This window comes from Acomys russatus, chromosome 2 (assembly GCF_903995435.1).
Source record: "Acomys russatus chromosome 2, mAcoRus1.1, whole genome shotgun sequence".
Classification (NCBI taxonomy): Eukaryota; Metazoa; Chordata; class Mammalia; order Rodentia; family Muridae; genus Acomys; species Acomys russatus.
Genome location: NC_067138.1, coordinates 18734866 through 18806954, shown reverse-complemented (window position 1 = coordinate 18806954; position 72089 = coordinate 18734866). Strand labels below are relative to the sequence as shown.

The window sequence follows — 72089 nt, the reverse complement described above, 5'->3', positions numbered from 1 at the left end:
GCCTCACAGAGGCTTCAGGTTTGTTTTATTAGTGACTCGGAGTTCATCCACCCTGAGAGGTGTTTCTCCAAGCGCAACATGACAGGGATGAGATGATTGCAGTGTGAGAGGAATAGGGAGAACCAATTTCTATGCCCACACCCTGAGTGAGTAGCAAATAGAGAACGCAGAGGACCACAGGCGACTTCCGGCAGCTTTCCCCTCTTGATCTGAGAGAGGAATTGCTAAAAATCGACCTATAAAGCCTTGTTCTGGACTTGAGCCCGCTTTGGAGCTTTTGCTACCAAACTGAACTTGGAGATTTCTTAGCCGGAACTGAGGCGTTCAGGAAGGTTCTGCTTCCTCTGGGATGCATAGGGTATTTTCCAAAACTATATTCGCTAGTTTCACATCATTTAAATTCTAACTTGGTTTTTGTTGCCACGGGGGAGGTGAGCTAGCCTTCTCTGAGAGTAATTTTAATTTAAGAAATAAATCCAGCCAAGTTTTTATGTCTCTGGATGTGGGAGAGGTTTATGAAATGTGACATTTTAAGTGTGCTTTTCAGTAACTCTCTATTACAAAACTCACACCTGTGAGCATGTGGCTTGCAGAGGTCTGGTGGCCCTTATCTCATCTGGAGGGACAAGTGTCTTTTTGTGCAAGTCAACTGAAGCTCTGCATTAAAACCTGATGAATCTTTACAGAGAATGAGACTGCCAATGTACAAGAAAGAGAAAATTTTGAAATTGACTGAGGAGGTCAGGTGTAAATCTACTCTAGCATGTTCTCCCCCTACACACACACACACACACACACACACACACACATATATATACACACACACACATATATATATACACACACATACACACACACACATACACACACACACACACACACACACACACACACACACACACACACACACACACTGACAGTTCCCTTATATTTTAGACAAATGTCAAGCCATGGAAATCCTAAGGACACAGAGACTGGCCATGGTGGCTCAAGCCTTTCATTCCTGCTAGAGACAGATAGATCTTTGAATTCGAGACCAGCCTGGCCTAGAAATCGAATTCCAAGTCAGCCAGTCTACACAAAGAAACCCTGTCTCAAAACAAAACAACAATGAAAACAAACAAAGGCAGTATACAAACAAAGGCTTCCTCGGCAGGCTTTCTTCATCATGGCGAGCGTTAGCAACGTCAAGAAAACAAGTGTGCTCTCTCTTAGTCTTGGCAATCCTGTTAGCCAGATTCTAATTTGTTTTAAAAGATGTTTTGTGTTATCTTTGTGTATAGAAAGTATGAGGATTGTCCATGAACTGGTCTATAAATAGACATGATTCCCTATTACAGAGAGAGATGTTTCTTATTTTTGCTGAGCAGCAGGATGGATAAATTACAGGTCTTGTGAATGAGGATGCCATCATTAAGCAAAACTGGGCAATTTAAATTAAGAAGAAGTAATTAATGAATCTGACCAAGGAGCAGGAACTTTAGTAATATAAGAAGTTCAAATCTTTACTTAGCAAAATAGATATTCACAGAGTTGGTGAAAGTGAGGAAATGATTAGGACGCTGCTGTTGCTGCTTCTTCTTGCTGTTCTCCTCTTCCTTCCCCTCCTCCTTCTCCTTCTTCTTCCTGTTCTTTCCTTCTGCTCCCTTCTTTTCTTCTCTCTTTCTGTCTCCTTTCCTCTCTCTCTCTCCATCTTTTTTCTTTATCTTCTCTATCTCTGTTCCCCTCTCTTTCTCTTGCTCCCCTACACTCCATTCTGTTCTCTCTTTTCCACTTACTTCCTTGTCTTCCTCTCTCCTCCAGGCTTGTACAGATGTCACAAGAAGACAGCCCTCTGGAATCTGGGAAGGACACTCACCCAGCACTTAATCCACTAGCATCTTGATCTTGGACTTCTCCACTTTGAGAACTGTGAGAAACAAATAGAGCTATGCCACCTGATCTGTAGTGTTATATTATAGCAATTTGAGAGCTAAGACAGCAAGCTTATTTCATGGATTTGTTCCAGGGAATGGCTCTTTTACAGTTATTGAATTTTCTTCTTATGAAGACTTGTTTCTCTTATTTATAGATTATGTGGAGTTAGACTCATTAATTGAGTAATTTTATCTGAATCTTCTAACTCTCATTTTTCCAAATTGCTGTTGTTGGGAATTCTTTATCTTAAATACCCAAGATTACAAATATTTCTGCTTTCATAATTTTTAAGGTTTTGTAATATTGGCATAAATATAATAAGCTACCTTGGTAATGGAACCAAGTCAAAAGTAGTTCACTTGTGCTAGCATAATCCTTATACACATAACCTAAGGTCATTTCATACAATAGGATTTTGATGATACTTGCAAATAACACTAAGCTGGGTGTGCAATTTTCCACTTGTGATGTCCAATTAGTATTTATAGTTTCAGATTTGGGAACATTTTAGATACTTATAGTTAGATCACTCAACTTTTATATAGTTCACAACAGAAGAGCAACCAGTAGAAGAGAAACTAATTTAAGGGCAAAGTCACAACAATTCCTATGAAATGGATATGTCATGGGGTATATAGATCTTTTATATTCTCTTCCAATTAAACAAGCCAGTGTTTTCCTTGACAATTAAAGGTGAAGGTATTCAAATGTATGCTTTTACTGTGAAAAGATGTGGTATAGCTGGGTTGTGAGGTAGAACTATTCCCAATTTTCTGAGAAACTTCCAGATTGGTTTCCAAAGTGATTGTACAAGTTTGCACTCCCACAAGCAACAGAGGGATGTTCTCTTTTCTCTACATCCACAGCAGCATTTGCAGTCACTTGAATTTTTGATCTTATTCATTCAGAGAGGTATAAGATGGAATCTCAGAGCCATTTTGATTTGTACTTCCCTCATCGCTGGGGATGTTGAACCTTTCTTTAAGTGCGTCTTGGCTATTAGAGAATTCTCTACTGAGAATTCTCAGTTTAGCTCTGTTCCCCATATTTATTTGGTTCATTGGTGTCTAATTTTTTGAGTTATTTATATATTTTGCATATTAATTCTCTGTTGATATAGGGTTGGTGAAGATCTCTTCCCATTCTGTTGGCCGCCATTTTGTCATATTGGCAGTATCCTTAACTTCTCATAAGCTTTCAGCTTCATGAGGTCCCATTTACCAATTATTGATCTTGGAGCCTGAGCTGTTGGTGTTCTGTTCAGGAAGTTGTCCCTTATGCCAATGATTTCAAGGTTCTTCCCCACTTTTTCCTCTAATAAATTTAATGTATCTGGTTTTATGTTGAGGTCTTTGATTCACTTGGACCTAAGTTTTGTGCAGGGTGATAAATATGGATCTATTTATATTCTTCTACAAGCAGACTTTCAGTTAGACCAGCACCAGTTGTGGGAGATGATTTATTTTTTCCATTGTATGACTTTGTCAAAATCAGGTGTCCGTAGGTGTATGAGTTTATTTCCAGTTCTTTAATTTCATTCTATTGTTTGCTACCACAGGTAGATTATAATCTCTATTTCAGAGACACTGTGAACTTTGGTTATAGGAGCCAGAAGACACGAGCTAGATCTGACCTGTAACTCTCTGATAACTCATTTTCACACCAGAAGGTGCCCTTCGGGCTTCCAAAGGAGGGAGATAACCAACACCCCTATCCAGAGATGACACCTACAAACCACAATAACAACCAGCGTGGCATGATAGTCCCAACAGTACATTGATGACCCATATACCATGGTGGTAACTAGCAGCTAGGCTTTTAATTGCACTTAATACTAACACAAGGAGGAAATCACACCTGCTACTTGAAATAATGCCAACTACTCAGAGCTAGTAAAGTTATAAATCTTAGAGGAGAGTCTGCAACTACTGCTCCACTGAAGTAGCACTATCCATCACTGATTGTGTCTGTCTTTATACCAACAGATAAGTGTAATACTCACTGTCATCATGGTACCTTCTCTTTGGAAGAGACTGGGATTATTACAAACCCCCACAACTGATCAGAATGCAGACTTATAGGATCCAGTACCAACTGATATATCTACAACATAACTCCTGCACCCAAGGCTCAGATATCATTGACGAAGAGGGAAGAAGAGAGTGCAATAGCCAGAGAATAGGGAGTTAGCTATGAGATTGCATCTCCTAGGAATACCAAAAGCTACACCCATAAAGTAGCAACAATATGGCTGCTTAAACACAACCTGAAAAAGACTGACACCAAGAGACACACTAACTAATATGAAATGGGAAATTTTCAACCCTAGACAAAGAACTAGATGCAACTAATGAACGCTGAGAGTAGAAGAAAGCATCTTCTCTAGGGAAGAGCCTGCAGATTGGTTATTCAATACCTGATAGTCAGCTCTGAAAACACACATACAAGTAATGTCACGTGAACTGAGCACTGAGCAGGGAGTATGTAGGAATACGAGTGTGTGTGTGTGTGTGTGTGTGTGTGTGTGTGTGTGTGTAATAACACTAAATGAGAGACCATGAATTTTTAAAAAGAAAAGGAAAAGGGAGGCCTGGTACACGAGAGGGCTTGGAGGAAGGAAAGGGAAGGGGAAAATTATGCAATTTTCCCAAAATTAAAAAAAATAGCATATTTGAGTCTTCTTTAGAAAAAATAGCAGGCTGCTCTAGAAATCCCATTATATTTTTAGGACTATATAATATGAATTTTGCTTCATCAAGAGCTCCAGGAAATTATTCTTCTGCTGAGGACAGACTCTGGTCATCCAGGATCTGAAATTTTGTTCTGTGGTAAACCAGGTGCAGCCAGGCCAATAGCCAATGCCCCGTCATAGATGTTCCATTTCTGGGGCCACCTGCTTCTCTCCTAAGAACATGTCACAGCTCTCTGATGGTGGCTACCCATTTCTAGAGCCCTGAGGAACAGCTGACTATGAGCTGTGGATAGGCACATGGGCTTTCTTCTCACAGCGTCCTCGGCTCTGCTCTAATGATTCATGACACTGGGAATGACTGCTATTCACCTGTGGAATGCTCCCACTTCCTCCTGAAATCAGAGGTTACAGCAGGGCACAGGAAAAGTGTGCCCGCCACATGCCTAGAGTACCTGCACATCGCAGCATCTCAAGGAATAGCAGCTCACTTTCCCCCTCCGCATCCAGACGCACTTTTAAACCAAGTTGACAAGGCTTCACAGTCAGATGTCATTTACTGATGAAAGGGAGTTTTGGTTAAATTGTGTTCTTTCCTGTGATAATGGAACAAATGATGAGGTTAGAGTCCAGTGAATATCTTAAAATAAGTTTCCCTTACTGGTAGTAAGGAACATATAATTAAGACAAGGGTGTAATGGAATGTCACACTCACCAATGAGTCAGGAGTTCCGATGACACTAGTGTTGATGAGGCAGTGGGAAAGGGACATCACATGCCAATAGTGGATGTAATCTGAATAATGAAATTTTATATTAAAAAAAAAACCAACTTTAGAAAAGAAAAAAAATAAATAAAAGAACTCAGTGCCTCCGTATTAGCTTTGTTTTCCTTATCTTTTTTGTTTTTTGAGACAGGGTTTCTCCACGTTAGCCTTGGCTGTCCTGGACTCGCTTTGTAGACCAGGCTGGCCTCGAACTCACAGTGCTTCTGCCTCCGGAGTGCTGGGATTAAAGGCGTACACCACCACACCCGGCTTAGCTTTGTTTTCTTAAGGACATCAATTTGTTTAAGCATTTCTATTCTACTGTGAGTGGAGGTATGAGGAGGCTTCCCTGAATTTATTTTGAGTTTCACATGGGCAAACTTTATGCAATCATTCTCAACCACAAGCCCCATGCCTTGTCACAGCATAATCCAGTTTCTATCTCAAAGAAGAAAGGATAGTTTTGGTAGAAAGAAACATAGGGAAAGGAATGGGACATTTGGGGCAAAATTAGGGACAAATGAATGCTCAAGTGCTTTGGTGAAATGTATAGGTTGGGTGTAGCAGTTGTGGGTCTTCAGCTTCCTCTCCTCTCCCCCCTCTGACTCCACTGCCAGCGAGGTCAGCTGCTCCAAGGAGCAATTCATAACATTACAGCTCATATTGTGGTTGCAGTTCCAGAACTGACATGAAACTAAATCAGTTTTGAGTGCTGTAGGATAGCACAGCTACCTTCCTAGTCTACTGAGCCCTCCAGGACTCCTAATAAATCTTAGAAAGGTAGCATTCACCCTTGCCTGCCAGTTTTCTCCTCTCACAAAAGGACCTTGAAATGGAAACAATGAAGTCCTCTTTGAGGCTGGATTTTTATGCCAAGGAGAGAAAGGCGTGCGTGGAAGCCACATTCTTAAATTGCCTCTTCTAACCCTGATGTAAGCACTTTGCAAGACAACATTAAAAGAACCCTCAGCTTACTGCACATGGTGGGGCCACAGGTCATGAAAACATGCACAAAAAGCTTGAGTGACTGCATCCACAAAGACCTTTATTGTTTTTCAAGAGCAGAAGGTGAGCTTCAAATGAAATCTAGGCCGCTTATAAACATGGATCCACTACCAGCATGCATTGCTTCAGTTTCCAGAGACACCTGAGGCTCATTGGAGAAGGTTCTCTCAGTGTGGTTGAGAAAGAATCTGACTCAGATGCCAACAACTGAATTATGTCCAAAGACAACTCATGGCTTCCAGCATTTTAAAATGTAATCTTAAATTCAAAGTCAGACTCACCCAAAATCTTAGCCACCGAGTGACTCGGTACCATGTGTTGTGTTTATAGTTTATAGATATTACTATTTATTTTTCCAAAATCTTTTCTAAGTGAACTATTATAATCCATTGTGAGTTGATGCTATTCAGTGTTCCTACCCATGATGCCCACTTTATCCAGTGTCCGTCAAGGGTCTGTCCAGATTCTGCTACTTAGAAATGCTGTATATATTAATCTTTAGTCAGTAAAGGCTGGGAGTGTAACTGGGGCTCACTATGTATTTATCAAATGTAAGCCTCTAGGTTCCGTTCCACAAGAAACAAAACCCGACAACAAAACTTTTAAGAAAAGTATTGAAGTCAGAGAACGCTGAAATCACAACAGTGATCCTTTATATGGGAAGGCGCCTCTTTGAGTCAGTTGGAAGCTCTCCGGGCGAGACCGAGACACTAGAATAAAAGGAAAGAACTCCATCTGTGTACTGCCCGTGGACTTGCAGTCTCCTTCCAGCTCCTCCCTGACTCTCCAGCCTGCAAGCCGGCTCTGTGATTTTTTTAGGTTTGCCAGACCCCCCCCCTCCCTGCAAGCTCGGATTCCATGACATAACTTTCACTCTATATCTGTACCTCGTCTGTATCTCCACCTCTTATTGCTCCTGTCTTTTTCTGGTGAACATCCGTTCTACAAAGGCTTCCCGATGTGAAATCGTGCGCCGTGGTGTAGGCAGAGTATGGTCTGCCTTGCCCCATGGACACCTCGTCCTTGTCCACCCGGAGCCCTCCCAGCCTGTGGCCAGCAGCCATGCGAGGGCCTTGTGGAGACATGGGTTGTCTTATCCTCTCATCGGTTTCGTCGGAAAGCTTTTCACGGCAGCCCACGTGAGGGAAACTGGTATGCTCGGGACGAATGTGGCCACCGGTGTGTTCTTTCTCTCAGTCTAAACAGAGCCTCACTCACACTTCATCGATCATGCCGCCACACTGAAAGGTCCCCTTAATGCTGGCCCACAAATATTACGTGTCTCGGGCAGCCCGGTGCTATCAGCCTCATTTCCTGATCCACTCTGATTAGATATATAAACAGCTTCAGTAAAACAGACCGGAGCTTCGCTGTTAGAAATCCAAGATAAGGGTTCCATCATGATTCATCAACGGCAGAGGGGCTGTCTAAGGTAGCACGCCGATTCCCGTTTTTTTTTTTTTTGTTTGTTTGTTTTTTTTTCCCATGTTGGAAGAAGGGGCGATGGGCAAACATCTGTGATATATATATATATATAATCAATGGTTTCAGAATGTCTACTACTAAAGAGGATCTTGGTGAGAAAGAAAGGTTAAAATAATAGAGGGCACCTGCATTTGTAGCCCAGGACATAATGGCGTTGCTCACAGTGACCTCATCACTTTACATCTGGTAAACAGTGTCATTCTGTCCCAGATGAGAACAAGGAAGAAGAGGGCCAATGCCTAAAAGGTGCAAAAAAAAAAAAAAAAAAAAAAAAAAATCAGATGTAGCACCGGGAGTCTTGGTGGCCAGCAAGCAAGGCACTGCTTCCTTCCTTCTGGGAGAGGTGCCAACGGCATACCAAAGCCTTGGGCAGCACTGATAGCAGGGCATGTATAACCCTTTTTAAAGCTGTTTCAGTTAGATTGTCTTACGCTACTAGCATTTCTTTGATACCATGGCTTTCCAGTTTTTGTTGAGTGTTGCTTGTTTTGTGTGTGGTAGTCACAAGTGACGGCAAGCTGCATTGAAGAGTTCATTTGGAGAAACTGGTCCACTTTTTCAGGCTTTTAGAAAGTCACATACACATGGGTATTTCGTTAGATTGAATGTCTTTAGTCATTGGTTTCTCATGCTAGTGGTTTTATGTATTAGACTGATGGAAATGGGCACGTTGGTGTCAAGGGGACCTATGAATGCAGCTGACGTCAGGAGCTGTCAGCCATTTAGGTAGGAAAAAAAAAACAAAAACAAAAACAAAAAACCCAGATACAGCCTGAATCTGGATTCAGTCACACAGGCCTGAAATAGTCCGAAGCACCTTTGAGAATCACCTTTATTCCTCCGATCATCCTCCAGTGACAGTTTCTCCAAGACAGGACTCATAACAGAAGTTCTGGGCCAGTGTTTGGCTCCTGAAGAAAGACAAATTCTTCATCTAAGATGAGAGAGTGAATCTCTGAAAGAATCCAGGCATCAATAGCCCTACAGAAGAAGCCTTCTATTCAAATTGGCTTCTTTGACATGATATTGTCACATAGAACCACAGGCATGATGAAGTACAGGGTACTCTTATGTTTTTAGTTTGTGTATCCAGGAACTCAGTGTTTTACAGGATGTTCCCATAACATAGATCTCTACAGTTCTAAAAAAAAAAAAAAAAAAAAAAAAAAAAAAAAAAAGAGTTGATATTCCAAATTTATGCTCTAGGTCTTGAATATAATGCTAAGTTATTTCTTTCTTTCAATTTAATTCCCAGCTACATAATACTGAGATCAATTGGCCTACCGGTGGACTCTTTAAAGTGGTGAGATAGATACTCACCCGCATCCATAGCGTGCCTTCTCAAGGGAGCACAGAATGTGTTCCAATGGATTTCATGTTTGTAATTTCCTGTTTATCCAAGGTAAGAGTCTTGCTATCCAGGACTGGAATCAGAGTTAAGCTGTTTGCATCCACAAGAGCCGATGCTCCAGAGACCCTCTCCATTTTAAACAAGCTGTGTTTATCCTAACTTCCTGAGGGTTGACCTTGCCGGCTCCCATCATTCTGTTTGTGCTTTTTTGCTCTATTTCCACATTTCTTCCAACACAGATCCGATGACTGCAGCTGCCTGCATTGTCTTTCTTCATCTCACTGCTGTCTCTTCTCCTTGCCTGGCACAGTGTGCATCTGCTGCCACTTTCTGCTATGCACTGTCCTCCGTTTACCCAGTAATAGCTATTAAGCTGAAGTAAGCATTAAGTTGACAAGGTCTGAATTTACAAAATAAATGAGACGATTCTCTGAATCCTCAAGTTCATCACCTATGACTCATGTCCCTGAATCTAAGGTTAGTCAAACTGAAAGAAATGTCAACTGTCCTAGCATTTTTGACAATTTAACTAGGGGGGCCTCTGAATCTTGTAGTCACTTTATTGGCACAGCCCTCCCCCAACCCTGCTGTGTGAGTGTCCTGTGTTTTACTTTATATTATACTGTCTTTCAGAATGTACTCATGAGTCACAAAGCCCTTGGTCTTCAAAGCAACTACTCAAGAAACGCCCAGTTTCTGATTCATCTTCCCATTTGTGACCTGATGTTGAGCAATCTTTCTATTTTCAGGTGTCAGAGTGGTCAGACCTCGAGAAATGCAAAATAAGGAGATAGTTTAAGAATTAGCAGAGGAGAACTTGACCTGCCTGGAGGATATGCTGATGTGGGCAGCTACCACACATTCTGAGAGCGCCTTGCAATCTTCTGACTAGACTCGATGTATGATTAAGCCAGGCCGGTGCACAGTGGCTAGAGATAAATAGGTCATATTGGGTGGAAAGTCTAGAGAACAGTTACCTGATGACCCTTCACGGTGCCTCTGATCTGGTAGTAACCCTTGTACGACATTACACACTTCCAGGGAGTACTGAATATTGTCCCTCCCTCTGCTCCAGTTGTGTCAACCTTGGAGCTATTGGCATCTTTGCTGGCTGAATATTTTCTATTACAGAAGGCTGCCTCACTATATTATTGGATACTTAGCATCAGACTTCTTAGATTCAGGTAGCATTTCCTCATCCCTTCTGTTACAGTCAAGTGCCCTACACCTTTTGTTCTCCACTGAGTAAGACTGTTTTCAAATAGACTTCTGAAGTTATAAAGGGCGGAGTACGAAGCAAGCAGTGTAACCACACATGGGACCAAGGGCATAAATGCTTATGGGCCATGAATGGATGTTACAGAAGGGAAGCAGACACTTCTGTTCTGAAGGTTTCCTCCCAAGAAGATGTCCATAAAGTAGTGAAACAACAATACAAATGTAAGCCTGGACATAGGATATTGGATGTAAAAGTAGATCAGCAGCAGAGATGGTTCATACTAAGGAAACTGCTCTTGCTCTTTCTTTGTAGATAGCATTTCTAGCTCAAGTCAGCTGTATAATGATCTAACTGAACTTCTGGTACTCCTGCCTCCACCTCTTTAAAAGGAGGATACAGTGATGGTGCTTAAATCAAGGACCTCAAGCACTCTATCAACTAAGCACTTGCATATTGTCTTTTTCTATGTTCTATATTCCATCATAATGAGAAGAATTACTGGCCACTCTTCTCTTTGGATGTTTTTAAGTCACACAGTTTTTTGTATTGCTCCTTTCAAGTCTTTTAAAGACCTTACTCATAGCGGGAGCTACAGGACAGGAAGATAACCTAAGTTTGAAGAGTGCTGTATAGAATGTGCCATTTAAAAATGGGAGGAAATACAAAAGTATATAGAGAGAGGGGAGAACGAAGTCATTCTGAAAGACTTGACTATAGCAAGATGGGAGGCAGAGATAGAAATGCCCCTAGAACCTACTGGCAAGTAAGCCCGCTATATAGAGTATACCAAAATAAGAATTGAGCCTGTCTCAAACAGGACAGATACCTGCACCATGCACCATGGTGCTGCAACACACACACACACACACACACACACACACACACACACACACACACACACACACACACACACACACACGCGCGCGCGCATTCTCTAAGAAATAAGACAGGAAGTGAAAAGGGAGTGGGAAAAAAGGAGGTATGTCTCGGAGGAGTTGGGGGGGCAGGGACAAAGATAATCAAAATACATTGTACAGAATTCTCAATAAAGTAATAATATATATATATATATATATATATATATACATATACATATATATTTATAAAAAGGTGAAAACATTGGCACTAAACTAAGAAGTCCAACCTGGTGCTATCTTCCTAAGAATTTTGATGTGAAATTGACCACAGATCTTTGTTAACTGGTTTTCTGGTGCTTGAGAAATTGGCTATTAGGTCCGTAGCTTCAGAGACTTCAGCCCATGACTACCTGGCCCTGTTACTTCAGGGCTGTATCAGGAAGAACACCTGAGGAGTGCTTGGCAGAGGAGGACCTGGCCCCATGGTGGTCAGGACACAAGGGGTAGAGACAGAACTGAGCTTGGGGCCTTGGGTTCCCTAGGAGTATATCTGCTATCTTTGATGGAACCACAGGATAGAACCAAACTTGGCCTTTCATTGACACTCAGAATTTAAACTGTTATAATAGACATCAGCTAGAGAAATGCTAGAAAAAGAGATCTTAAGTTGGGTAAAAGAAATAATACAAATGTCATTATTATAGGAATATTTGGGGTTCTAGGATACAGTAGGTCTGGTCTGGGACAACCTTCAAGACCGACTAAGACAACAGCTAAAACAATGCAAAGATAGCAAAATTTAATTAGGTAACCTTTTTTCTTTCTGTATCCAGAGTAAGGAGATTCATATGCATCTGTGATGACATTACCAATGAAATCCAACATTCATCTCCAAATACTTATTATCAATCACTGCCATCTAGTGTTAACCAGATGAATGGATTTTTCTATATTATTTCATTTTTATCAATTCATTGCCCAGACCTGCACATCTGGATTAAGGTGGAACATATGAACCCTCTCTCTGGAATGTTGAGTGTTGTATTGTGATATCTGTACCCTGAAAATACATGTTTTGTACTAAACCAGGCACAATTTTTAGCTAAGGATCCCCAGTTATTTTCCTTTTGTGTCTCCTGGGATGTTGTCACTAGTACCAGCCTGGTTCATAACCTTTGCTTTCAGACACTAGAATCTTCTAGGACTGAATGCATGAGCTGCCAAACAGAAAGTATGTAACTCTCAAATAAATTAAATAAATAAATAAGAAAAATATTTCTTCCCTTTTTTGTAAGTGAGATTAAATACTTGCTTAAATAAGATTGCAATTATTTAGTTTAATCCAAGTTAAATAAAATCTATAATATTATATTAAAAGTATTTGAGCTTCTTGGAGCTAGAGTTATAGCTCAGTGGATACAGCACTTGTTGGGAAAGCACAAGAACCTGAGTTTAGCTCTCCAGAACCTACATAAACCTACAGCGGTATGCATGTATAATCCTGGCATGCCTGTAGCAAGATGGGAGGCAGAGATGGAAATGCCCCTAGAACCTACTAGCGACTGAGCCTGCTATATAGAGTATACCAAAATAAGAATTGAGCCTGTCTCAAACAGGACAGGTACCCGAGGTTGTCCTCTGACCTCCACATGCACCATGGTGCTGCAGTACACACACACACACACACACACACACACACACACACACACACACACACACACGGCTCATATGAATATGGAGGCTAAAAACTCCTCAGATCTGTTGTTCATGAAGGCCTGAAAGAACTAGGAAAGTGGTTCCGTTCCAGACCCAAAGGCCTAAGAACAAGGACACTGATGATGTGTGGACACTACAATTTGAGCCTGAAGCCCCAGGCATGGGGCAGCCATGTTTGAGGGCAGGACGAATGGACACTCCAGCTCTAGCAGAGAGCCACCCCACGCTTCTGTTCTACCCAGGCCCTGATTAGCTAATGGATGCCCAGTCACCGTAAAAGGATGAGCTTTACCACTCTGCTGACCGAAATGTCGAACTGCTCTAGAAACACATCTGTGGATGGGACTGGACTTCAGAACTCTACACATGCCAAGCACGTGCTCTACCTCTGAGCTACAACCTTTGCCATTCCCTTTCCGGTTTATTCGACCCTTGTTATGTCGGTGTGCACTGTGAACCCTGAGATTGCAAGGGAGAGAAACAAAAATGGGAGGTGAGGGGCGTGAAGTGCGTGCGTCCCATTTCCTATGTCTGAGAGTAGCCGTGCTTTGGTTTTGTTTCCTTTATTTTGACTCAGAGTCCAGCAGTTTCATGGGCAGAGCCTCACCATAATAGCAGCTCGCATTTCTACATGTGGATCTTGTTAAAGTGCAGCTCAACGTAAGGTCTGAAGCTCTGCTCACACAACATGATGTCATTGCTCGTCCTCCACACAGCTGGCATTGCAAGGTAGAAGAACATAATGGATCAGGAAGAAATATCTGATACAGGGGAAACACCATTATACCATGGACAGTTTCTCCTCCTCATATGTGTCAACCGTTGAGACAGTTGTGCCCTGGGCATTAGGTGAGGGAATGAGGGAGGAAACCATTTGAAGAGTGGGTTACAATGAAATAGTGGCAAGGTTACATTTAAGTAGCTAAACAGGACATGTCCCATGCATCTGAAGTCTGTCTAGGTCACAGAAGACTCATGAATGGTGTCACAGCCCTACATTTCCATTTGAGCCAAAGTGGCTTCACATTGGAGATGGAGAAACTCAGATAACAGGTGTAGGAGGGACAAGGCCTGTCATTGAATGGCGACAAAGCCTGTTGCTAATAATGCACATGAGAGGATGAGCTTCTGCATAAAACCAGCCTGAGACCTGCCCCGGGCCATGCCCAGGGACTGATGACATCATAACTGCTAAAGAGACATAAGCCAATGAGGAGGAGCCACAACAGCAGTGTGCAGTCTGAGAGCCAATGGGAAGTTGGGCAGGGGGTATAAAGGGGCATCCTCCTCTTGGAATAAATAGGTCCACTTTTGCCATTTCCTGACTCCTGGAGTCTGTGTCATTGACTCTGCACCAGCTCATCTCTGCCCCCGAGGTTCCTGGGCCTGGGTCCAAGCAACAATCTGGAGAAGAACTCCAGGTGAAATAGGGGTTCACGCTTATATTTTCTCCTTCATTTGCAAGTACAGGTTCTATGAGTTATGGCTAAAAAATAGAACTCTCATTTTTAATTCGGGTATAAGCAATAAAAATGGCAATAGCAAAGTTGGACAGAGTTTTTTTAAAAAGCCAGATCAGATGACATTTACCTAGGAAACACAGCCATCTGTTGATAGGGGCAATAAGCCCTGCTATCTCAGAAAGAGCATCTTCCTGGCGAGGCCCTGCTCTAGTTTGAACGCGTGTATCAGTCTAGCAGCTGTCACTCTCTGCTGACTGCCTCAGTTTAGCAGACTCTCCTGGTTCCTTGGCAACTGTGTTTTAATAACCTCTGAAGGTTGCATGGTGTGTAAGCAAGAGCTGGGTTCAGACTAATGCAGCTGTGATAAGACTTTCCATATTTTTACATATGATTCATCTCTACCAGCACTAAGTTGCCATATTTTGATAATTTGCTTAAACCAAAAGGCTGATAACAGAAATTCTTTGTCAGCAAAGCCTTCATTAGTGTAAGTAATAATTTTACCTAAATTTGTACTTTCCTTGGGTTCTTTGGTTAAATCCCTTTTCCTACTTCTGGCACACACATTTTCCTTGTTTACAGACCTTTCCTTAATAGTTTAAACCAGACTCTGAGAGCTGTACTTCTTAACCCAAATGGAAAATATTTTGTCTTCTTCTATTTTGCATGCTTTCCATTTGTTGTCATGATTGATCTTTTAAATCACAGTCTCGATTATGCTTTTGATTTCTTGCCGGTCTTAGTTTATTTAGTAGACTCAGTTTTTTGTGGTGTTTATATGTGCATCCGCAGGTGTTTTGTGTAAACTATGCTCTTGATTATCTAATACTTTCAAAGCAATTCTCTGTATTTATTTATGTCCTTAACCTAGCTTGCAGTAGAATTAATTTTTTATGAAAAGAAGGTGGCTTAGTATGCTTACCATATTCATATGCTTGCCAGTTCAGCTCTTGTAACTGTGAAGTGTAAACAGCTTGATTGTTGGAACAGCTGTCAGTGATCAATACAGAACCTATAATCTGCAGATAGGTAGTGTGCCTTGCTCTATGGCACTTGAGCTTTGCTGGTGATAGTTTGTCAAAGTGTGAGTCATTTTCTATGAGGACTTCCCCTTGGATCTTAGGTGATACCACACTTAATTATAACTGCATTTTTGATCTGATAGGCAACCACACACATTTGTACTCCCCACACACCTGGACACACACTTACACATACAATTAAGATGGTTTGGGCTATAGTGACCTGATATAACAGAAAGAAACTTAAGCCATCATGAAACTAGACAGTAAATGGAATGGCAAGAACTGTGGAGTCAGAAGTAATATCCCGCCCTCTGATTCTGCCATTCCTGGCATCAGCAAAGGGGGGCATCATTTCTGTATGTGATCAGAAAGTTCTTCAGTTCCTGATTCTCTCAGTTTACCCTTAACGACCCTACAGATCTTGAAGCAGACTTTGGTAGAACAGTCATCTGGACCTGGGTCTGGAGCTGTTCCCAAATTCCCACTGCATATACTATGTAGTTTTATAAATGTTTTTAGCACTTTGGTAGTTTAGAAAAAATATTTTCTTACCACAGCCAATTTTTAATTGCTTTGGAAGACTCTAACAATGTCTAAACTGCCTTTAAAATTAGTATTGTGCCTAAAAGTATTATTTAAAATAAGCCTGTAGCTTAAACACATTCAACAGATGGAGAACCTGGAAGATTCTTCATAAGCAGTATTACTTATATCTAGTTCTCCAAAGACATGTTTTCTCTTCATATTCTCTGTTTTTTTTTTTCACACATAACCTCGTACATTCTAATGAATCATCATCCCCTGAAATTAGATGTTTAAAAAGATGAAGTCTACTTTAATCATATTAAAAGAAGCAACTTGCCTGTTTGAGAGTTTGAAACTTACAAAATGTCATTTTTGGCCAGATGATATAGTGATGGAGTATTCAGTACATAAATCAAATTATGCTTGTAAAATTTGGAACCAAGCTGAAAACCATGGTGATATATGATTTGATCAGTGCATTTTAAAGACAAATTTGTATAGATTGTATTTTTTCTGATTGCCCAACAAAAATGGAAAATTCTTTAAATACATGAGTAATCTTTCAGATCTTTACAAATCATATATTTTCCTTACTGGCTAGTTGTTGTTAAAAAAAAAAAAAACCAAATATTTGCTTTTACCAATGAAGATCCAGGAGCCAGATGCTGAGCTGAAAACTTGCTAGCTCTGAAAGACAGAGAACCCACCCAGCTGACCTTCCTACTCAGCTGATGTCCTGATGGGGGAAAAAAGTGTTTTTACTCAGCTCATACTGGAAAGAAAGGAAAGGAAGGAAAATCCCTTCTCTTTCTCCACATTGTCTTAAATACCCCTCAACTGAATGTCCCTCCTTCCTACTTCCTCTCTGTCTCTCTATCCGTCCTCTGGACTTCCTCTCACCCTCTTTTGTTTTTTCCCATGTTCATTTTCAGTCAGTCTGGTTGCTTGCTCCACATCTTAATCTTAACCTAGGGTTAACGTTATTTAATCCCATTTACAAAAATCTCTCAGATTAAAGATGTGTGATAGCATTGAGCAACACAACACGTACTTATTTATGGTAAATAGGAAGCTCTAGGATCAAAGACTGAGCCATACCACAACTAGAAACAGATTTTCACAGATCACAATCTTCTGGTTCACAATGGGATCAAATATTTTGCAACAGCTAGTATTTATTGAGTGGTATGTGCCAAGTCATATTTCAAATGTTCACTTTCATTGTCTGCATGTCATACGTTTATCTCCTAGCCTTCCAATGCCCAATGGTTCTCTGCAGGAGTCCACTTAATAACCTAAGTGTGAATGCACTGCTGAAATAATGTCCTTTTATTTGTTTTTAGGAGAGACTACAGGTACATGATGAGAACACAAAACATCCGGTAAGGCGTAGTAGCTGTGATCTTCTTTCAGTTATGTGACTTTAAACATGATGTTCAGCCTGTGGATATCATGATTTTTTTTTTCATAAAACAGGAGTGGTCATCATAGCATCTACATATGGGTTTGAGAATGTGACTAGTTAAGACAAGTGTTTTCTGGCAGTGTCTTATACGTAAGAACCATCACAAACCTTTCCATTGTTACCATTATTTAATATTAGATCAAATCGTCTCAGTTTAAAACACTCAGTGATGGTGTTCTAAGGTGAGCAGCAGAGTGAGTATTCAGAAATGTTCATTCATTTGAGTTTGAGACAAAAGTAAGACTAAAATGTTTTATTTTAATGACATTTTTTCATGGGATGCGTGATTTATATCATAGCCTGGATAATGAGCTCTAGAAGCATATGGGAACTTCCATTTAGAGCAAGACACTGACTAACTTCCAAGGAAATGTAAAGAGTAATTGGTATGGTATAAAAATTTCAAAAGTTTGTGTCTGCTTCTACATGCTGGACCGGTTATCTTAAATGAGCATTTATTAAGCTAGGTTACCAGTGGACACGTTGTCTAACCTTGCCAGTGCTACAAGGAACAAGCCTTATTGTCATGATTAGAGATGAGGCACTCATAGAGTTTCGAACTAATAGAAGCTAGAGTCCATGTAAAGGCACATGTTAGCCTACTCTGAAATAAGAATCTTTCTGTTGTTTCTTCTGACTACAGTTACAAATAATAAAAATGACAAAGACTGAAGCTATGAGAAGGAAGGGTGTAGCCTTGTGGCTCTCATGACACTTCCACTCCTCAGAAAGAAGCCTTTTGCTGAATAGGTCAGGGCCAATAAAACAAGGACACAAACCACTTTTGAGCTCATTTCCTTACATTCTTTTTCTGGCCTGAACTTATTTTCACTGATTTTATTTGATTCACATTTGTGTTTGTTGAGCATCTGCTATGTACAAGATGTTGCTATAGAAACCACATAGGCTATGGGGGAAAAGTGAAGAAAGGTGTCATACTTTGTATCACCTATGATTCAAGAAAAGAAGAACCGTGAACAAGTCTGAGAGATGCCTGGTTATGCATTGGAGGCAGGTGTGGTCACCATTATAGGCAGAAGTAGGAGGGACATCTATATGCATCTATATGCAAGAAACTAGGAGCATAACTCAGAAGATTGTACAGAAGACAGTAGAAGGTTAGAGATAAGGAGTCATATACTTTTTTGGACCAAGAATGATTAGCTACCACAAGAGGCTGAAATAGGCTAAGAAAGTTATGTTACTTCTATGGAGGAAGGAAATCTTTATGATCTTTGTTCTTTAGTTAGTAACTTTGGGGAAGGACCCTGGGTTATATAGATACCATGAAAGCATTCTGCTATGTAGATACTACCCCAGTATAGATAAAAAGCCTTCGAGCTCATCTTTAGGAAGGGCACCTCAATATATCTTGAGGCATGTCAATTTCAGATGTTGGTATTTTTGTTGGAAAATAGGAAACCAAGTGCTGCTCTGAATCCAACATTGTACGTCTTTTATTTGAAAAACTATGGAGATACAAGGCTGGGCTTTGACTGAAGGAAAAAAAGGCTCAGTTTGTCAGCTGTGTTCTGCAGAGTAATTATGATATTGACATCGTAAAGAGAAAAGCTGTGTAAGAGATGAGAGTCAAGAATAGACCTCAGGGGTGGAATCCAGCGCCACAGCAGAAGTCAAGAAAGAAGAGGCAGGCACGGAGAGGAGTGAGCGGAAGAGAATGTTGGAGGAAACAGCAGGAGAGAGCTCCAGGAGACAAATGATGCTTTACCTAGTTGTAAGCATTAGGAAAGCATTAGGAGCTTTCAGACAGTGGCGGTTGTTATACATCTTTCTTCATCCTCCAGTGTTGCCCACAACATGAACCATGGTGTTTCACATGTGCTCAGTGACCCTGAATATCTGTACTGTGTGGAGTGTGAGGCCAGTGAAGGACTTAGTATCATAATCAATAGGTTCTTAGGTATTGTTCCTGCATCGGGAACTTATAGCTTTTTTACTTTACGGAAAAGCAGAAAACTTCACATCAAAGATGAGGGCACATAGAACACAGCCTCCATTTCAAGTGTTCTGTTGGACCATGAATGTAAAACTGTCTTCATTTATAATAGGTCAAGTTGCTATGCAACATTGAGTGTTGACCTGGTACTGATGCTATGTGGCAGCAAGAAGGCGGAAACCATTAAAATATTCATCTCTTAGACTTAGTTAAGTCTACGATTGCACAAAGTAAAATGAACAGCCACTAGACACTACAGTAGATGGGCATATGGTGTAGTTCATCTTGTAAACATAACATGCAGTGAAAAAAATAACAAATACAAAAAGAGACACAGAACAATACCATCTATGTATATAAAACACACAAAACAACTCTGTTCACACAGAAATATGTACAGCCAGAGTCATGTTCATGAGTAGATATCTTCTAGAGTTTATGAATGAAAAAAACATGAGAATCACTTTATGAAGCTCAGTGCTGGGGCATGTGACAAATTCACACTCTGTATGAAAAAGATAAATGTGGTGATCTGATTAAGGTGCACTTGCAATTTTCAAAAGCTAAATACAATAGAAATTCATACTGTTGTCCTCGACAAAGGATTGTACAGGTTTTACGCTTTATGAAGACCACTGGTGTGTGTTACTGTCTGTTGCTATGACATATTACTAAGACAAAAAGAAATTTGAGGAAGAAACAGTTTATTTTTGCTTATAGTTTGAGAGGGAGAGTCTATAATGGAGAAGAGGGCATGGCAGCAGGACCCGGACTCTGACTGATCACATTTCTATTCATGCCCAGAAAGTAGACAACAAGCAAGGCTGTGTGACCTTCCTAACTAGCATCATCAACTGGGGACCAAGTATTTAAACGCATGAGTCCATAGGCAACATTTCTCATGTAAATCAGCACAACCTATGAGCATAAATACAAAGGGAACATGTATCTGTTGTAACATGCATATTTATTAGACTCTACTAATTAGGACTTCAGTTATATGACTCAAAGTGATGCTAAATACAATGAGAATAGGAAGGAGGGTGGGACTGATTAAGTCATTGTAGGACCAGAGATTACAGTGTCTCACCCCAGGCTCTAACAGAGGAAAGTTTACACGGTAGAAGTCTGAATCTAATACTTGGGACTATTGGCATCTCATGTTATATAGCTATTGAATTTCTATTTTATATTTAATATTAACATTTATGTCCTAACTTAATAGTTACATTTGTTCTTATCTTTCATAATATATATTCTAACAACATTGTTTTCTATTAATTCAAATGAGATTACCCTTCATTAAGGCCCAACTTGAACATGTCAAAAGGGATATTCCCATACAAAACTGACATTCAGTGAATTAAGTCAAGCAAGTCCCCGATTCCCATAAGACACCCCACTAAAGATCTGGGTGACTAATACTTAGGACAACGCGTTTTTGTCTTAACTGCATTTAAGACAAAATTCCATTTGCTATGCATTTGTTCTAGCCGCTCCTTTTTGAACCTGTCTTGGAAAGAGCAGTGGTTGTCTTCATCCTCTGTCTCTGAGATGATTTCCATCTTCTGGATGATGAGTTTGATGAGTTCATGCTGCTTTTCCAACAGAGACGTGAGGTCCTTTAGCCTGCAGAAGAGCATACACATGTCATGAACTTACTTCCAACCCTTTTGACGCCCTGACTGCAGCCAGGAGAAGGGACAAGAGATGTTCTGCGCCAGGTAACTGAGCTCAGCTTGTAGCCTCATAGTAGTCATCACATTCCTGGCATTTGAGTCAGGCTTCCTAGGTTACAGTCTCATCTGTGACTAGTGGTTGTTTCCAGTGGATATGAAGTGGGCATAGAAAGGTTAAGCAGTCTTCTCATGGGCATAGTTGCTATGTAGTTGGTTGGCAATCTAAACTCAGGGAAAATATAGAGCCATCTTGCATATCTCCTGCTTACTAGGTAGCTATTCCAATGATACTTCAAGTCTTATGATAGTTATGATATATGAACGCAGATGTTTCCTGAAGAGTACAGTTTATGATAAGGAATCTAGGAGTAAGGAAATCAGCATTTAATTCTCTTGATTTTGGCTCTTGATTTTGAGTGGCCTGAGCAACGTCTATCAGTAAAACCTAACTTCACATATAGAACAGACTAGTACCAGAAAGAAACTGTACCCAGTTTCTCACATGAAGATAGCTGGAAAAAATACAAACCGGTATTTCTGTTTCAATATTTCTATTTCCAAACACGGGTCAGTGTTTGGCACCTCTTGTCGTGTTTCTTGCATACAAAGAAAGTAATGGAAAAATCGCTGTGGGCAAAAAGCACAGTTGTTACTAGAGATGAACTAAATTCAGGAGTCATTTCATGAGCATGCATCAAAGTTCAGCCTCCGTGTCAAGCTCAGTAGGATGCACTTTCCTAGGCTACCACTGGGGTCTCAAAGAGCTCCTAGCCTTCCTTGAGAAGCTACAGTGAAGTCATATGTAAGAAAAAAAAATTAAAAATACAAATTATATAGAAGACATAAATGGGGGAGGGAGCTTTTAAGAAAAAACTTTATCATTTTACAAATTCTCCTGAAAGACGCCCATTCTACATTATGTCAGTCCTGTTCTTTGAAACTGATCCGCTTCATCATCCACCATGACAACTCCCAAACAGCATTCCACATATAGACATTTCTGAAATTACATGCTAATAAGTTTTTTTAACTTACTGACCTATATTTTTCTGGCCCCAGATACAAACCAGACAAGCTCACACGTGTCAGGGATGCGCTTTAACACTGAGTCATGCCCCGACCTAATTGAGTGCCTGTTAAGTCAGAGTGGACTAGAGAAAGTCAGGGGTAGATGTGGATGTGAAAGACCCTACAAAGAACGCATAAATTCATAAAGATGTCGGCTGCCTGGGCATGGCAGAGTTAGGTTCTGGGACTTAGGGCTTTTAGTGCAGCTTTTCTCTCCTAGTGCATTGGCTTGCCTTGGTGTTTGACTCTTTTACATCTTTTACATGTCTTTTAAAGGAGACATTCACGTGTGTGTGTGTGTGTTCTGTATTTTGCATTCTATATTTACACTTACATGCACACGTAGATCTACCCATATAAGTAAGTGGCAAGTGATTAGGAAAAGCAAATGAAGAACGCCTGCCCTGTTAGACAGCTTTACCAAAACGGTAAAGCAACCTTACCTCCCCGCCTGGACTTCCAGGGATGTCCTGCTGTGCAGGGACAACTGTCTCCCTCCCAGCATCCTGATCCTGATCCATACATACAATGTATCATGCACTTACAAAACTACAGCCACTTATTTCCCACCAGTGGGGTAGACTCGAAGCCTTCTGGGGGACTGCTGAGGACAGCATGGTGAATGGATGTCACATGCCATTACTCAACATGCTCTTTTAACAGTACTTACTAACATCCTGCCATGCCTGGGTCTGTTCGGATACACGATGGTGGATCTCTGATCCACTTTGCGTAAGTACCAGAGCGGCAGCTTCTTTTCTAAGTTGGTATGAAGTTCCACCTAGAATACATGTTGGATTTATTGACAGACTCATTACTTAGTATCTAAAACAATCTCTTCGAGAGCAAAACAAAAGTGGGAGTCCTGAGTTTCAGTTTACACACAGTGGTTGAGCTGGCCGGGCTTCCTTTACCTGGCCCCCTTCCTTAGCTCACTCACCTAGCTGCTCCTCCCTCACCTCATCCATTACTCACGAGACCAGAAAGCAGTCCACATATGGAGTGAAGCAAGTGGTTAAAGAATTCAATGTAAGCAAGCAGGAGTGTAGTGGTCAGGGACTATAGTCCACTTGTAGATATAAGGAAGAAGGAGACAGCTTTGCTCCTTGGGGTGTTACAACCCTAAGAATGTAGCATTGCTGGGCAGTTTGAGTGGTACGATATAACCAGGACAGGTGAGGAGGGATTGCTTAGCTGGTGAGATATAAAGTGAATACACAAGTGCAGTTAAGTGCATAAAACAAAAGGAAGAAACTGGTGTTGCTGTCATCCTTCTGTGGATTTTTCTTGCTATATTAGCAGGTGCAGAGCTTCTATTTGGAGATAGAGTATTTCATCTTAACTTTTCTGTTCTGAGCTTGCATTTAGTTTAATTGTCAGAAGGTTTAACATTTGAGGGGCAGTGCTAGGGATCCAAGCCAGGCCTTACGCATGCTCAGCATAGAGCTCTCGTAGTCTTCCACTGAACCCTCAATGTTTCATTTTGACTGATTTCAGCAAATTTGTCTTTCACTCTTTTCTAGCCCTTGATGTCTCTTTGCGATGGGTTTGTTGTGACAACCATATAGCAGCAGTCACTTTCTAATCTAAGACCACACTGCTTTTCAATATCTAGGAGTTCACTGATGGCTTTCCTAAGTATATTTGGGGAGGTCAGATATGAAGGCCTCCTTAACACACAGCCTCAAATGAAGTGTACCCCCACTAAGAAACAGCTACTATCTGGTTTTGGTTTATTCTTATGGTGCGCACCACGCTTTATATACTGTAAATTAGTTTCATTTTTAAAAATGCTGTATTTTTTATGATTTTTATAATTATGGTTAGATATTTGTTTTGATTATTATGATAGTTTGCTGATTCCACTTCTCCCGTAGGTCTTCAGAGTACCATTCCCTTTTCCTTATATATTTTTCAGAGGCCACATATTTTATTGTTAGTCAAAGTCAACTGAAAATTACTTAGTGAAGGCCAGTTTGGATCAACAGGTATAGGCTATGGCACCCTAACTCTCTTCACTGTCTAAAAAGGAACTGGTAGACTTCCTCTTTCAAACATAGTCTTGAGGAACCTGGAGGCAAAGGCCCAAGATCAATGTGGGTCTGGCCCATGAGAACTCATGGGTCCACTGGGCTACAGCAGCACTTCCTCCTTTGCTCACTGGTGGGTTTCCATGCTGAAGGATAATGTGTGCTCTGTGGATACACTTTCCTAATTTTAGCAGTGATATCAATATTTATGGACTGAGTAGGGTCCTCAGCCCTGCAGAAAACTGGAACCACAGTGGAGCTACCACATTGGTGCAAGCCCTTCACAATGCGCCTGTCCCAAAGGCCCTGGAAAGTCTACACAGAGCACATCTCCCAGCATGCACTGGCCCAAGGTCTTCTGTCTACACTTGGGGTTGCAGAGATTCGGGAAAAGAAATGAGTGTCTGTGGAAAACATGCCATGCTCCTGCTCTGTTTTGCTTTTTCTTAGTTATAGAAGTAGAGAGTTGATTTAAACCTAGCTCAAGAAAGAGGAGAATGAATTTCTGGTTTGCCGGTCAATGCTGCTCTTCTTCTAAAAGAAGGAACAGTGGCATGCTGTCCTAGGCCTTGTGCTGTCCAGTAAGCAGGGCAAAGTGAACACAACATAGAATGGTGCTTTCCACCTTTACCCATGGACAAGTAGGTGAGCAGCTTTCCCAAGACAATTTCATCTATGCTTTTGCTTCCAGTATTCCTTTTTCTTATTCCCACTGGTGTTTTTTTTTGTTGTTGTTTTGTTTTGTTTTTTTAAGCTTTTTGGATATATTAGAAAGGGACATGTCTGCTCAAAGGTCATTGGTCATTCTTCCTGTCTACTCAGATCCCTGAGCTCCATCTGTTTCAGAATGATGGCTAATAACTCTCCTTTCTTCCCTCTAATTTTTTCCCACTGAACCAAGACAAGTAGCAGGCCAGCTTAAACTCTACCCTCATCTAGTGAGGACTGAGGACAACTCTATACACACTAATGCAACAACTTGCAACATTTCATTTGCTGCCCATGCTTTTTTTTTTTTTTTTTTTTAAGTCCTAAAGCTTCTTCCCTTCACTGTTTGCAAATACAGCTTTCCATCACATGGGTGACAATGTCACTTGCTCACACCATCCATCATCCTTCCAGGCCTAGGGTCATATATCAGCACTCTACTCATTTCACAGCCTTCTTCTAGCTCCATCCTTGTCAGAGCAATCTCACTGGTGCCTCACCGCCTGTGTGTGTGCTGAGACTCAAGCCCATCCTCTCGAAATGCTAGCCAACGCCTTTATCATTGAGCCAAATCTCCAGGCCCTCACTGTTCACTGCCCACCATCTTTCAACTTTTGCCCACCCTATTCCTCTGGGCAGTGCAAACACCCTGGCAGAAGAGAAGGTATTTTAACGCTGTCTCTACTCAGGCCTCTTTGGCTACCAGACTGTTCGAACATTGCAGTCAACTTACATCCTAAGGAAAGGGAAATTCTGAAGCCTTGGAGGCAGCAAGGAGAGCAAAATGTATACTAGGAAAGCTATCTGGTTTTAACTTGCAAGACCAAATTGCATGGCAGCCAAGATAAAGAAATGTCAGTGGTGGATGGAACCACACCTTGACGATGTGTACTTAATTATTCATGCTTCTAGCCAACTATAATGTAACTTTCTTTTCACTCTTGTCTTTTCTTTGTCACAGTTCATTCTGTATTTCTGTGCATGTATTTATTCACAGGACATTAGTTTTCTAATGTACAACATGTGTACAATGTGACAGGAGTTAAAATGACTAACAAAATGAGACAGAGAATAAAGCTTCAATATAAAACCTGTGGAGAGACCCTGTGATCAGATGTTATAACATCAGGAGAGCATTTGCACTGAACATTTGGGCTGCAATAAGGCAAAATGCCTTGTATCAGTTGGGTTATGATGCCCCAGGCCTGGAATTCCAGCATTCAGTAGGCTGGGGTAGGAGGATCCTGATTTCAAGGCCAAAGTGAATTGCAAAGTGAGTTTGAGGTCAGCCTGGTATAACACACACACATAACACACACACTCTCACACTCACAGATACATGCATACACACATATCTTTACACACACATACACAAACACACACCTATACACATACCTACACACCCACAAATGCACACACTAACACACATACATGTTCACATACACATATATAAACAAACACCTGCACAGACACATGCATACACAGACCTAGAAACACATACACACATGCACACATACATACACATGCATACAGATACATTCACCTACACACATGCATATACATACACAAACACACACACACTTTTACACACATACACACATACATATACCCACACACACACACACACACACACCTTCACACCATTGTTGCTTTTGGTCCAGCAGGTAAAGTTGGTATCTCAAGTTGGCCATAAGTTTTCCTGACACAAGTTGTGCACAGTTTCTCAATTTTTCTGAATAGATTACTTCAGGGTATTTATTCAAGTTCTGGATCTAACAAGAATGCCAATGTATGTACAAACAGGCATAGCTGGCACTTCTCAACATGGAAAAATATTCGTATTAAGTAACTATGTTCCTAGAAAAACCTGTTAATCTTGTATATATGTACAAATAATTATAAGAGTGTTGATTTCAATATGTTTAATAATTATATTGCTTACCTGCATAGCAATCCTCTTCAATGATGCATGCTTCTGGACCTCAGCAATATCCCCAACTGCCAAACCAATCTGTAGTGTGACAAAAGATCAATCAAAGCACAACAAAGATGCACTTAAAGTTAGTCCTACTTTCTGCTCAAGCTTCAGTACTAAACACCATAAAATAAATGGTGTATAAGCAGCCACACTCATGGAACACATCGCATATAAGCAACATGTGTTCTTTCTTTTCACTCTTGTCTTTTCTTTATCAGCAGGTCTAATTATAGCTTATGTGTTTGCTTGATATCCCTAGGAGACCTGCTTTTTTTCTGAGGGAGATGGAGGGGCCTGAATCACGGGGAAAGGGGAGGTGGGGGAGAGACTGGGCAGAGGGAAGGCAGAGAAAACTGCAGGTAGGATGTAATATATGAGAGATTTTTTTCAGAGGGAAAAATTCTGGGGCCCTGAAGTCTGAAATATTGGTCTTAGCAGATTCCGTGTTATACATAGTATTTTCTATATCATCTCAAGGAATAGCAGACAAAAAAAAAAAATGGATAACCAGTTCCCACACAGCTTTCCACATCGGAGTGAGTCCTGTACATGAGTGCTCTGTCCTTATTTATGGAAGAGTTACGCAAAGGCTTTAGCTTTTATACCATTTATTATCTTGCTGATTAGACGTTTAAACTGTGGCTCGGTCTCTCTCTGCCAAAGTGGAAGAGCAGCATAAGACAAGAAGGCAGCATCCAGTTCAGACTAGAACAATGGGAGTGGAGCCATTGGTGGAGGAAGTATGAACTTCGAAAGATCAGAAACAGTTGGCCTATGGTGGGAGGGTTTTCCACACTGCACAAGAGTTCCAGGACTGAAACAGTCCTGGGGAAGAGAGGAGTCGGGTAAGAGGAAGATGACAGTAAGCCAAGCACTCAGTACAGATGGGTTTGGACTGATTTAAGGCTTCTAAAGAGTCATGAAAATAAATCCCACCAGCCCACTGTTAAAACAAAACGATCAGCGTTTTAATTAGCTATCTCTGTCGTGGAAATTCATATGAAGAATTTGACAGAGAACTGAGATAGTACACTTCTCCAATTACTGCCATGATAGAGATCAAGACCCATGAGATGTAGGCCAACTAGAGGAAGATGTGGGAGTCAAGGAGTGAAGGCAGGGAGGCAGAACTCAGAAACATCCAATGATCTGTTTTCTGTGCCTTTGGACTATGGCAGCCAGGAGGTATTAACCCGTATCTTCTAAGTTTGTTGCCTTCTATAATTTCATTAGTAACATAAAACTGACTAGTATACTCCCAAGCAGAGAGGTGTTAGAGGGGTTACGGATTCTTATCATTATTAAATGCTCTAAGTAATTTACTGCAGTGAGTTAAGCTACATCACTTACTAGTAAATTCATGAGAACAATTGGAACAAACATTGTGAAGGCAATAAGTTGCCCAAAGGTGAGGATTGGATATGCCAACTCTTGTCTTAATAATGGTTCAAGGAAGGCATCTCGATAATTGATGTCTCCTAGCATCATACTGAAAGTCTGGATTACGGAAAGCAATGGAGTGCTGAAGGCTGCCTGGAAAAGAAAAGAAAACAGGAAATAAAAATTGCATAGCATGAAAAAAGGTTTTCTGATGAGTAAATGATGAGAATTATGCTAAGAATATTTTTTTAATTCACATGTATATCTAGTAAGATACAGTACTGCCAAGTATTAATAAACTACAATCATCAAAGTAAACATAAAACAAATTTTGGTGCTTAAATATAAACTTTTTGGCTAGAGGAAAATCCAATAAAATTTTAGTTTTTAAGCTAAGTGAGGGGGTAAGTGGGGGGGAGGTTGGGGATAGGAAGAGATGAGGGAGGAAGCTATAATTTGTATGTAAAGTGAATGAATCATAAATAATTAAATTTAAATTTATAAATTAAATTGATATAAAATCATTTAAAAGATATATAAGATAAAATCTATTAAAATAGTATTAGTGATGAAGTCAACTAGAAATGCAAATATCTCACTTGGAAATTCAGGAGGACATAAAAGCTGAGGCCAAAAGCCAATAGGAGGAAGATAAACACTCCAGTCGATCTCAACAATGTTTTAAAAATCACCTCCAACATAACAATGAAAATCCCACAGTTCTCAAACCTAGAAAAGTAAAAATATTAAAAACAGTTGCTCACTCCGGTGTCAAAGGTTGTTTCATTCAGTATGTATCATGGAGTAAGTCATGATACCAGGGTTAATAGATGACATCACTGAAGCCCATCATTTGGAATAAACATACAAACGCAAATCTGTCATTTTGGAATAAATAAATAAATGCAAATCTGCAAGTAACCAATATTTCTTCTCAGATTTCCTCCTTTTCCTCCTCCTCCTCTTCCTCCTTCTGTTTGTTTTAAGACAGGGTTTCTCTCTGTACCCCTGGACAGAGTATTTCTCTCTTATTAATGCCATATTTTACCAGTTGACCAAGGGAACAGAAATTTACTCTAAGTGGCAAAGAGAAACCATCATAGCCAAAATTTTAAAAAAAATGATGCCAGTTATTTAATAAAAGGGTTAGGGACAGAAATTTCATGATGGATCTAGTAGTGATTGAATGAAGGAGATCACATTTTCAGAAGCCTGGCAGACAGAGCAGCATATGTTCATCTCTCCTAACGACCCACCTGTAACACACTACCTTGTGACATGTTTGGATCGACAACAAGTGCAACATCTGTCCAAAAGCTTTGACAATTTCCCTTTGTCAAAGAAAGATTCTTAAAAGAAGGAATCCCAACACAGAAAAAAAAATCCACTAAATATATACATGAATCAAAACATCTCCTTGAACTTTGTACATTTGTGTGTCGATCAAAAAGGAAAATATTGGAAAATGTGAAAGGAAATTTACTAATGCTCCCAAAGAGAAGCGGAAGTATAGCAAGCCCACTGATAGTGCCTGACTTGAATCTGTGTTCCTTCCGGGTCACTGCTCCTCCCAAAGCATGTCCGCTCCCTCCAAGGGTCTACAACTCAGTCGGCATAGGTGCACTATTTACAGCACAGCAGATTAAAGTGTGGTAAGCATATCCTTGAGACCCAAGACTCTGGTCCAGCCTATTTCTCAACTTACCAGCTAATTACCCTTACTCCGTGCTTACGTTTCTTCTTTGATATAATGCAGGCCGTGCCATTTACATTTCATTAGTAGAAACACATGTGAAAAGGACATTTAACTCAACACCTCAACACACATATGAAAGCTACTGTTAGGAGGTGAACTTAGCCCACTTTCCTTCTCTTGAATTACTTATTACTTTTAAGAAATTTGATTATTTTATTCAATGTTTTCTAATACTTTGACTTAGTTAATTTGAGTGTTTTAACCCAATGTAAATGTTTATCAAATAATGTCAGGTAAAACAAGAGTAGCTAATGATTTCATTTCCATTTCTGTCCACATTTGATCTAGGTTTGTTGGTGAAGGCAGATTTGGCACTGGGGTGACTGTGGCCATACCTGGGCACTTTATGGTTGTTACACTGAAGACGGAGAGCAGCAGCTGGTGTCCACTGGGTATTAACCAGGGACGTTGCTAACTAGTTTTGTTGTATATGCAGAGCTGCCCCCTCCACATGCTGACAAACACCAGAAATAATTAGTGGGTTCTAAATTGAGGTCGGAAGCCTCAGTCTACACACTGAATTCTAGAGCCCTGTACCCTTTAGGAGTAAGATATTAAGATAAACTTAAAACAACTGGAAACAGAAAAAAAAAAAAAAAAAAAAAAACAAGTTACAAATTCACATCACCTGTAATAGCTCTTTCTTTTCTATTAAAAGGCTTAAAGAATGTACATATCACCCAAACTGGCCATACCTTTGAAGATACAGTAGAAAGTTCATCCAGTAGAAGAATATCGCTATGGCTCCACACTGCCATTGCATGTACGCTGGGATGTTGAGGAACAAGGGCAAGACGAAGATGATACTGGTTGTGTAGATAACCCATTCCAGTGCATTGTTGTAGTCCAGGAAGTAGTTCCTTTTCTGAACAAGAGAAGGAAGGGGAATTGTCACGAAGAGAAATTGGGCATCTGTGGGTTGTAAAAGGCTATGTGGTTTTGTTGTTGTCTTGGTTGTTTGTTTGGTTGGTTGGTTTTCCATATGAAAGGCACATTTCCTCTTGAGGGAACTCCTAAAGAACTGCATGTTGATCTCATAATTTCTGAGCTCGTCCTGCCTCTAAGGACACAGAATTTTGGTAAGGCACTGTGAGCGAGTCTGGCTATAGACATGTGTGAAGGTTAACCAAGGAACAACACCAAAGCGCAGTGGTGTGTTCAGTAGAATGGTCTAAACACTAGCTGTTCTACACTGGTGACCATTTAACTATAAACCAGATGAAGGGAGATCAACTCTAATGGGATTTACATGGTGCTGCAGGTTTGAAGCTATTGTTTGCAATGATTAGTAAGGAAAATGAGGGAAGACAAGAGAAAATGTGCACTAAATCACTTAAGGTAAAAAACAAACAAAACTGCAACTTAACCCTCAGGATTGTAACCATTTACTGGAAAAAAAGAGTATGCACACATGTGAAAGTATTTGCAATGCATAATAGTAAATGAATACACATTTTTATTAACACCATTAGTCTTTAATACAAATAGCCATGAACTTACATTACTTACCAACTACAATTTTTAAAAATGTAATGCTATAAAGAGATATGATTTATAAAAATTAAAATATACAAAAATATAAGTAAAAAATTTAAGCTATGTACTTAGAATTACAGAATCACTCTCGTTTGCCAATTAAAGAAAAGATCTTTGGATACTTTATGTAGTTCTTATGTCTAAACTGTACCTAACTTATTATCTTATACATAAGAATAAAGTAAAAGAAAAGGCCATGAAAAAATGTCTAAGCCGGGTCTGTGGCACATACAGATAATGCCAATATTACAGTGGTAATGGCAAGAAGATCATGAATTCAAGGCCAGACTTAGCCAGAGTAGGAGCTCCAGCTCAAAGAACGTTTCCAAACTTTACAAAAATGTGGTTTTTCATCAATAAAAAAAAAAAAAAAAGCATTCACCTTATGGCAATAATTCAAAGGCAAACCTATTTGAAATGGGATCTAGATAAGCTCTTTAAAAATGCTTATATTTCAAATTGAAAATTGAATTACAGTGTTACAATTAAGATTGTCTATAGACAAAATGTCTTAAATACTGCAAGAGCAAGTACAGCAAAATCATTCTTCATGACCACTGAGGACAGACAGGCCCACCTGGCAGCAGTAATGGTGGAGCAATTCTCTCTCACATTGTCAACTATGCAATGACCTTACCACAAGTATGTGATTTCTACATTTTGAAATTGTTACGCCAGTCAAGCTGTGTGAATTTAATATGACAAACCATTTCAAATAATAGTTTATTAATTAAAATTCATACTTTCTATATTAAAATAGTTATAACTTAGAAATAAAAACTGAATTATATACCTGTTGGAAAATTTGGATCACTTCTTTGCAATATCCAAATACACTTGATAGAAAAACTAGAATCATGCATATTTTTATTGCAAATGAATTCTGCAACAAAAAGTATAAGACAAAAGGATTATGAGGGGTTTAAGAGTAGACAATATTTATTTACATCACAATTCCCACTAATAAGTTTATTTTGCTTTTGCTTCATTTGATGCATTGTCCACAGTTGCATTAAATTGAAAATTATCGTCATGCCAATACTCATCTCATTTAGTAGTGACAACACACTCTTGTCTTAAGACACCTATTGTTGCATGTTCAAACCCTGTCAAGTGAATTATAAAGGGACACAGATCTACATACCTACATACATTGTCAAAAGTTGGGGTAAAGTCCACATGTCATAAAACTTACTGTTGTATAATTGCTTGTGTTTGTTACTTATACAGTGTCTATTACATACACGCATGTGTGCATGTGCTCATATCACAGCATGAAGGTGGAGATCAGAAGACAATCTGCAGAAATGGGTTCTCTCTTTCTATCATTGACAACAGACCATCAGGCTTGAGAGCAAGTGCTTGTGCCCACCAATCCATCTTGCTGGGCCTCTCATTTGCCACTTTAAAATCGCTATATTTTAAATTCATTTTTACATTATAAATTGTATGATTACTACCATTAAACACATTCACATTATTATATCACCATAAGAACTATTTCCAAAACTTTCCCATTATTTCATTAAAAGCTTCTACATTCCAGAAACCTCTCTCCTTATTCCCCCTGTACTCCTCGCAATGACAAATCTGTGCTATTCCAAGCAAGTTGAAATCTTGCCCAGTTAGTGTTTTAACTAGATGCCAAATCCTTTGCAAATGCTCTTATTGACAGTTTGTTAATATTTGCTCTCATTCCAAGAAAGACTTTTAAAGAAATTTATACCACATATAAGTTGTGTTCATAATAATCAAAATCTTGTTTTGTCAGATTTTTTATGGGCTTATTATTTCAAAGGAAAACATTTTACAATCCTTAATTTTAAAGTGACGAAGTTTTAAAATACCGGAGTGTTCATTGTTTCCATGTGATCAGTAGTTCCATTGATTATTCCAGTGGAGTTGAAGGCCATTCCGGGCTTTATTCTGACAACAAGAAGGGTCATGGGTATGAGACCAAGACAATAAGATCCTAGGTTCATCATATGGGCTCTGAATCCATAGGCACACCTGTAAAGAAATGAGAAAATCACAACTGAACCAATCCTCTCAAATAAAAATATTTAAAGACATCTATGGAAAAATAGCAATGATCTACTTCACACATCTATTTTTATAAATTTACTGTATTTTATAAATAAAGGTTCTTCTAATTCACCTTCTTTATTTTCAGGGATGGAATCTCAGTCACTTAGCAAATGCAAGTCTCACTAAGTCATGGAAAAGCAGAGTCTTCCATGCGTGGTCCTAGCTGAAAGCTGAGGCTCTCCATAGGACATTGCTATTACCGCAGGGCTCAGTAGACTCTGTGACCCAGAATGCTGGTTTGTATCTCAGGCAATGATCTCTTCTTACCCCTCCACACTTCAAATGTACTAATGTCAAAAAAAAAAAAAAACCTCAATAATTCCCAATGACAAAATTTGCCTTAAATGCTTGTTCCTCTTAAATTCTAAAACGTTATAGTAAAATCTAAAGCAACAAAATACCACAGACATAAAATTATTTAAAAATCAAATTAAACAAAAGGACTGGTACCCACCATTTCATGAGTAAGTATTCCTTACACACAGGGTGGTTGAGAAGCTCAATGCGGTTATGCTGCACCATGACCTGAAAACAAGGAAGACGCCGTGAAAACACACTGCTGCTAAACGGCTGCGGGTGAGTTGAGCCTTTTGTTTTCTTTACATTACTGTGGTATCATGTAGCATAACTATGGTATTATGATGAATGCAACATTTGCTTATTTTAAAATTTTTGAGAAGTTCACACTTTTGTAAAAGGGAAAGATGCAAGAGAGAGGGGCAAGTGGGCAAAGGCAGGAGGGAGAGGATCGTTTTCATACAGATGAACCACTTAATTCAGTCTGTCTCTTTCTGTCTCTGTCTCAATTATATGGCACAAACTTGCTAATCCTAAGCAAGCTTACAGCAGAAATAGACATTATAGATAAATTGGCAAGGGTTACCCTAATTTTGTCATTGAAAAAAATCAGTCTTACCTTTCTAGAGGAATTTAATCAATAGGACACATAGAAGCAGTAAAAATAATGTGTACATTGTAAGCCTCCTTCAAGGGTATTATTAATAACCTTTACTGTCTATTCCAAAATCCTATTTTAATTATTGCAGAAATATACACTGTGAGTTAATGACAGTGAGGGGACAAGAGAACTCCTCACACCCCCTTTCATTCATAAAACCCACTGGTATTACCATAATGCATAGACCACACAACCTTGCTGAGCAAAAGAGACCCCAATTAGGAGCATCCTGCATACTAGATGAATACGCTAACTTAGAAAGGCTATTCCTCAGAGAAGACAAATTCTAGAAAAGCCAGAAGTGAAAAAATAGGGGCTTGGGCAACATTGCAGGTATGGACATTGAACTATAAAACTGTCTCTCCAGAGCTCTTGCATTTCCACCAAGCATGTTGCACCCAAGCAATTCAGAGCCCAATTGGAAACAAGGCTGTTAACACAAACACTAGACTTACATTGAGGATTGCAAGAGGCTCATATCGCACGACCTGGGTAGGTGTTAATTTTTTCGTCAATGATAATGGGCATTGAAGATATTTGAAATTATACTCAATCTGTGGAAGACATAAATTTAAAATGTTAGTCTGATAAAATTCTCAAATTACTTTTTAAAATTATATATATACATACATATATATTAAGATGTGTATTGAATATGGATGTTTTTCCTGCATGTATGTCTGAATAACACACGTGAGCTTCCATAAGTGGGCACTGGATCTCCTGGAACTGGAGTTACAAACTATTATGAGCCATCATGAGGGTGCTGAGAATCAAACCTCAGTCTTCTGGAAGATCAGATCAGTCAATGCTTTTAAGCACTGAGCCATCTGTCTAGTCCCCTGTCACTTCTTGATAAATCAAAAATACAAGTATAATTTCTTGTGAAAAGTTAACTGATATAGCTATTAATAATTACAAATGGAGACAAGGAAATTAAGTTATTACCTGTAAATTACAAAACTATATCAGAAAGATATTTTTCAATTTCTTTATAACTCATAGCCATGAATAAAACAGAATTATATGATTTAGCCTCCAATCTATATAAATTATTTGTGTCACCTGAAATGTGGTGGTCTAGATTCCTAATCCTTTAAAAAAAAATTATTTCTTTCCATGCTGTCCTTCAGAACCTGGACAGGTTGTCCTAAGCAGTCTCATACATGAAGCAGGAGCTCCCTGACAACTGGTCAACCACCCCCATGGTACATGAATTATTTTAGATATTCACCATTTCCATAGAAAGCTGAGGTAAATGTAAACACCAGAAATAACAGTAAATGATGGCATTAGAGGTAACAAACTATTTGGGGGAGTCCTAGAATGTAAGGAGGACATTCTCCCATAAATCAATAATGTGATATGAAGCCAATACTCACATCTACTATAGACTGTAGAAACACAGTAGCACCACTTTAACAATCAAGTTTTATAAAATATATTTAAATTTATCATAACAAACTTACATGGTAGTCTTGACAGGACTTGTCTTCTGTGGAAGGTATCATGCAGAAATCTAAAAGAACCTTTGGAAAAGAAAACCCACCTGAGATATTGGGGCAGCAGATTGTACATGAGAAAGGACTTTATTCTATGTCTGAAATAATATACAAGCCACCCCCTTTCTTTCCTTTGCTTCATAATCCTTTATCAGGAAAAACAAGGAACTGGGAGTTTTTTTTCATATTGGCACTGCTGCCCTAGGAGAGGCCATAATAAGTTGATACCAAGAACTTGCCTCCTGTCGCTAATATTGCTCTTCTTGCTTATATAATCATCTGGGGTTCAGCAGACACATAATCAGGTTCTGCATTGCTCATGGAACCGTGAACTGTTATCTTCACGTTCAAATAGACACATATGTTAAACAATATCTTTCTAATACAAAGAGGAGCAATATCATCAGAATGACGATATGTGACCACTACCACTTAACATTAGAGCTGAGTATGCAAATGGAAGAAATGGGGTGTGCCACATGGAAGAGGCTCCTGGATATAGAAGCAGCTGGTGTTATTCCTGATTTCTAAGATGTGTTTTGATTTCTATAGGAAGTCAGGCACTTGTGTCCTTAAGGAAGGCATCCTGGGTATAAATGTTAGAAACAAACGTGAAGAATGGTCATTCAGCTGTCAAACACCACCATGCCTCCTCCCAAAACCTCAACAAATTGAAGAAAAAAATCTGTTTTGTCAATTGTATTATATTACATGCAATCATTGTTAGGATTCCTTTGTCCAAGCAGGTCATCAATAGATACTTGTTTCCTAATTTCCCTCACAGACTTTGAAAATTAGAAACTGTGAAGATAGAAACTATTATCATGAGAGTAAGTCCTACCACACTGCATGCCAAGCACATTCCCATGAAGAATATTGCTTTAGGGGGCTTACTTTCATGCACTCAGGGAGGTATTCTACCATTTCCATGATGGGGCATCTATTGCTTGGAGAATAATGAGTAAACACTTGAAGACACTCATCCCATCTGTAAATAATGTATAAGAGAAACACCATAATTAATCACAGTTTTGCACTGTAGTTCACACTGAAGATTGCATACTTTTAGTGGATGCTCAGTTTTAATTTCCTTCTCAAAGTGTCATGTTCACACACTAATTGCAGTGGAGCCATGTGACTCAAGAGCAATTCATCAATATGACACTAACCCATTAATAGGGATTAGGAATGCAGGTGAGGTCCAGACTGCCTGTTATATTCACTGTTCTGTCTCTTTTCTTTCCTGTCTTTGAAAGAAGACATGCTTTTGTTTTCCTTCTCACCTCAAATTATAACATGCTAAATACTTTCAGGGGGGACTGTGTTAGGGAGAGAAAGTCACGTTCACATACAAGAGTCAGCAATTTGGTATTGCATCTTGAGACTCCATATGCTCCAAATGAGGGCTAGATCTACCTTGAATATGAATATTGGTCAACTTTGTATCCCGCAGTGCATACCACAGGGGGTGTCTGAATAATTATCTGTGATGCTATTGAGAAGTTTTGTTTGAGCAGTGGAAAAAGCACCATATGATGTCATCATCCACACTCTTTGGAGCCGCTACGGCAGTGGCTCAGTGGTTAAAAGCCACACTACTCTTCCAGAGGATTTGAGTTCAATTTTCAACACCCACATGGTGGCTCACAAACATCCACAACTTCAGTTTGAGGGATTAAATGCTTCTTCTGACCCCTTCAAGCAACAAGCACACATGTGGTACACATACACACATGCATGAAAAAAGCATTCAAATAAATAAATCTTAGGAAAAACAATAGTAAACTCCTTAGAGGATGATATACAAATGTACATCCATAAAAGGTCACATGTTAAGGGACATTTTTATTAAATGGCAATTAGCAACCTTAATTATACTTTCTATATTATTGCTATTTACATGTGTTTATTAATTTATCATGTTTGTGTGGAAGAACATGTACCACAGAGTGCATGCTAAGTTAAAGAACAACTTGTGGAAATCAATTCTTTCCTTTTACTATATGAATTCTAAGGATCAAACTGAACTACTCGGGCTTGGAGGCAAGGATGTTCTTGATTAAAAGCCAAAGCATGCTCTATCCTTCTATCTTGCTCTCAGGCTAGGGGTGCACCCTGTTACCAGAGGATGCAAGTCACACGGGCAACAGGAACACAGGAGGACACATACCTTTTACTCCTGATGGTCGTGAGAACCACTTCCTTGCGTTTATTGTGCAGTGCAATGTGCAGAAAGGAGGCATGCTGCTTGTTGAGGAGGATGTCGGCATTGTACCTCAGAAGTAGGGCAACAGCCTTGGCATGACCTTCCCGGGCAGCGAAGTGGAGTGCTGTGTTCTTTCAGACAAAAGCAAACATACAACGCTGGGTGAGTGTAGTAAGCATCCTCCTGCTGTTCTCCTGTTTCATTACTGAATTTCTTAAAAGAATGATCAACAAAGTTAACTACTTAAGAGCAGAATATATCAACTCAGTACTCTTGTTCAGCTTTGAAACAATGGGTTTATCATCCAAACAGTGTGTGTGTGTGTGTTGTGTTGTGTTGTGTTGTGTTGTGTTGTTCTGTGATGGTTATGTGTCAAGGTGACTCCACAAGGACAAATGAGATGCTTTCAGGGTAAGGCTCTTATAGTAAGCACAGAAGGACATGACCCCGAGGACTTATCATTTATTAGGACTGTCACTTCCAGACTTGGGTTCCTACAAGCACATTAAGAAGTCATAGACTATTATAAAGTTGCCAATTTATTATTTTCCCATATAAAGTTTTATTAAAAATAAAAACAGAACACATGGTGGCCTATCTCAATCATGTCTTGAGGAAATGTACATTTCAACACTCTCTAAATAAATAAGGAGAGATGGTAGTTTGTCATCTTGACACAACCCAGAAGAGCATTTCAATGGATGAGCTGTCTAGATCAGCTTGGACTGTGGAACAGCTTGAATTATATTGTCCTCGTTGTCGATTGTTGTAGAAGGATCTAGCCCACTGTGGGTAGCATCATTCCTTCAGCAGGGTTTCCTGAACTAGCAAAGACAGGAGAAGGACATATGGAAGCAAGAAAGCCATGGTCCATTCTTTCCTCTCTGTTCTTAGCTGTGTATGTGATACTAGCTGTCCCCAGCTTCTGCCTTGACATCCTTCCCTTCAGTGACTGGCTATGACATGGAGCTGCAATCCCAATAAACCCTTTCTGTCTACTCGCAGGATGCTTTATCACAGCAGCAGAAATGAAAACTAGAACAGACATTGATGCCAGAGAAGTGGAGTTGTCGCTATGATGACAACTCCTGGTCTCATGATGTTTTATGGTTTTCAGTTATTTTGTTGGAGGATTGTGGAGCTTTGTTGGATTGGAAAAGCCATTGAGTGCTCAGAGTTTAATAGAGTGTTCTTGTGTGGGAATTTGGGAAATAAGAATGCTTATGTGGCTTCCAGATAGTGGAGAACCAGATCTTAGTTCAAGGGTGAACAGTTTATTGATAACAGGGATAGGGGCCATTTGTACAATATTTTGACTAAGAATCTGTGCGTTGATCATGTTGGGGCTAGAAAATCAGTTGCAGTTAGTGACAGGTCAGCAGTTCTGTAGTGAAGCCATCTATGCTTTCTTGGGACAATAGGAAAACACTTCTTCAGGGTAATACAATTGTTGTCCAGGGGGGCAGGCTGTATCTCAACAGAACTTGGCAATGGAAATAGTGTCTGTTGGAATAAGAGTTTTAAAGACATGGAAAGTGCAAGGTTGAGGGGACCATGGAGAGTGGTTGAGGCTTGGCACTTTGTAATAGGGTGGGAGTCCCACTAGAGAGACCTTGAACAGCCATTGGTACCTGTGAACACTCTGCTGCAATGGAAAGAGCCCAATACTGTGGGGTATGCATTAAGGATAGCTGAAGCTATGTAGAAAGGCTGGCCCAAGCCTAAGAGGGAAACTGTGCTGCAGATGGTGGAGCTGGAGGGGTAAGGATACCTTTTGGAGGTCAGAAGATCACAAGCCTCAGATGGTGGGCAGTGGGATTTGATTTGCACTGGTGGGTTTTTATTTCACTTATATGCCATGATCCAGTTCTCCCCTGGTATAGTTAGGGTCCTATGGCTGTGATGAAACACTATGGCCAAAGCAACTTGGAAAAGAAAGTATAACAGATATAGATTCTATAGAAAGATAAGGTAAAATAGTTAGATAAGGTCTTCCAAAACCTACAAGACTTACAGAATATGGTATTTAAACGCTTTTATTATTTTAAAGATTCTTTGAAAATAAGACAGGTTAACTCCTGGCAACACCCAGCCTATCTCAAAGAAGATGATAAGCATCAAAGAACCTCCTTATGGAGATAGTTTCAAATGTGGCAAACAAGCCACTGGGCAAAATGTTCTTGTTTCAGCTACAGATAGAAGTCTGCCTAAAAATGGACAAGCTTGGATGCAGGCAGAGTTGATGGCCAAACTCTGCCAAGACAGGATAAGCAAATCCTCAACATTTCCTGCATCACAAATATGTCTGTCAGATATACTGGGCCAGAAGGCTGAAGATGATGCTCCAACATTACAGAGAATTTTGGGTGACTGTTCAGGCAGCAAATTGTCTCTGTCATTTTTGCATTTTGGAAGCTGCTAACCTGCACTTCCAGTTTACTCAGGTAATTAATTTTATTCCTTTTCAAGTCAAGTTGAAGACCAGATAGTTTAGTTTTACAATTAAGCTCAGTTTTTTAGAGTTTAAGATGTTTTTAGGTCTAGATAGTGGTTTTAAGTTGATAGAGATGAGATATGATAGATATTGATTTACATTCAGAATTTCAGACTCAACAAGATATAGGAAGATGTTTTTATCAACATTGCCAAATACAAATGCACTATGAATATAACACTAATATAATTCCTGATTGTTTTGTGGTTCTTCTTGCTATAGGTAGTTTATGTGTGTGTGTGTGTGTGTGTGTGTGTGTGTGTGTAAAAATTATTTTTTAAAGAAAAGGTGTATTTGACTTAAGCTTTCATATCATTGTATGTTATTGAAGGAAGTCAGGACAGGAACTCAAGCAGAGTAGGAACTGGGAAGCAGAGGCCATGGAGGAGTGCTACATTCTAGCTTGCTCCTCATGTCTTGCTCAGGCTGCTCTTATAGAATCCAGTACCACGATCACGGGGATGGCCCCATCTGCAATGGGCTGGGCCCTCTCCCATCAATCACTAATTAAGAAAATGCCATACACCTGGATCTTATTGGGGCATTTTCTCAATTGGAGTCTCCTGCTTTCAGATGATGTAGCTTGTGTCAAATTGACCTAAAGCTAGCCAGCACATTACCATTTGGGATAAGAATGCTTAGAATAGTTAACTATATTATTTGCTTTTTCACAGGAATCCACACTTAAGGAACTTTGGATTTTTAGAGAGTTGGCTTTTTAAGGACTAGGGACTCTAAATTGGATTATATTTCATATATAACATTAATGTGAGAACTTGGAATCAAGAAAAGGAAGGGTACGATTTACAAGTGATGTAGGTCCATGTGTCATGTTGAGGAGGATTATCATGGTTTTAATTGTCAATTTACCACAAACTAGGGTCAACTTAGAAACAGAGCCCCAGTTAAGGAGTCCTCAGGATCTAGTCAGCCTATGGGCATGCCTGTGGTACACTGTATCAATTGTCAATTGCCTCTGTCCACTGTAGGGGGAAGAATCTTGCTGAACAGAGAGCCAGCATCAAGGGTCCATTTTTTTCTCCTGGCTCTTAGCTCTGGATATGATTGAGCTCCTGCTTATGAGGCCCTCAGTGACAGACTGCAGTATAGAACTGTGACTCAGAAAAAGCCATCTCCTAGGTTACTTATCAGGGTGTTTCATCAAAACAAAAGAATTAAAAATAGAATAATACTCAGTACAAGACAAGAAACCCAATCGTTTCAAATCACCATGCTTGATGTCAGATGCCTCTCTTTAAGGACACTTGGCCCTGCTCTGCTTATTTTCTTAGGTTCATCAGGAAGAGATAAAAAATTCAGGTGAACCTACAGGTTTCTGTAGCTAATGAAAGGGTAGCTTCAACTCACACACATCCTTTACTATTCTCCAATGTCTAGTCTCCTTTTACTTATTCCTCACACCAAGAGAGTGAGTTTTAAAAATCCTAAAAAAAAAAAAAAAAAAAAAAAAAAAAAAAAAAAAAAAAAAGCTGAAAGCACAGCAAGGAGTGAAAAGCTTGTGCAAAAATCAGTCTTGTAATTTTGCAAGTTTGTTCTACACCAAGACTTTGATTTGGTCCAAGAAATCTAGTACCTACCCCTTCTTCATCGAGTCGATCTGTACACTTCAAGTTAGTATCAAGAATGACCTTCATGGTCTGAGTGTACCCACCCAGGGATGCATGATGCAAAGCAGTCCAGCCATTGTGGTCACTGTTAAAGAAGTAAGAAAAGACATGCAAACACGCTTACAGATCACAGTTGGAAAGCGATGTCACTAAGGTCTATGTAGCTGGAGCTGGAGCCCAAGCGTAAGATGCAACAACTGAATATTTAGCATACATTTATAATACATGAGGTAGGTTCAAGATAGTAGTCAAACCCATTCGCTTATAGTTGTTATTCCCATGTATACTTTAGTGAAGTATAAAGGATATAAGAATATTATCAAAGTCTTGAGGGTGGAGTAAAGTATAGTTGATATGTTCTGTGTATTATTTTTCAAAGCCTAATGTGTTTTAAAATACAACTTTCAATCTTGTTTCCCTGCACATTGTATCAGAACAGTTCCACAGTAGTTGCACTGTCTTAGCAGTCACTAGCGATGGCAGTTGTAAGATAGTTAATGTTTCTAAATACTTAATGTCTACTCTTTCTTGTGTTATCAAGGGTATTTTACTTTGTTCACAGAAATTAAAAATTCAAATATAGTGAAAGATTGTCATATTGGTGAGACTTCATCAAACACAGTATAGGAAAGAAATTACACAAGTTAATATAGTACCACTAAGTAATTATTTCAGGTTAGGTGAGTCAGCCTGCTATTTCAGTAATGCTGTCATTAAGGGCCAGCTTTGGAACTAGAGCTCCATGTGTCCCTTCTGCAGGTCTGATATTCTGTGGCCCTTAGAAGCAGGAAGAACATGGGCAAAGCACGCTGTTCAAGGGTGTCACTCATGCACTGCTTTCAGTTTTCTGATGGACAAGAACCGAAAAATCTACTTGCTCTCTGCCACTTCCGAGGAGCTTGAAGCTGGTGCATTGAGCCTGTATAACTGGCTCCAGGTTTTTATTCCTCTTTACAAAGATGATGTTAAATTATTCCACATACTTCATTTATTAGACTGAGGCTTGGATGGCTTTGCGTTTGTATGTGTGCATATGTACACATACATGTACTCACACACAGACACAAACACATCTCTGTATTTTCACAAGAAGACAAAGAACAAAGAATACAAGAAATATTTCAGAGGCATAAAATATTATTTTAAAAAGTCTAAAATGCCTACATTTAAAATACACACTCAAGCCTCACCTGAGGAACAATGCCCCTTTCTTTAGCAGAAGCTGAACAACTTTATCGTGTCCATTCTTAGCTGCCAGGTGAAGAGGGGTCATTCCGTGGAGGTCCCCTTCATTCAACAGCCGCGTGTCACTTATGTCTTGCAGGAGCCTCTGACACGTATTGATGCGACCGTAACTGGAAGAGATCAGGTTGGAGTGCGTAAGATAATTATGAAACAGAAACAGGCACGCTCAAATGTTGGGCGTCTCAATCTCACCTGGCTGCGAAGTGCAGGGGTGATTTCTTATCTTTGCTTTTAGAATGGATGGACACATTGAACCCAAGGAGGTTATTCACAGAGACGGGGACCCCCTGCTTGCACGCATAGTGGAGAGGCGTACACCCATCATTGTCTTCATCCATCACCAGCTCCTTAATGTGTTGCATCTGTGGGAATGGAATATTTTAATATAACTGCCTCCGTGCTCACCGGGTAGGTGCCAGAGTATTCGGTAGCATTTTCCAAGCTGCTGCCTGAAGACAAGTCTACAAACAAGCTAAGTGCAGCTAGGGAAAAATAAATATGGATTTGGTCTCATGCTTTACCCCCAATCATGTCATGGCAAGGTTTTGAGAGACCCTTCAAGTAGGGAAAGCACTTACTGCAGCATATTCCCCAAACCACTAGACCACGACCTCCCTTTTGCTCCTCCCTTTGTTTCCACAAACAATGCTTGAGCTTCTAAGCTGTTATGTTAAGCCAAAACAAAAGTAAACATATGGATGGACATCCTAGAATGGAACTGAATTCACTTAATTTTTAAAATAGATTAAATGAGACTATGAAAGGAAAATCATTAGGTCAATCCATGTAGTAAACATTTACTTTTGTTTAAAACATGTAAGCCCAAATGTACTTTGATTTTTTTATTAAACACAGTAACAGCAAGAAAATCTACTTATTGCAAGAAATATGACTCACTTCAGATGTACTTAATAGTTAAGCAGTAAACATTAGCTCACTTAACAGGGTCTTGTCAGCAGTGAGTCCAGCTTCTTGAGCAGTTTTCTTAACTTATGGTAAAATATTACTTATTCACCTTTATATTTGGCTTCTCCATTCACAAGGACTTCACAGAAATGAAAGTGAAGGAAAATAACTAATTATCAATAGATGAGAGTACAAAACCCCTGTTTAAAAATTCAGTCTGAATTACCATTATCATCAACTAATTATTATCATCCCCATTTCTATGATGGAAATGAAGTATCTTTAGTTTAAAGCAGTTTTGAAAGCCTCAATGAGCTCCCATACTATAAATGGCAACAAAATCAATTTATTCTGTATTGAACACAACTCACTTTACAAAAATGATTGGCCATACAATACCTGCATAAACTCAGGCTGCACATTTCTTAATCCATAAGGCTGCTGTACAGTCAAATGTAAAAAGTTACGTCCAAGATGATCTTTTATGTCTACTTTGGCACCTGAAAAAAAAGCACAGTGAAAATATAAAATCTCATGTGTTTATAACATGGTCCTTGGTGGGTCTTCAACTTCCCAAATCTTTAACTTACAGGCAACTATAGTTAAATGGAAATTTTAAACATAGTTTTAAAATGAGTTTGCCTCTCTCTCTCGCGCTCTCTCTCTCTCTCTCTGTGTGTGTGTGTGTGTGTGTGAGAGAGAGAGAGAGAGAGACAGAGACAGAGAGAGACAGAGACAGAGACAGAGAGGTGGTACAAAATCTGTGACACTTTTCATTTCTATATGAATCTTTAAGTTTTAAACATAAAATATGAACATGACACAATGAAGAAAGGTGAGATAATCAGTCCTTTCTGTTTCCACAGCCCCAAGCTAGTCTGTAATGGGGACAGTGACAGCAACCGACACCTCTGCTGTGACAGAAAGCTCACAATTTCTTTAGCCAACTCCTGGTGTTACACAGCTGGACTTGTTATTGCTATGAATTATATTTTCAATATTTTTACTGGACTGAACACTCCTGTCAGCTTCGAAAATATTCCGTGAACCTCTGTGGCCACAAAGTGTGTCCCAATGCTTGGCATGAGCCCGCTGGCGAACAGATGTCTATCTAAGCAGATTGGTTTGCTTCTTATTGCCGGGTACCTTTAGAGAGGAGCAAATTCACAATATTCCAAGATGCAGAAGCAGTTGCTAAGATGAGTGGAGAGCGTCCTTCAGAATCAGTGCTGTCGATGTTTGCTCCCTAAAACACAGTAAGTCATTCAACAAGAGGATTATGCAAAGATTGGCCTTGCAGTGCCTGACTAGTGCAGGGTGTCCAAGACTCCAGAGCTCTGTCTTAAGACTAATCATAGAATTATATGTCCTTTCTCTAGTCCTTTCCTTCTCATTCCAACAATGACGTGATTTCCCCATGTTAAGCGCTTAACATCTGTCAATAGACCAATTACTACTCAAGTCCTTAAAACAAAACCCTCTCACCTAAAATACAGTTTGAGTTCCCACTATAAGAAATGACTTTTAAATGTCTCTAATTTTGATTTTTCCACATTTATTGCTTGTATAATTCTTAAAGCATTATTAAGAAATAAGCCACTTAAAGCACTTAGATTATTTGAAATAGATAAACTTGGACAACTGAATTGAAATCATGAAGGTAAGAGTTTAACCAAACATCTATGTGAAAATTCACATAAGAATTGCTTTTTGTGTGCTATGGGATGATATTCCACATGAAATGCCACAAAGGATCTTTAAATTTTCCATGGGTCAAATTCTCTCCTTGGGGCACAGTAGTAGAAACAGCATAAACTTAGAATCTGGCATTTCCCTTTGCTCTTGCAGAGCATGGCCGACAGCAGCAACAGCCTCATGGAAAGATGGTGGCAGTGGGCGAGGGTCAGCCACGGTTCTCCTGACAGGAGAATTTGCAAGAAAGACCACATGGCCCGAACACATGGTATCACAATTCCAGTAGCTACTACGAACAACACAGGAAGTACTGAATGTTATGGATGCAGCTCTGTTGGTTGTCCATTTTGTGGGGACTAATGAATCTGTCACACAACCACCCATGTACACACTTGTGAAAATACCGGTCAAAAACTATCAAATCTGCTTCTCTGAGCAAAGATCTAATAATGCTTTCATTAGCAGCAAGTCTTCAACATTTTTCAACTTTATTGCTTTTCATGGTTTGAAAGACACTGAGGTAGTGGGGATATTTTGGAAGACAAAAGTGACACAGGTCCTGCTTTACATCTGCCTGAGTTCAGTGATGACAAAGGACAGCTGCCTTGTCTATACCCAACAGTCTATTCCTGGGCCCTCAAAGGAGCTTGCTTTGCAATAGACTTATAAACTCTAAACACACACACACACACACACACACACACACACACACACACACACAAAACATTGATAAGGACACAAAAATGTGTTCTTCTGACGTCATAGTCTGAGTACTGTGCATCAACAGGAAGTACCCTTGTGTGCAAATGTGTTAATCAAACTTCTGAAAACTTCAGCTGTAAAACAACTGCCCATAGTTTCTTTGTACTTCCTTCTTTGCACATCCTTAAGCCCCACCCCACATTCTTTTTTATGTAAAGTATAATTAATAAACAAAATTGATGCCCATGATGCACTTCAAAATTATATTATATTTGCTTGAGTTTGAGACTAAGATGAAAATAATTTTAATTTTCACAGCCATGTCTATTAAATTTTAAGTAGACAAATTGTTAAGCAATAACTGTGAGTTTTAAAGCCATACAATATTTCCAAATGTAAGTAGGAGTTTAAGGAAACCAGGCCTGTCTGTTGAATAATTACCTCTGAAATTAAGTACTCTGCCAGGTCATAGTGATCAAATAATGAGGCTCTGCAAAAAATAAAAGAGAAAATTAAAACTGTTGAAATCAATATGAAAACCAAAGCTGCTGTACTCAGAAACAAATTTAATTGGACACAGAGAGCACAATGTTATATTAAAGAATTCAGATTCTGAGTAGCCTGTTTTCAGAGTAATAAAAATCAGGAAACATAAAATACAACTCAAACATTACTCTTCCATGTTCTAAAGAGCCCAGTCTTTCCTATGAAATCTCCATTCCGGAGTGAGGAGAAACATTTGCATTTTAAATGAGGTGGGAGAACTGGTGGTCATCATTGTGATTGTAGGGATGGTGCAAGATGTGCCTAAAATACATCTGTAGCATTTGGCAAGTCTCCTGGGAGCGTGGGTGGGTGGGGCTCCTCTTCAGCAAACCAGTGAGGAAACATCAGCTTTCTGGAGAACTTATGAAGCTTTAACTTACTATGGAGTGAACTGAAGTCACTTTAGGGCTGTCTTATGACCAGTCACAAGAAATGCTAATTAATATAACCACCAAAAGCTGCAAATAATTATTAAAACACCACGGCACAGAAGCTAACGCTAATGTTTTCTAGTGAATCTCACATTGTTCCTGTCTGAGGCCCTCAACTACTCTTGACCTTTTGGACATACATAAATTTCAGAACATGCTTTTGGGTGTCATCAAAAGTTCACAAGAAACAGCAAGGAGGTCCTATTTTCCTACCATAATTGCTTCTTATGCATCTTTATATTCTAAAACTATGTTATGAAAAGTCAGAATATGTCCAATTTAAATTAATCAAAGAATATGAAATAGTGTCCTAACTCACCCCCGTGGTCCTAATAGAATCTGGGCTGTTAACCAGCTCTGAGTTCCTAAGCTCTTGACTGATTCTTATGTGTAGTACTCTGTGTGTGTGTGTGTGTGTGTGTGTGTGTGTGTGTGTGTCTTGCAGTGCACATGCAGAAAATAATCTGCAGGACCCCGTTCTCTCCTTGTACTACATGCACCCTGGGATTGAACTCAGGCCACCAGTCCTGGTAGCAAGCACCTTCACCTACTGAGGCATGTTGCTGGCCCTAGGTTTCTGTTTTTAAAATTTCTACTTAAGATTCTTTGGAGCCACACTCCTGAATTTATGCTGACTCAATTTTCATAATTTTCTATCATCCTTATATGCTCATGTTTATATAATTGGTTATTTCTTTATATTCTTGAAATATTTTGATTGTCATTCTTTTCATCTTGCCCTATATTTTATTTATCCCTGAAAATAAATAAATCTTTTTCTGGTTTGGGTGCTTTGTTGCTTTGTTTTGCTTTTTAAATATTTTCCTCTTACATATGAAATTCTAGTTGGCAGATTTATCCTATGGCAGACCCTGTCTGCACATGCATATCTAATCAGGGTTAGTAGCTTTGCTAATATGGACATTTGTCCCAATGACTTGAATTTCCTTTCTCTGAGAAATAATGCAACATTTCTGATAGTGTTACCTACTGAGAATTTACAAGCTCTCTTCTGCCATTTCTCACTTCTATTTAATCATAGCTATGGCAGAAAAGAGGGAAAGGCTGTCACTTCCATAAGGAATATTTAATCATTGTCTTCCCAAAGGACTTAGAGTCCTAGTCCACACTTACTTAAAGCCCAAGTGTACGCTTTGCTCCCTGCCTAACATCTGGGAAACCTGCACGACAGAAACAGTTCTCTTCATTTGGAGTCTTGGTTAGAGAAATTCCTACAGCTGTTTTGAAACATTTAAGTCTGCATGTGGATGAAGGCAGAAAAGATCAGATGGGCAACAACAGCGGCTGTGTGGATCTGCTTCACTCTGGCTACTAAATGCCAGCAGAACACACCTGAGGAGTTGGAACTTAGAAATGGCTTAGAAAGTCTCACATGTCAGCTTCCTTTGTGGTACCTAAGCACACTTTTTTTTTTTACATTATGGTTTTTTTTATTAATTTTAACATATACATTTATATTATTACACATGAATAAAATAAACTACACACAGCAGGAAGAACCATGAGACAATCAGGGGTTATATAAATGTTATATTCGTAGTGATTTGTCTATTTGTATTTGTCAAACCTGAAGAAATCATCTTTCCTATCTTGTACGGTCTAAATTTCTGATTGAAAATCAATATCTATTATATCTCATCTCTATTCACTTAAAACATCTATCTTGATCTAAAAATATCTTAACCCCTAACTAACTAAGCTTAATTGTAAGACTAAAAAATCTGGTCTTCAACCCCATCAGAGACTTGAGAAGGGATAAAACTTAAATACTTAAGTGTACTGGAAGTGCAGGTTAGCAGCTTCCAAAATGAAAAAAGTGAGAGACAATTTACTGCCTGAACAGTCACCCAACACTCTCTATAATGTTGGAGCATCATCTTTGGCCTTCTAGCCCAATATCTCTGCCAGACTGTTTTGGAAGGCAGGAACTATTGAGGTTTGCTTACCTTGTCTTGGCTTAGTTTGGTCATTGACTCTCTCTCTCTCTGCATCTAAGATTGCCCAGTTTTAGGCAAAATTCTATCTGAGGCAGAACTGAGGACATTTTTCCCAGTGGCTTGTTTGCCATCTTAGAAGCCAACTCCATAAGGAGGTTCTCTGATGTTGACACGCTTTCGAGTGATGTTCCCTAGAACTAGCTTAGAGACCCCATTTTCCTAACACAATTGCTTCTTGGGCATATTAATGTTCTAAAACTATGTTATAAAAAGTCACTGGATGTCCAGATTAACTGAAAGAATTCTAAAGAATGTCTTAGGACTCAGCCCTAGTGAGTCTAATAGCATCTGGGCTATTAACCAGCTCTGGGAGTTCCCAGGCTCCTGCGTAACTGGCTCACTGGATCCATGACTGATCCAGAATACATCATAGGCACTTCTGTTCTTTAAGTCATATTTACTATCTTACTTTAACTCCTCAGGGTCATTAGAAAGTCTAGTTGAAACACAGCATCATTGTGATTGATTTCTTTTCTTACCTTTGTCCCTTTCAATGTTGACTTATCAGAAATGCACCTAGCTAGGGCAGCTTGCTTTGATTTTAATTACAGGTGCATTTTCCCAATGTTCCCACTTTTGTTTCTATGTATCTTTCCTAGTGAATGAGTTGCTTATCTTGCTGAATCTTGTCTCGTGACTCATCCTGTTGATGTTATTTGTCTGGTGAATCTCATTGGTATTTTTACTGATAGGTGTGGTTTTTCTAGCTGCCATTTTGGTAATTGTACATTGGTTTGTATGCTTTTAGAAACTTGCCAATATTCATTTGTTCATTTGGGGTGTCTTCTGCCTTTCTGTTGTGTGTGATTCTCTATCTTCCATGTGTAGGTTTTGTACATGTGTATGTTTTATTGATGATAGTTATCTGTTTCCTTATTCATCACAGAGATATTTCCTATAGGTCTGTTGAGGATGTCCTTCATTTTCTGGTCATTTGAGAAGAATGATTCAGCTTGACAGTCTTTATTACCATACTGACTGATTTTTCCAGCAATGTATACTTAGCATGTAAGTTACTTGCCTGTGAAGCAGTGTCTCCTGGTTGCCATCAACTGCATTCACAATATCGCTGCTTCCAGTATAGGATGAGATCATGAGTTTAACGATGTCAGTAGCTCCCTGGGTTGCAGCGAAATGGAGAGCCATGCACTTGGCATTCTATAAACAGGGTTGATGTCAGCATTAGCATTTAAATCCCAACTTAAGCATTTAACACATATAAATTCAGCCCTGAGTTTATTCTTCCCAGATCTAGGGACAGCAAAGCTGATGAACCACACTGTGTGATCTATTGAAAACCACGAGTATGGAGACCTACCTGGTAAGGGTACTCACTAGCAACCCAAGTGCCCTTGGCATACACTTCCATCACTATCATTGCAATACCATTCTTTGCTCAGGGAGTAGGGGCTTTTTCATTACTGAAACACCTGAATGAAATGACTTCATAGGAGCAAGGTTGTTTCTATTTCAAAGAGTTTGGAAGCAATGGGAAGAAGCTTCATGTGATTAAGCAATCTCTGTTTTCTCTAGAAAGGAAAGACCTTTATGGTGTCTGCCTAGACCACTATAAAGAAAAAGATCCTGAACTGTATGTGACTAATCAGGTCCAGACCCACGCTCAGGCAAGACTGTTACATACATATCCTTGGAAGTAAGTTAGGTGATCCTTAGTCAAAAGATACAATGTCCATAAAGACCAGAACTATGACTCAAAGCTTTCACGATTAGGCGTTAGTGCTCCTGGCTGGAAATATTAATGCCATTATCTTTGAGGTTAGCCCTTACTATACAGCTCATGGCAGTTAAGTGGGATATGCTCAATACTGCATCTGCTTTGTCACTTGCTTTGGAATATTGAAATTTTTTCCATTCTTTAATTTTTTAATTTATTCATATTACATCTCGATTGTTAGCCCTTCCCCTGTTTCCTCCCATTCTTCCCTCCCTCCCATATTTCTCTCCTTCTCCCCTCCCCTATGTCTGTGACTGAGGGAGACCTCCTCCCCCTATATATGCTCTTAGAATATGGAATATTGAAATTTATAAAATTAGAGAATGTTTTCTTCGGCATGGACAGAGGAACAACATTCCTTTGTGCTGTATGCATTTCCAGTCTTACCTGAACATAAAGTAACCCACAAAACATTTGAGAAATAATGCATGGGGATTCTCAAGTCAGATTGCCACATAGACCGCACACTTGCCTCCATCATGTCGATATGTGCACCATTGTCTAGGCACATTTTAATCATGTCCAGGTCACCACTTTGAACTGCGAGGTGGAGTGGGCTGGCTTTCTTATGATTCACAAAGTTAATTTGAGACTCCTTGCTGTAGCCAAATTTTTCACCTTTAGAAGAAAGCACCATTTAAGATAAAAAAAAATTTAAAGGATAAAGGTCAATGAGTATTAAAAACAGACGACATCTAGAATAAACATAAAGGCCCATGTATAAACTGTATCATTTTTCGAATGAAAGGTATCTGAAGGTTTCCTAACTATGCAGAACGTAGAGAGCTTCACTCACCGTACTCTAATATTAACTCCATGCATTTTTTGGCCCCTGAAAATGCGGCCTGGTGAACAGGGTAATCTCCCCATTTGTTTGATTTACACAGCTTAGCTCCTTTTTCTAACTGGAGGAAGAGGAGAAAAAAAATCAGTAACATAAATTAAGTGACCAAGTTGGGCGAGAATTTCTGTGCCTCTAGCACACCATTCCACCCTCCAAAGCAAACGGGAAGACCTGCAAAAGGCTCTGTGGGATATGCAGTCTAGCAAGGCAGCAACTTCAGAACTAGTGGAAGACAATGTGGGCACTGTACATCTTATAAGGACGAAGACACTCCACAGTACAAAGATGCCTACATCAATGCCCCAACAAACTCAACACATTCTTTTTTCAATGTCATATAAAATATTTAATTTTAAAACATAGACTATTTGAGTCATATAAATATTTTCAGTTTTACAATAGTTGCTTGTGGCAGCAGAAATACCCAGTGTGATAAATAAGAACAATTTAGATAGCATCACTTACGGGTAAGTCTAAAGTTCTAAGACCCACTATATTAAAAATTCAGAGACTAGAATTCTCTGATGTTCCTTCACTTCTTACAGTGTTTTCTTGTTCTAAGTTGTTAGTACCCAATATTCACACAAAAGCAAAACATTAACACATATTTCTGCATATTCTTTTATTTCTGAATAGCAGGCAAGCAACCCAGAAACATTTGAAAAATAACCATTGGATAAAATTCCGAAGTGCCCTCAGTACCAAGAACAGAAGCCATCCCTGAGACAGGTACCTCCACGATCTTGGTGTATCTATCCCACCTAGGTGGCTTCCCAGAAAGATGGCTGATGGCTGGCTTTCTGTGTTCAGACCTCTAGGATAGTGAGCCAGTGCAGGACTCCACCTCAGAGGAACCGTAGCACCAGTACCAATCTCATGAATGGAAAGAATGCAGCAGTCCATTTTGGCTTGAATCTTAGAAGTCAAATCACTCTGCAACTGAATGTGTTCATTTTTTTCCTCTTTGGCCACTTAAAAGCTCAGAATCAAATGGCTTTTTAAACATTTTATGTGTATGTGTGTTTTATCTGAACTGTGTGTGGTCCTGGTGCCCACAGAGACTAGAAGAGGACATTAGATCTCCTGGGATTACGGATGATTGTAATCCACTATGTGTGTGTGTGGGAGCAACTCTGTGTCCTCTGGAAGAACACCCAATGCTCTTAGCCACTGAGCTATCCCTTTAGCTCCAGGATATAATGGTTTTAGTGTCATAGAGGTTGTCATATTTTGGTTTTATATTCTAGCACTACCATATTCATCTTACTGCCTGCCTATATTTTTGTTTTACCTTGATTTTCCTTGTGTTTTCTTTCATGCTTCATTTTCAATCTTCTTCTGCTATCTAGGGTCTGCATTGGATCCTAGAAGCAGATCCATGTAAAAACCACAGGGATCTAGGTTCCTTAGACGTATTATCTGTATCTCACACGTTGCTAATGAGATACTATGAAGTGCTTTTTAAATAACAAATTGTGTCCAGTTCACAGAAAGAAAGCAACATAAGGTGATCAGTTTACAAACCAAACTCTGCAAAACGTCACTGTTGTCTTTGGCACATGTGGACATCACAGCTGTGTTCCCATTCTCGCCTTCTAAATTAATGTCAGTAGTGTCGTGCTCAATCAAGACCTGCACAAAGTGAAGACATGATTGTTAAAAAGCTAATCTACTGATAACAATAGGTCTCTGAGGAGACATGGTAGCCACACACCATATCTGATTCATCTCCTACTCCAATTCCATAACGTGTGTCATAAATTTTACATGCAGTACGCATCAAATGAGTGAACCAAACAGAGCATGACTCTAATGCCAACAGTCAGTGGAATTTTGCACTGCGCGTCTGGCAACGGAATCCCCATGGTAAATAAGTAATTTCACTGAAAAGGCAGTGCTTTCAAGGATTTACATTAGCTAATATCTTCAGAAATAAATGTGTGGACACATTCTCAATATGTGCCTCAAGGGAAGGAGGGAGATGGGAAAGATGTGGGAAGAGGAAGAGAGAAAGGGAGGAAGGGGAAATGGCTTTCTTCTCCCTACAGTTAGGCGGAATACAAACACTACAAGAAATGCCAACAGGAACCCTATTCTCTTTAGCAGGGAAGCTGGCTTTGTGTAAATCTGTCTTCGATATAAATTAATTAAAAGTTGGTCTAGGATAGAAGAAATTAGTTTTCTGACTAAATGTCAATTAATAATTCTCAGGAAAGTTAAGTGAAAATCTGTTACTCCCTCACCAGTAACCACCAGCTTATTATTGGCCAAGTCTACTGTTCTTCAACCAGCGTTAAGTCTCTCATAAAAGTTTACAATATTGACCTTTGGTAGTGTTTAGATCAGACCACCTTCTCCCATCCCCCGCTAAGGTACTCCGCATTTGGTGAAAGAGTGTTTTTTTTTTCACACTGTGTTTTGCTTTGAGAGTTTCCAATTTACAAGTAGTTTTTTTGTTTTTTGTTTTTTTTTTTGTTTTTTCTCCCTTTCAAGAGAAAAGGATGACCACAGCCCTCAGGTTACTGCATCTGCCAGAACCACCCATCACTTATTCTTGGAGGTAGAAAAGACCCTGGCCAGCCTTATCATGGTGAATTGAGACAGTAGGCCTAGACAAGTATATTAAAGCACATCAGGGAAGCCCTGCCCCTGGACTTATCAGACACCCCAAGGAGCCCAAGCAGAGTATCTAGCTCCCCTTCCTGGAGGTCACATAGTGAAGCACACCTAACACTGCAATGACATGACCCTCTCCCGCCAACATAGCACCTGATACCTAGTGCAAGCCTCTTCAGGACTGGCAAGCAGAGGATTCCCAGGCATCCCTGGGGCTTCAGCACTGGTTGGCCCCTGCTGATGCGACCTTCTTGACTCTGGCTATCCACCTTTTTCCCTATCCAGATCTAAATCTGAACTTGCCATATCCTGTCCTAAGATTCAGCCTTTGACCTGGCAGCTTCGCAAACCCTGCCTCAGCAACAGCTTCCTCCTACCGCTGGCCTGGTTCATTCTCTTATTAATACAGATTGTGTGTGTGTGTGTGTGTGTGTGTGTGTGTGTGTGTGTGTGTGTATGCCTGCCCATGTCTTTTCATCTCTCTCTTTCTGTAGCTAGGTATCTCTTTTCTTTCTGCACACACAGACACATATACACACACATTTTAGAAACCTCCTGAAATCTGTTGCAGCCTCGTTAACTTGTATTCACTGTATAATAATAGCATATATGCATATAGATATAAATAGCATATATTATATGATATTAGACTTCATAATGGTAATTAGGCTTGGAATAAAAGAACTGACATTCTCCTCAGCGAGGAGGTGAGTTTATCTGGGAACCTGCTCTCTTCTTGTGCTAATCCAATAGTAAAACTCAGCATGGGCTTATAGTACTGGTAGCTGAACCTAGTGTCCCTTGCTGGTTGGGCGATGTTCAGACACTGAGTCATTTCTTCAGCATTATTTGTAGATGTATTGTCACTGTTGAAACACTGTCTCATTGCCCAGACTTGCCATTACATTGTAAAATAGTGCAGCAAAGACTTGAATTTACCATCCTTCTTTGCTAGCCCCAGTGCAGCTGAATTACAAGCCTGCACCTACTGACCTAGCAGGCAAATTGTGTTTGTTATCGCTCTTTGTTTGTTAAAGCTTATCCAACCAGCTGTTTCTTAAAATCCTTGACTTCTTCAAAATAACAACTTCTTAGCTGAGGCCTGCCGAACAGAGCGTGCTCTAAGCTGACACCCAGCAGATGGATTAGGCTCACTGATGAGTTCTGTTCAGAGGAGAAACTAGAGCTGCGGTTTAGTTCATAAGAACAAACAGGGGCACTCTTTAAAAGTGAAGAGAAACAGAAGCAAAGGGTCACTCAGGCATCTTCAGGCTCTGTCTTTCATATCCAGATCACAGGCCCAGGAACCCACCAAGGTCTTCTAGAAACATATCCCACTCTTCCCCTCAGAGAACTGCAGACCACAGATCTGCAGCATGTAGTTACTTGTAGTGTCATTAGCATCATCTTTCAAGGCTGAGTTAAATTCTAGGTGACAGTGGTCACAGAGAAAGGCACTGAGCTCTGTACCTCCTCCAATTCAGTCATGACCGGGCGTGTCCAGAAGCTGGGATTCTCCAAGGGTACTTTGATAAGAATCCAAGAGACCTAAGGAAAGGCCCAAGCAACTGAGCCAGCTTAATCCCCGAGTACAAAGGCCATCAAGAAATAGTCACGCCATAGTCCCTAGGAGAATGGTCCCCAGAGATTACTGCCATTGTAAGAACTTAAGATGATTCATAGATGACCTTTTTTGAACTTTATAAACAGATAAACAACAGTAGATATTATAGAGGAAAGCTGGTAATTCAAACAGTTGAGAAAGCCTTTTGAACCGGTAAAGGTTGAGTAGAGCAGGCTAGACCATGGAAGTGGCTAGAGAGGTAGGCTAGGGCAGAATTGCTGCCTATAAGCAAACTTCCTCTGTATCCTACTGTTATGAGCCAGGAGTTTAAGAACGTGGTTAAACATGATTATGGTTTATAAAATAAAGACCATAAGGCAGAGACAGTTCAGCCTGCTCACGCCCTAGCTTTCTTTTTGGATTTGTGTTGCTCAGGGCATCTAGAATTTTGCTGTCATTCTCTTTTTGTTTTTGGTTTTTTGCTTTTATTACAGATTGATTTCACAAATGACTTATGGGCTTTATCTCTGAACTTCTATTTCTATGGTTGCTCTAAAGAGTTTTCTAATTAACTGTAGGTTTTCAACTACCATCTGCCTTCAAATTCCCAAATCATGCTTTTAAAGTGAAAATAAATTAAGTTAATGAGCATTTATTGATGAAAGAAGCCTTCAGAGAAAGCGTGAGGGCTCCATGGGGAAATACCTGACACCAGTGGGCAGTCCCTGTGAACACTAATGCCCCAACCTAAGCAGAAACAGCGCGTGGCTGCGGGAAGACATAGGCACTAGGAAGAAGGCAAACAGCCTGTGTCCATGGACATTGTCCAGTGTCCTGCACAGTCTTCACTGTTGCCAATTCTTCAGCCACACCCTCTGCTTATTCATTGTTCCACTTTACTCAAATGACCACCATTCAGCAGGACAGTCTTACTCAGATAAATGCAACATTGTTTCTCCAGGAAGGAGAGCCCAGCAACGCTTAATGATGACGGTGTCATGTCATAAAAGTTACAGACTTCAAAACCAAAGCACAGTGGGCAAGATGAAAGGGTCCCACCTTTTCTCTGATTGCTAGAATTCAGACCTTTCTGAGAGCTGAAAAGAAACTTTTTGTGACAAAGGAGCCTTGGGACTCTTTTTCCTGGTTTATTGACAATTGGTTTGAGTGTGGGTTAGCACATTAGCTAAAAATGATCATTTACAGCATTGCTTCCACAGGAAAACCTACTGTTAAGTTCCAAATAGCATAGCTTCAAAATGACCTTCCAGAACACTGGATCTCAATCTTATTAATGCTGTGGCCCTTTAATATACTTCCTCATGTTGTGCTGAATCCAAACAATAAAATTATTTTATTGCAATGTCATAATTGTAATTTTGCTACTGCTATGAATTATAATGCAGGATATCTGATGTGTGGGTTGTGACCCACAGGTTAAGAATTGCAATTCTAGAACATAATTCATCTGAAAATGGCATTCCTCTTTGAGGAAGCAGATTATGTTTCCAATGTGCCTGTGAATCTATGGGGTGTATTATAAAAGCTAAGATCTAAGATCTGCCCTTTAGATGTTAAGCAGGGATTCCTCTAGTTGAGGAAAACAAATCCATAAAAATAATAATGATGATGATGAATAAGAGAGAAAGAAAGAGAAAGATTCCCCCATATGATCTCTGTATCTGTTGGTGATCTGTCTTTTGACAGGCTGTCCATTTAACAAAACTGGTACACCATAACAATGGGTTCTGCCTTCACCAAGGTTCTAATCATGCTTTGCATGTTAGGCAAGTTATTCAATTCTCCCTGTGCCTCTTCGTAGTCAACTATAAAATGGAGACACTAATTGTCTTAATTGATACTGTTTAAGTGAGAGTTTAGTAAAGGCACATAGCTTTTTAAAAAAAATGCCCGAAAAATTAAAACTCACAAAAAGATGACTATCAATATCATAATCTTTTTCATCAATATCACTCATCACCACCTCCTCCCTGCTGCCTTCACATCACTGTCACCACCACCATCACCATCACCACCACCATGACCACCACAACCACCGCCACCACCATCACCCCACCACCACTACTACCTCCACCACCACCACCATGACCACCACCACAATCTGTTAATATTTTCTGCCTCATTACCATCGCTCCTCTGCCTCATCATTATCACCACCATCACTTGGTGAGAAAGAAACATAACTGTTATGTTCTATTTGCCATTGCGTGGCACTTGCAGTTAGGCTCTCTGAAACAGGAAGTGAGTCAGCTGTGGATTCTGGCCCCTGCTCCATGGTCAGCCTCAGTGCCAGTTGGCCAGCAGCCTCACCTTGGTCAGCTCATTGTACATGCCCTGCACAGCTATGTGAAGCGGTGCCATCATGTTATTGTTTCGGAGATTTGGATTTGCTCCTTCGCTGAGAAGAAACTTCACACTTTCAACCTGATTTTTTTCTGCAGCCCAGTGTAGTGGGGTATTTCCATAATCATCCATTATATTTAGCACTAAAGAAATAACAAAATATGCATTAATGTATCTACTATTACCCACTCCAAAACTCAGTGTCAAGCGTATCTAAAACCATCTATATTGTCCTGGAATATGGAAATAAGATATAGTTTTGGCTTAAAAATTATATAATGGACACCAGATAAGACAACATGAAAGTACTTATAGATCTTAAAATTTAAGTTAAATTTTTATATAAAAGTTTTATATAAAAATAGATCCTCTTGTTATACTCTTTATCTGTATATTACTTTTATTATGATATAATGCTGAGATTACATAATAGCAGATAATAACTAAGTTCCATGTGACTGTGATTACACTCAAGCTTGCAATTGCCCCAAAGATAACCCCCCTGACATGGGGTGTTGTTTTCCCTGTGAATGCTGCAGAAGAATAGAATGCCCTTTGACCTGCACTGCCTTGTAGCTATGATAAGGTAGTGCCAGCGATATGTCACTAAGTCTAAGGAAAAAGAAAAGCACTCATGAACAGGACATGGTAGCTCTCAACAGTAGTAGGAACCATAAGGTGGCCCTATTTCTTATTTCTCTCTCTCTTATAAAATTTCCTTTGTCCTTGCATTCATCCAAGTTCTTAAATCTCAACTCAACACACACACACACACACGCACACACACACACACACACACACACACACACACACACACACACACACACACACACACACACACATACACACCCCCCTTAGGACTCCTCCATTCTGTTTAAGCAAAATAAAAATTCTATTGGGTATCAAATAACTAAACAGCTTAATCTACTAGTATACAACTTGAAAAGGACTTTTATCTTGACCACTTTTCACAATTTACTTTTCTGTAGGGGCTTTCTAATGCAGGACTTTCTTGTGACCACTGTTCTACTTGATGTCTTCGTAACATCTAGTTAGATCTACCTACTTTATCATCCCAGTGACTTCCTTCCTGGCCGTGTCCCACCACTCTCTTATCCACTCTACCTCTGCCACCTGTCTCTCTTCTTTTGTCAATCCCCTTAACTCCCTCTTATTAACAATCTCTGTTCTCCTAATCTATGTCCATTCATTCGTTTAGTCTCACCAACTTCTTAGGCAATGCCCTGGATGAGTGAGTCGATCCTCTGCACTTCTGATTGTGTATGTGGTATCTCCAAGAACATGTGCCCAACTAAAGCAAACTCAGGGTAACCAAACCTCACATTCTCACGGACTTTGTTCCTGTTTGGTATGGCTGGTCATGCTGCTCACCTATCTCCTAAAGTAGAACTCACAAATTTAGCTCAAGCTCCCCAGGCACACTCTTCCTATTCTGTGTGCCCATAAGCACTGCCAATGCCACAGGTACATATTTCCTGGTCGCTCAAAAATCTAAGAGGATGATGGCTTGATGAATCGTCACCGCAACACTTGGTTACCTTCACAAGAAGAACCTTGGATGATCAGCTTCATCATCTCAACTTGACCTTCTGCTGCTGCATGGTGCAAAGGAGAGACATTGTCATCCTCATATTTGCTTAGCTTTCTTCGGTTCTTGATGAAGTCATCTAGCCTATACATATCCCCTTCAATGTCCACCTAGAGGAATATAAAAAGTCTGTTACCTAAGATAAGCATGGGCCAAACTGAAAAATATAAGATTAGTCACTTAATAGCCCCATACTTTACTAATTCAGCACCGTCATGCTTATAGCAAATACCTTTTCTTAAAAAACACAGTATAGACATAAAGCAGGCAAATGACTACACATTGATAAATATGTTAAACAAATGTTTTATCTGACCATAATCTTACATAGGTCATAGAAGTAAAGGCCTGTTTTTTGCAGTTTATTCACTTTACATCCTGGTTGTAATCACATCCCTCCACTTCTCTGGGTCCCCATCTCTCTCCCCCATCACTCCTTCCCTATTCTTCAGAGAAGAGAAACCCCACCCTGCATTCCCATCCACCCTAGCTCATTAAGTCACATCTAGACTGAGCTTGTCCTCTTCCCCGGTGGCCTAGCAAAGCAGTCCCACCAGAGGGACGTGGTAAACAAGCTGGCAACAAAGTCCACGCCAGAGAAAACCCCAACTCCCATTACAAGAGGACCCACATGAAGTTTGAGCTGCCCATCAGATAAATCGGTACTGGGGGGGGGGCCTAGGCCCAGTCCATGCATGGATCTTGATTGCTTTAAAGGAAGCTTACAAAACGTCCTCTGCGAAAAAAATATATTTAAAAACACAGAAGGCTTTGCTTTGCTGGGTGAAATGTATTTATTTCAGTACAGCAAGAGGAATCAAGTAATAGACAGACTGAAAATGATCAAAGCACAGTGAACTTGTGTTGCAAAAGTCTGAAAGCCCTTATTCTGTACAGTTAATGGACACTTGGCAAAAATAGTAAGAAGAGGAAGAGTCTTTGAATGTGAGGGTTACTAAGTCTAGGTATCCACTAAGGTTCTGTATTGTCTAGTCCCTTCTGCCTACAGTCATCCTCCACCCAATCTCTCCGTGCACATCCTGAAGCGGTGTCCCTACAGGACTTGTTTGGGCATCTAATACTGTGGCCCTTCTCCTGAAAATGAGCAACTCTTGAAAAAACTAATTAAAGACTTTTCACTTTATATCTATGATGACAGTAAGCAATCCCCTCGTTCAGCTAACTGCTTTACACAGAAATCAAAGACCATTTAAAATCAGTAATTACAGGATTGAATAGTTTTATGAGATTTCTGTTCAAAATTGCTTCCAGACTAACTGATATACGCGCAAGTGAATGCTTAGGGATCGTCTTCCAGACTCCCTTAGCCCTCCAAGTCCTGCTTCCTGGAGGCCATGCCAAGATCAATGAGGAGTGGACCAACATGTGTGGTGTCTAACAGGAAGACTGTGATGTGTGCCATGAGAGCTTAGGCTCCTGTTTACTTGACTACTTGAAGGATTTGAATTTTTAGGACAGAATCTTGGGTAACCTAGGGTGGCCTCAAACCTCCTGTGTGACTGAAGATGACCCCAACCACCCCACCTCCTGCTTCTATCTCCCTAATATTCAGATTGTAAGTGTGAGCTAGGACACTGTTCAGTTCAAATAGATTTGAAAACAAAAGTTTGAGAACCACTCTGATTGTTTCCTCCTCTTTTATTTTATGTATTGTGTTCAGTGTTTGCTATGCATTTCTATTCTTCAGTTTTCCTGATATAGTCATATGTGTAATTTTTTTTTTCTAGAAAGGAATGGAAGAAAGGAGCTTTCACACAGAACACAGAAGGACATAAAGATTTTTGCTTGCCTTTAAGACAGGGTCTCAAGTGTCCCCAGGGTTAGCCTCAAACTTCCCATATAGCTGAGGTTGGCCTTGAACTTCTGATTTTCCTGTTTCTACTTCTTGAATGCTAGAATTACGGGCATGTACAACAGCTCAAGTTTATTCCATGCTGGCATTCAAACCGAGGCCTAAGGCAATGCTAGGCAAGTACTCTACCAGCTGAGCTATAGCTCAGCCCCCTACAGCGTCTTATACACACCACGATACTTAGTGACTTTTAGTTTCCTACAAGTGGAAATGCACAAAATGGAAAGAAGTCACAGACTTCTATTGTAGTTCTGGGGTAGTACTGAGATTCAAATTATTTAGCATTGTATCTTCCAGACTTACAAACAGCCAAGTGAAAACATTTGCCTAAATTGTTCTCAATGTGGTTTCTCAATAACTTCTTTAAAGCAAAGACCCAAACTGAAGTGTACCACAGGCAGTAGCTTTGCATAGAACCAAGACAGCATGAAATTTTTCCCCCAAACCATAGAAAAAGTCTCCAAACAAAAGATCAAAATAGTTGCTTGTATTTTCATGTGGCAAGGACTGGTCCCCTTTGTCATGTAAGATAGCTGCCAAAACTACAAGTTTTCTCACTATTGCAAAGAAAAACTATCAAATTGAGCAGCGATTAATTTAGCATAAGGTTCATTCACTAAATGCTAGGAGGGAATAAACTACAATCTCCAAATTTCCAACTTTGAATTTTACTTCTTTTGTCACAGAATAGCACTTAAAATGTAGCTACCTTTATGTTGGCAGAGACCAAAAAAAAAAAAAAAAAAAAAAAAAATGGTGTCACTTTCCAACTAAAAAACAATTCCATGTGCCCTTAGTGACTATATGGTAAGACAAAGACATCCAGCCATTCTCAGATTTACACATCCCCAATAATTAAAGCAAGATTCTTGAAGAATTAGGACTTTTCCTGCCCTTAATGCCTTACCTTAGCAAAGGAAGTGCTCACTTAAATCAATTTGAAAGCATTTTAGCAAGTGCTTTGATATCTCTCAGATGACGACAGGGGATCCAACTGCCCATCACCAGTGTCCAGAAAGAGTAATTTGCAAATCTGTTCAGTGATAAGTAGTTGACACAAACCCTCCACACTTTGCAGGAAAGACTCGGATCAGAGGTGCACAAGATGCTATTGAGTTTGTGGAGATGAAGCATCCTAAAAACATGCCATGTGAACCCATGGAGCATGTTACACTCTCTCAGAACCTGACACGTCGTCAGGCACATTCTTAAGGCAGACCTGGCATGCCCACAGATAAATTGTTATATAAAATAAGACCATTTAATGTCACTAGCTTGCACTGCATTTTTATTTTGGTTTTTGTCATGGTCATTAATTGCTTAACTAATTAATTATTAAGAAATGTCTTTGAAAATAATTTAGGCAAATGCTTTGCTTGGTTTCATACGTTCAAATCTGGAAAGCACACTTAAAAACGTTATAATATCAGCATTATCCCAGAACTGCAATGTGGTTTCATTATTTTTTCCTAGTTTGTATATTTAAGCTGCTGGCGGAATAACACATAAATTTAACCTAGTGTGGTTTTCTGTGTTGAAGAGTCATAAACTCTTGAATTCTGAGTTCTATGGTTATGTTCAAGACAACAGGTACTAGATCATTTTTAGGAAAGTTAGTTCTAAATAAGCCCTTCAAATTACAGACTTCAGATCCATGTATTTTAGATCACTTGAATAAAATATGTCTAACCAGAATAAAATCAAAAAGGAAAGAAAACTAAGATGAAAAACTATCTACAGCCAAAGAATGATTAGATGCTAAAGTATTCTTTAAGAAGTGAAGCGTTAACTTGAATTAGTTCACTGAACTAAATGAAACTAAAGACACTAAAGTAAAAACAAAAATGAAATATTAGGATTGGATAGCAGGATTTCTTCCAAAATCTCTAGAAAACTGAATGCCTAATAAGGGAATTTGTGAACACTCAACGTTTCTTTCTGCCCCGTATTAATTGTAATTATGGCATCCTAGTGCTGAAATTCACCCACGATGGGTTAGGGTTAGGGTTAGGGTTAGGGTTAGGGCTAGGGCTAGGGCTAGGGCTAGGGCTAGGGTTAGGGTTAAGGTTAGGGTTAGGGTTAGGGTTAGTGCTAGGGCTAGGGCTAGGGTTAGGTTTAGGGTTAGGGCTAGGGTTAGGGTTAGGGTTAGGGCTAGGGCTAGGGCTAGGGCTAGGGCTAGGGCTAGGGCTAGGGCTAGGGCTAGGGCTAGGGTTAGGGTTAGGGTTAGGTTTAGGGTTAGGGTTGCTGCTACAGCAAAGGCCATGGTTAACATGCTGAGTATACCTGGGATGGGGTGCACTACTGAATCTGGAAGCCTTGTGCATGGGTTTGGGTGAGGCAGGATGCTTCTGACAACTCACGCTGACAGTGCTGTCTGCATAGAGATGGGCAGTGTCTTCCAAAGCTAAAGCTGTACCTACTTCTTGACTCCCCCCCCCCCTCGCCTTCTTTTTTCTTTTCCGGAAACAGGATTTCTCTGTGTAGCCTTGGATGTCCTGGAACTCACTTTGTAGACTGACCTCAAACTCACAGAGATCTGCCTGCCTCTCCCTCTCAAGTAAAAAAGCCACCACTCCAGGCTCTTCTTGCCTCTCTTAAGACAAAGCTACCAATAGACACCCAGAGCGAAATCACATCTACAGTCATAGATAAAAACATCAAAGCTAAATAAAACAGCAAACCAAGCAACAAAAACGACATACGTGCACATCAGTACATAAGTAGTTAAATAAATCATGATGTGAGCCACAGGTTGGAATGCTGTGAAACTCTTGTTAAGGGGAGCAGGGCTGTGGCCATGGCCTCTGTTGGCTGCTCTTAAATCACTTTCCCCTCACAGGACAGGGTAGCCTTGCCAGGCAAGTGAGGAAGAGGATGCAGTCATTCCTGAAGAGAGGTGATGTGCTGGGGTGTGTTGGTAGGGGAGGAGGGCTCTCTCTTTCTGAGGACTAGGGGACAGGGATGAGGAGAAGAGGGAGGGAGGGTGCAACCACTGAGGAGGCAAGGGAGAGGGCTACCATAGAGATGTGAAGTGAATCAATTTTTTAAAATTAATTCAATTTTTAAAATAATAGAAAAAAATATAGTTATCTATAATATAGACAGGTATATAAATATATGATTATGTATCTTAATTATAAAAGTTATAAAGTAGAGTAAATAAAAACAAAAAAGCAAAAAAGGCCAAAATAAATAAATAAATCTAAAAAAAAAAAAAAAAAAGTAAGTCTCCAACTACTGAATTGAAAAGTATTCTAAAATTTCCTCTGTAAGCTTATGACTTTTGTAAGTTAAAAAAAGTGCAATAGGAAGTTTGTGTTTGCATTTCCCCTGGGGGTGGGGAATGCATAAGGAACTATTAACAATGCAGGGAAGAATTTGGTGACTGAAAAGCCACAGTTAATACCTTGACATTTCAGAGCCTCTCCCTCTGGCTATCAAGCTAAGGAAGTCTACTGGGTGTTTTGGGCTTCTACCCTTAAGAGCAGGGCAGCAGCAGCAGCAGCAACTTGGTGAGTGTGACTTTCTTGTGGGTCAGAATACCCAAAGAACAGAGAATTAGCTGCTCCCATCTCAGGGACTCTCCTTTCCTGACTGGGTCTTCCCCTGAGGAGTCTCCAGTTGCACTGGCTGACATCTTGCCTCAGTTCATCTCCAGGAGGCATCCTTTGCAAGCGCAGAGTTCTTTATTTCACTTTTAGATAGAAACGCTTCTCCATCCCAACACACTTGTTGGATCTGGCTACAAGACCCTCTGCTGCAACAGTTCCACTTCAGGTCAGACCATAAATAAATAAATAAATAAATAAATAAATAAATAAATAAATAAATAAATAAAATCCGCTTAAACGTTCAAGGGGAACTGCACACACTCCAAATTTATCCTGGCTTTAAAGCAGTCCCTGGGTCCCAATTCTGTAAATTATCAAAAGTACTTCAGGGGCGCATCTCCGCTGGCATTAAACCATGCCCTGGCAAGACAGAGTTAAGTAATCACGTAAGCAAAACAAAGGACCACCAGGAAGTGTGGTGGAGCTTTGCTAATGTGACCGCAGGTTGGGGGAGACCGACTGAGACTATAAGCAGTACTTACAGATGCTCAGTAGTACCCTGATACTCTTGTTTCCATGCAAGCTTGCTGCTTCCTAAACTAGAGGGCAGAAGTACTGCAATACTGTACGCAAGGAAAGTCCCAGCCTCCCACCTTTCACAATCCCCCGGCATGTTCCAGCTTCCCTGGTACCTTTAGGCATTCCTTGGAGGAGCCCATGTCTTTCTCCACTCCGCAGTAGGCAACGCCCTGGAGCTCCTTCCTCTCCTCTGGGCGCAGCATCCGCCTCAAGCTGCGCTTCATTGACTCCACCTGGGCGCCAGCTGGCGCAGCTGCTCCCCACAAGGCGGCACCTAAGAGACAAAGCAGCGGAGCTGGAGCCCGGCTTGGGACCTATACCCAAGCTCTGCTGGGGAGATCCCTGCAACCAAATTCCTGCTCCGCTGCGGGGTAGGAGGGAACTTCTGCGAAGAGTTTTTCAGTCAGCGGGCCCTACTTGTAGAGCAAGCAGCAGGCGGGGCTCCGGATCCAGAAATGAACCTCCTGGGCATCTGGCCAGGACTCGCCCCTATGGAGGTCCACAGAGCGATTCCAAATTGGGGCGGATCCAACGAATTTGTTAAAATAAAGACAAACCCTCAAAGAAATGGCGGGGAGTCGGGGGCGGGGAGGGATGAATGGAGAAGAGAGAGGGTGGGAAGAGGGAGAGAGAGCGAGAGAATAGAATCCGGAACTTTTAGAAAAATCTTTCCCCAATTAAGAGTCCGCGAGTTCCACTGTGAGTGTAGCTCCTTTGGTGTGGTGCTTACCTAACCTTCAGGAAGCCCTGTAAACCTTCTCCCGTTGTCACATAAAAACAGGCATGCTGGTATAATCTCGCTAACAATCCCACAAACTAATACGAGTATGGGGAAGGCAGGAAGATCTCAAGTCCAAGGTCCTTCTAGAAGGCAGGGCAAATTTGAGGTCAGTCCTGGCTACATGAGAGTGCATCAATACAACCAAACAGAGCTGTCTTTGTCCATAGGCACCTCCTTGTGGAAAGAAGGGCTCTTGAATTTGGGGCAAGTAAGATTTTTCAGCAAAATTTCTCTTCCCAGATGTCGGGATGAAGTGAATTGACTTAGATCTGTGACTAGACCTTTGCATTTGGATCTCATTTCCTGTAGATAGCAGTATTAATCTGCTTTGTGCTCCCCTGTCTAAGGTGGTTAATAAAATGGCTATCTTTGCATATGGTTAATAAAATGGCAGGTTAAATAGAAGCTACTATTGACCCGCAGAAGGTGTTTGCCTGGCAGCTTTGTTTAAGGGCTTTATCTTTCTGGGTCTGCCCTGAATTCACTCATCCACAGTGTAGGTGTAAACTGTGGCCACAGAAGAGTGTTCTGCTCTATCCAGGACGGTAGTTAGGGGGTCTGTGCAACTGCTGTTTGGCCCAGGTGAGAACACAGGAAAACATCTTGCCAAAGGGGCTTGAGTTTGCACAGGACATAGATAACCACCACCTAACCCCAAGCTCACAGGAAACAGGGACACAGCGGAGGGCTCCAGCCAGAAAGGTTTTGTAGTTTGTTTGGCTTAGGAGTTACAAGGGGGCTGGTTTAGAGATGAGTCTAATGGGCTTAATGACACTGAGGAATCATGAAAGGCCTGCCCTCCAAATCTTCTCATTGATACAGCAAGTTGGGATCGATTTCACCCGCTGGGCTGAGGCTGGCGCTGTATATGTCACTAGTCCCTAAGAGGAGATGCCTGGAAAATGGGTGGAGGGTGCAGACATCGATCTTTACCATTCACAGTTCACACCGCAGAGGGATGGCATTGAGGTAATTCATAGGGAACATCAAGCTGAGGAAAGCTTCAGCACATCTGGTCCACACACCAGATGACCAGGGATTTCTGTGTTATTGTGAATGACTGTGATTAGTTGTTCCTCTCCCAATACTCATCTCAAAGTGAGAGAGAAACCAGAACAGAAGAGAGGACTGTATTGTAGCAGTTCTGTTTGGTCTTTTTTTTTTAATCTTTATTAATTTATTCTTGTTACATCTCAATGGTTATCCCATCCCTTGTATCCTCCCATTCTTCCCTCCCTCCCATTTTCCCCTTATTCCCTTCCCCTATGACTGTTCCTGAGGGGGGGTTTCCTCCCCCTGTATATGCTCATAGGGTATCAGGTCTCTTCTTGGTAACCTGCTCTGTTTGGTTTTAAGTTGAGGCAGAAGGTGGGCTGTAGGGAGCATCAGTGGGCTTTGAGCCTGAGGGAAGACTGTGGAGCCAGGAACCTGCATCAGTGGAGTGATGCTGGGGAAATGGTCACCAGAAGCCAGCATCCTTGAAGACAACATTGCTACAGTATGTTGTAGGCTCAGCATTTATATACACCCACCCTCAGAGACAGACTTGGTGCTCCAAAGTCTGGGTGCTTACCAGCGTGTCCTTTCCTGGCTTAGTGCTGAAAAATAGATGGTTAGCAATAGGACTGATCTCCTCCTTCTTTCTGCCATGAAAACAGAACCGGAAATGTACATTAATTTTCTCTTTTATCGCAAGTACAAGCTGCACTGTCCACTTTGTGCCTGCCTTTTGCAATCAAGAATTTTTGTGGACATTTCTTACTAATTGTTACACTATTTCCTGCCTAGCAAAAAAAAAAATATATTTTTCATAAATGGGACTTCTTTTCCTGCAAAATACTGAACTTTTTAAGATGTATAATGTAGCCCGAACAAGACATTAGCTGGCCACTTACAATCAGGATCTTATTTCCTTTGAAATTTAATTATTGATAAGTATAAATAAATGAAATAAGCTCACCAGTGATAATTTCAGAATAATTAAAGTTATTAGGAGGAAAAATCTTTGTAGATGTTTTCAGAGGTTTATTTTATTATCAAATTGTGTTTTGACATTAAGTAATCACTTATTCAAAAAGGGAAAAAATGACTTTACATATGAATTCACAGGGAAAAAACTAAAAGCAAACAACAAAATTATCCAAAGTTGCCCTCATTTTGTTCCAGCAAAGTTGCTTGACTTTACCAATCAATTCCAAAACTATGTATATTTTTAGTCATTATTTCAAATATAGTGTTGCTAGTGCCCACAATTAAAGGTAAAACAGGCCATTTTAACCTAAACAAAATAAACTTACTAAGGAATAGAACATTTTTGTGCATCTTTATAAAATACATAAAATCTGCCTATGGTAAATGTACAATTTGATGACTTTTAGTATATATGTACAATTAGGTAACACTCAGTACTCCGGTTTTAGAATACCCTCATCAATGCACAAAGTCCCTATGTCCAAAAGCAGTCAGCTCCCCTTCCCACTGGGAGCAAACCCAACTTTGGCCTGTTTCACTTCTACAGTTTCTGTGTTTAAAGCTGTGCCTTTTCTAGAAATTTCAGATACATGGAGTCATGTGCTTTGGGAAGCTTTTCCTGCGGCTTCTGCTTAGGATTCACAAGCATAGCTGTGTACCTGCAGTCTCTTCATTCTCATTTTCACTTGTATCCTATTGTGTGGCTTTGTTTCCTTTTTCTTGCTCTATTTAGCAGCTAGTGGTCGTTTGATAATTTCCTGGTTTGATCTATTATTAATAGCGACTCTCCGAACATCACTGTGCAGATATTCTTCTAGATATTCATTTTCATTTATTTGGCCACATACATAATAATAATATTTCCTGTTTATATGATGCATATTTAGCCTTGTATGATGTTGTTGATCCACTTTACACTCCGTGCAGCACTGCAGAGTATTCCAGTTACTTCATGTCCTCAAAACCTAGCTGTTCAACTTTTATTATAGTCATTTTAGTAGCATAGCATATGGTGGCATCTCATTGGCTTAATTAGCATTTTTCCCAATGGCTTATAATGCTGTCCATGTTATCACATGTTTATTAGCCATTCATTTGTCTTCTTGATGAAACGCTTATTAAATTTGCCCCTCTTTTACAGTTGGATTGCCTTCTTAGTATTGAGTTGTAGAGATCTTTATTCTAGCTATAACTCTGATTATATAATGTTTTGTTTTCAGAACATGCGGTTCCTTTACTTTCTCAGTTATGTTCTAAGATGTCTGAATATCAAAATTTTAAATTGTGATAACATTTTAATTAGTGAATTGTTAATGGATTGTGCTCTGGGTGCCATATATAGAAATGTTCGCCTATGCTAAGAGTCAAAGTTCTCTGCAATATTCCTTCTGGAAGTGTGTATGGGTAGACCTGCCATAGATCCATTTTGAGTTAAGTTAGATGCACAATTGTTACCATTTGTTAAAAATAACTATACTTATCAAGAATTGCCCAAAAATATTATTAAAATTGATTGATCATAATTTTAAAGTTTATTTCTATTCATATATAGATATGTGTACGTGTGTGCATGTATGTGTATGTATGTGTGTGGATACAATAAGTCTGTATTTAAGCCAATATCACGTGGCCTTAATTTTGTGGCATCATAATAATAAAATTTTAAATTGAATGGTCTGAATCATCCAGATTTGCTCTTCCTTTCCCATACAGTCTGAGATACCCTAAATCCTTTGCATTTCTACACACATTCTAAGATCAACTTCTCAACTGCTATAAAAACGCATGCTAGAATTTTTATAGTGATTGTGTTTGAGTTTATATATCTTATTAATGACAAGACCATGTTTCAAAATTGAGTATTTCTGAATCACAAAGAGAGGATTTCCCCATTTACCGCTTAAGCCTCTCATCCACAGGTTTTAGTTTTGTGTGTATTGGTCATGAACATTTCTGTTTGATATGTTCCTAACAGTTTATTAGTTTTAAATAACTTGGAATGGATTCATTATCTCATTTTTACTTTGAGATGATCTGAAGTCATTAGAGAAACGAAATTGAATTTTCATAAAGGTCTTGATTACACATCTTATTCATTAGTCCTTGTAGCTTCTCTTTTAAAGTCTCATGGACATTCGTGCAAATAAATGTCATCTAAGAGCTAGTGAGAGTAATGACTAGAGCCTTAGGATCTTGGTGAACAGAATTACATGTCTAGACCTCATAAGGGAAGCATTCATATGTGCACACGTACACACACATGTGATGATGGTTATTCAGATGCTACGGTTGCCTGAGCTAGGAAGGGTGCCACATGCCTGTGATTCTAGTCATCAGGAGGTGCGGGCAGCAGGCTTGCTAGTTTGAGGCCAGGTTTGGATGCATAGGGAGTTCAAGGCCAGCCTGAAGTGCATAGTGAGGCCCTGCCTATAAAAAAAGAGCGGGGCGGGGGCGGGGGCAGGGGGAAACCAAATAAACAGTAACAAAGCGTTATGTGTGATGATGACATTATCCATTCTATGCTCCCTGACTGACCGGAACAGTCCAGGACACTTAAATAGAAGTATGGAGAATGGATGCCATAGTTCATTTTCCAGTCTTAGAGGGA

The 72089-nt window shown here is 39.9% G+C and overlaps 1 protein-coding gene across 2 annotated transcripts; it reads right to left on the bottom strand.

The window, feature by feature from the left end:
• Positions 1–20858: 20858 nt before the first annotated feature.
• On the bottom strand, positions 20859–66953 carry Trpa1 (transient receptor potential cation channel subfamily A member 1). 2 transcript variants are annotated; one of them, XM_051165904.1, is made up of 27 exons: positions 66843–66953; positions 60677–60836; positions 59085–59260; positions 54098–54205; positions 52526–52634; positions 52202–52347; positions 51016–51152; positions 47441–47489; positions 45749–45848; positions 45002–45102; positions 43889–44058; positions 43642–43806; positions 42422–42536; positions 38294–38460; positions 37018–37111; positions 36091–36150; positions 35077–35175; positions 34118–34188; positions 33423–33585; positions 32369–32458; positions 30735–30904; positions 28883–29012; positions 28254–28436; positions 26868–26936; positions 22858–22968; positions 21649–21746; positions 20859–21069 (listed from the first exon to the last, which is right to left on the bottom strand). In XM_051165904.1, exons 1-27 carry the CDS (start codon positions 66951–66953, stop codon positions 20859–20861), a joined length of 3363 nt encoding a protein of 1120 aa, XP_051021861.1. The 2 variants fall into 2 exon arrangements, with proteins under 2 accessions (XP_051021861.1, XP_051021869.1); XM_051165912.1 differs by lacking the exon at positions 32369–32458.
• Between the last annotated feature and the right edge of the window lie 5136 nt (positions 66954–72089).

Bases quoted from the DNA above. Each gene is read 5' to 3' on its own strand.
- Trpa1 (XM_051165904.1), bottom strand. From the start codon at position 66,953: ATGAAGCGCAGCTTGAGGCGGATGCTGCGCCCAGAGGAGAGGAAGGAG. The intron at 43,807-43,888 runs GTGAGATTGAGA...GATCTCTTCCAG, and splicing joins CCCCTGCACTTCGCAGCCAG to TTACGGTCGCATCAATACGT. The intron at 36,151-37,017 runs GTAAGCCCCCTA...TCTTTTCCAAAG, and splicing joins ACCTCCCTGAGTGCATGAAA to GTTCTTTTAGATTTCTGCAT.